This window comes from Onychostoma macrolepis, chromosome 08 (assembly GCF_012432095.1).
Source record: "Onychostoma macrolepis isolate SWU-2019 chromosome 08, ASM1243209v1, whole genome shotgun sequence".
Lineage (NCBI taxonomy): Eukaryota > Metazoa > Chordata > Actinopteri > Cypriniformes > Cyprinidae > Onychostoma > Onychostoma macrolepis.
Window position 1 is genome coordinate 23,301,164 of NC_081162.1, and position 72,089 is coordinate 23,373,252.

At 36.3% G+C, this 72,089-nt stretch overlaps 1 protein-coding gene across 7 annotated transcripts; it reads right to left on the reverse strand.

The window, feature by feature from the left end:
- Positions 1–2,417: 2,417 nt before the first annotated feature.
- On the reverse strand, positions 2,418–58,465 carry tbc1d22b (TBC1 domain family, member 22B). Of its 7 annotated transcripts, XM_058784897.1 has the most exons (14): positions 58,190–58,465; positions 51,834–51,890; positions 51,193–51,548; positions 48,707–48,874; positions 46,003–46,073; positions 43,134–43,262; positions 40,589–40,654; positions 38,939–39,053; positions 28,628–28,672; positions 27,838–27,944; positions 25,542–25,617; positions 22,293–22,420; positions 8,819–8,914; positions 2,418–6,991 (listed from the first exon to the last, which is right to left on the reverse strand). In XM_058784897.1, exons 1-14 carry the CDS (start codon positions 58,243–58,245, stop codon positions 6,863–6,865), a joined length of 1,599 nt encoding a protein of 532 aa, XP_058640880.1. In that variant the 5' UTR covers positions 58,246–58,465; the 3' UTR covers positions 2,418–6,862. The 7 variants fall into 7 exon arrangements, with proteins under 7 accessions (XP_058640880.1, XP_058640882.1, XP_058640881.1 ...); XM_058784899.1 differs by lacking the exon at positions 51,834–51,890; XM_058784898.1 differs by lacking the exon at positions 28,628–28,672.
- Between the last annotated feature and the right edge of the window lie 13,624 nt (positions 58,466–72,089).

Here is a 72,089-nt window from a genome sequence, read left to right on the forward strand (position 1 = left end):
TAAATATTACTTAAATCCAGGATCAAAATGATGGGTTAAAATGTAAACCTGCTTATTTTTAAAGGTTTAAAGTGCAAAATAATTATTAGATAAACCTTGATTTAAGCTAGATTTAAAATTAATCATTGCAAACAATTTAGCTATAATTTGAAAGAAAAAAAGCGGCACTTGGCCTAATGATCATTTAAAATATAATTTGAAGAAGTGTTTCTTTCACAAAATGATTTGTGAATTTTAGCCTATATATAACTATAAAATATACTAAATTTTTCTCCCTCTTCACCAGGCACTCATTTCACTTTTATTTCTTTCGGGTAAATAATTGAATTCACCTGTTGTAAATCAGTCTGTATAGTGCTCATAGACCCTAAATTTAGCGATCAACTATGCATATTATAAACGTAACATTTAAAGTACAACATTTTGTCTTTGTTACTATTAGTTATAAAGGATGGTAGCACATTATTTTTGAATGACTGTCTTCATGAGTTTTTCTGCATCCATATTGCATGTTTCCTCTCACTTGTAAAGTATGGTAGCAGTTTTTCTTATAGTTCTTTCAAACAGTTCTTTCTGCGTTTCTGCTCACATGCTTTTAAATCTGTTTCATTGAGGTTCCAAATAATGGCTCATTGGTTTAGATATAACACCTAGAAGCATATATTCTTCTTATGCACACATGCAAAGTACTGCAGCTGTTATGAAATTCTGTTGTCTTTGCTATTCTGTTACTAATAAAATAGTTTTTTTTTGTCCTTGTCCCTTGGCACAATCCCTAAATTGAACTTGAGTAGTTTTACTAAGGGCACCCATCTCACATGAAATTAAACTATGTAAAAACATATTCTACCTGACTTCCTGATATAAATTACGATAAATTTGATGTGGTAATTAATATTGAGACACTAATTTGGGCAAAGAGCACTAATGACTTGTTTAAGACTTGAAGCTAAAAGTTGAGGACTTGCAACTCGACTTGGACTTGCCTATTTTGACTCGGGACTTGACTTGGGACTTGTCTGTCTTGACTCGAGACTTGACTCGAGACTTGAATGCAAAGACTCGAGACTTACTTGTGACTTGCTAAACAATGACTTGGTCCCATCTCTGGCTGATACTAGCTTGACTAATGTGACCTGCCAGAACTAACACTACGCTTGATAATTACAACATTAAAGGGGTCAAATTTCCCTTGATCTTGAAATGACTGTTTTATTTTGATTATGTTGTCAAAACACACATGCAATAGCAAGGAGTCTTGATACTGTTTCCTATGCAATGATGTTAACCAGTCATAACAGTGGCTGATTACTGACTAGCCTTAAAAGGACCCGCCTCTTAAAAACAGGTAATTTTAGAGAGAGGCTCAGAATGAGGGTTGAAAATAATCATTTTCCCATATATTTATTTTATTTTTGCGTGTGCAAAACTTTATTAACATAAGGAACAAACTAAAAAAAAAAAAAAAAAAATCAATGTCATGACCCCTTTAATTTAGACTATTATTTATCTGAAAAGGTTGATGAAAAAGAACGTTTTTTTCTCTCTCATTCAAATATGCTACGTTGCTGTAAACAGCAGTGAGGATGACACACATTTATTTGCTGAAGAAATGGTTTTTAATAATAAATGCAATTATTTATTTATTTATTTTTCTATTATTCTATCATTTTATAAAAGCAATAAGCCATTCAACGCTGAGCACAAAGTGTTTTTACCACAGCTAAAGGGGTTAATGCCTAAAAATCAGTTTATTCAGTGACTGTGTTTGGTTGCGTGCCGTTACCTTCGGTCCTCTCCAACACAGAGCCCCCTAAAGCAGAAAGCTGCTGACATGTAAAGGCCAAACATTTCACATAATTCAGAATGACTCATTTAAAAATCTTCCTTCGTCATTTCTCACGAGGACACCGTACCACAGAGACCCAAAACACTTTCCCTGTCAGTCCGTCAGCGGACTCTCTCTCAGTTCACTCTCTCCACGGACTTACTTGTCACCCAATATCGGAGTGTCGGTGAAATCACCTTTTGTCCTTCGGTCTCTTTCCCCCGTAAGTGTTCTGATGTTTGACAGGACGGCTAAAAATAAGCACCGAGCTGCACAATTAGCCGTCATAATGTCCCATAATTCCCCCTGAAATTCACAGCATCCAGGAGTGCCCATCAACACCTTGGACGTAGCGGTCAAATTGAATAATAAATGTTTAATGCTGGTTCGGTCGCAGTCAGTCAACAGTCAACAGACTGTGGCTGTGGGCAGGGAGACGACGAGGTCATTAACCCTGCCATTTGCTTAACAAGCGCTAATTACAGCTGACATTTCCACAGGGCGCTTCCGAGCGTCAGCTGCCTGGACTCATCAAGAGGACACGGTCATTCTTCACACACACACACACACACACACACACACACAATAATGAAATTAAAACAGAGTACCAACAGTTTAATAGGATCCAAAAATTAAATATACAGCAGAAAACTCCCATGTTTCCTCTTTTCTTTAAGGCTAAAAGCAGCATGGACTACAAAAGCACTGATTAAGCAAGAAGAACCCAATGACTCGAGGATTTTGGCATTTTACGCAGAGAGGAAAACACAAATAAAAGATCTGGCGTTAGGACGCGCCATGAAGCTGCTACAGAGACTCATTTGCATTGCAAACTGTGAACACAATCATGACGCTATGAGCCGCATAAACCACAGTACTGCTCTTTCACATCTACATTATCATAAAACTGCAAAAAAATGACTCTCTCCACAAGTAGAATGACTAATACAGGGAGAAGCACCATTTCTATTTGCAGACCCAAGGCAAATATTTGATCCTAAAATTATAGAGAACATTTTGAATAAATCAAAAAAGAAAGAAAGCATATCTTTCAAACACAGGCCCGATGGATGAAATGGATAAACGAAGGGAGGAATAATGCCAAGCGGGGAGCCCAAAATGGAGAGAAGGAAGAAAGCAGGAAATCCCAGGACAAGTCACTGGAAGGAGACAAATAACTTAAGACGTAGAGGACATGTCTATAAATAGACATGGCGGCCGTACCAGCACGGCGCTCAATTTTTCTTTTCTTTCTTAAAAAAAAAAGAAAAAGAAAAGCAATAAAAACAAACAAAGAAAAAACATCAAGTCTACCAACCACAGCTGACTCTTTCAAAATCAAAAGGGCAGAACAAAGTAAAAAACAAAACAAAATAACATGAATTCATGAATGAGTAAGATTCACAATATGGTAATACTCATTGTTTGTACCATATGCAGTTCAAAAACCTGTGGTTTAATGTGTATTTGCAAAAACAAAGTATGAATGCACATGTTGGCAATAGATGTAATACAATCAAGATGTGTTTGAGAAATCCAGACTTTTAAAATATTCATGATGAAAGATGCCCAGAAGAGTTAAAGTCAACATGAAACAGCACGTGCAACCAAGTGGAACAGAATATTCCAGAACAAAACGCAGGGTTGGACTTTAATATTAGGAATTGATTGGATGATGGAAAGTGAGAGAGAATGAATGGATTGTTAAAAAAAAAAGTCCTCCTGAGACTCTATCAGATCTGACACTGCTGCAGAATCCTATCCTCCCTCCTCAAAGCTATTCTATTGGCCGAAACAGATTTATGGGTGCTCTAATAGAAATGATAGATGATTGCTTTTTAAGTGTACACTACCATTCAAAAACAATTTTGGAAGCAAATAAATACTTTTATGCAACAGTAAAAATCTATAATAAATAAATGCTGTTCTTTTAGACTTTCTGTTTTCAACACCGATAATCATAAGAATTGTTTCTTGAGCAGCAAATCAGCATATTAGAATGATTTTTGAAGGATCTTGTGACACTGAAGACTGGAGTAATGATGCTGAAAATTCAGCAAAGCAACACAGAAATAAATGTGATCCTGGACGACAAAACCAGTCTTAAGTGTCAATTTTTCGAAATTGAGATTTATACATCATCTGAAAGCTGAATAAATAAGCTTTCCGTTGATGCATGGTTTGTTAGGATCGGACAATATTTGGCCGAGATACAACTATTGTATTGAGATACAACTAAATATTGAGAAAAACGCCTTTAAAATTGTCCAAATGAAGTTCTTAGCAATGCACATTACTAATAAAAAATTTAATTGATACATTTACGGTAAGAAATTTTCTAAATATCTTCATGGAACATGATCTTTACTTAACATCCTAATGATTTTTGGCATAAAAGAAAAATTGATAATTTTGACCCATACAATGTATTTTTGGCTATTGCTACAAATATACCCCAGCGACTTAAGACTGGTTTTGTGATCCAGGGTCACAAATTACATTTTAAAATATATTCCAATAGAAAACAGTTGTTTTAAATTTGAACAATATTTCACAATATCGCTGCATTTTTTACCAAATAAATGCAGCCTTGGTGAGCATAAAAGACTTCTTTCAAAAACAGAAAAGTCTTCCCAAGCCCAAACTTTTGAACGATAGTGTATTTATTCTTAATATTCTTAAATATCGCATTATATTACTGAATCTAAAAATGGTTCAATTAAATATTTCCCTTTCAATTAGCCTTCGGTTAGGAAGCTTGGCACAGCATTAACTGATTAAGGGAAGCTATAAATATACAACATGCCACACTTTTGATTTTACATTGAGAAAGGGGGATAGGTCTGCACAAAACCCCTATTTTGAGAGACATGGATGTTCACCCTCAAGAGCATCTTACTGGTTAACATTATTCAATAGCCTAATTGACATCAAGAGAAAAGAAAAGATCATTCAGAAGCAGAAGATTTTTGTGTGCACCGACGTACCGCACACAATAAGATCAGCAACGTGTATTAATAAAGCAAATGGTGTCCATTTTGATTTCATGTTGACTTGAACAAGATTCATTAATACAATCAATTCAGACATTTACGACATTCAAAAGACTAAAACCGGGAGCTAATCTGGAAGTTCACTTAATGCGTCTCATGAATAATTACTGCTCCATTTCCTCACAAGGGTCAGCCGTCTCAACACTCGACAATAAGTCACCCCTTCATTAGCACACTTTAAAAGGGTGACGAGCAAACTAATTATCTCTGGAGTGAATATTAGCTCATTAATATATGCAAAGGCAAAGACATAACACAGAAAGAAAAAAGTACATTCCAGTTCACTTCAAAATAAAAGTGCAGCACCGCAAACGCTTCATCAAAAATAGATCGTAACAGCGAGACCGTATGGCGCAGGTGGTTTCAAATGTCACTGACGGATGAATAAGGACAGCGAGCTGACAAAACGTACATTATTCAAGCGTTTAACATCAGCAAACTCCACAGCGCCGAGCTTGAAGTTCAACGGCATCACTTTTAACTGATTCTGACACCTCCATCTAATCAATACACTCCACTTGCTTCAATAATTAAAGCAGAAAGACACTTATTTAATTTATTATTCAGATTATCCATGCAGGGTTTTGGTCCGAGTTATACGAAACGATTAGCGATTTTAATGAAAACATTTGCTTTTGATAAGTCGGAGTCATTCATTTCGCATTACACGCCGATTTATAAAAATCACACATCTAGTTTGGAAAGATTCAGAAGGTGAACAATTAATCACCAATCAAAACGTATCAGCCCAGAGTTAATAAATACACCGAAAGGTGAAACGAGGGTTCAAAGGGAAAAGGGAGATAATCAGATCATCTACATCTGATTAGCATAAACATCTGCATAATGCGGTTGCCCTGGGAGATCGAATGGTAGATGCCTTTTCACAGTGCTTTGAGATTTCATCAGCTGTTCTCCAAAAGTATTTAAGATTAGGATTTGTTTATGTACCGCCCGTCCACGCTTCAGTACCACACGGTGAAACCCAAAAACCCTTCAGTCTGCCTCTAAGTCAGTAGGTTCCTTTCAACACGACTCCAGTCCTGTGGTCTCATAGGCTGACCTCATATTCATTCTTTATAAAGCCATATTAATATTTCACCGCAGTTTGATTCGGCCGTCTGTGCTGAAACGTTACCTCAGTAGTAGTCGAATGTTAATACTAAAGCTCTAAAAGTACTCATTTTCTAAGAAATAATTGTGCTTCATACGCATACAAAGCCAGTGGATTGTTAAAATTCACAGTCTTGCGATTCTAAAAAACATAAAAACCCAAACACATTGCTCAGGCGGTTGCATATTGATTCTTCGAATCCGAAACGCTCAGCCGCGCCTCTTGAGAAATGACCCTTTACGGCTGCCATAGTTTCATGTATTGCAGAGCTTCAATAACGCAGAGTGATTACGGATGGGAATCGACCCGTGTACCTGCGTGTGGTACAATCAATGTGGCAATGAGCAAAAGGGCCAAGGAGATCACATTATGGTCTAATAACACAAAACACGAGAACGTCGGCGAGGGAGAACAGAAAAAAATGAGGATCTGCCAAGAAATAAAAATGAGAGGTGGTTGCTCCACATCTGAGGTAACAAATAGAGGAAGATGCGGGGAAGCCTAGGATGCCAAGTCCTTCTGTTTTTAGTTTGATAAGCGCTTTTCATTCCACGGCTCTCGGCATCTCACTGTCAGTTATCTTCTGAAGTCATCTGCAGGCAAATTGAACTGTCAGCCATCAAGATCTCTGGGAGGTTTTTTCCAAAATATCCGCTTTGTCCGTGGTTGTTTACGCCGTCTCGTTCTTGATCGTGAATTGTAACAGACGATGACACAAATTTGACGTCATTGGAGAAAATTGGTGAGCTCTATCTTCGCTGTGTCAGATTAAACCGAGCGAAGAAGAGCCGTTTGGACTGATCCCGTTGTTAGGTCGGATCATCGTCTGGGTTTCGCAGGGTCTAGCCGCGGTCCGCTTACGGGTTCTCATCTCTTGTAGTGGCTCGGAGCGTCAGCGAACATGTATTTGAGTCTGTAGGCCTCGGCCAGTAGCAAACCCACCTCTTCGTTGCCCCAGTGTATTGTGGGAAGGTTCTGCAGGAGTATTAGCAGGTTCTGAAAAGACATAAAAACACATTTCATAAAACTGGATCATTTAGTGGCATTTATACAGCTGCTGGTAGCAGCTTTCCACCGCAAAAATACGGTTTCCTGGCTATTATCTATTCTCTGAAATGCATTTTTACTGTTCTCAACTGGAAATGCTTGTAATCACGGCATGATTACAGTGTTAGGATAATGTGATTCATGATTGGCGCTGCTCTTAGGTGGCTGCTCTGTGTGTATGTGTGGGCTTTCCACCACCTACAGCTGCTGTAAGTGCACAAGAGCAGATCTATCGTAATCAGCTTCACTCTGTGTAAGATCAGATCTCGGGTTCTTCGGTTTGGGAGTTTTAGCACAGTGCCATGAAGCTGAAAATCATTGATTTTCAAGTTGCAAACCAGAGCGCCTTTGAGCTTTGGGTTAAAAAATGGTGCTCATCATAATGCCTATATATATATATATATATATATATCTCGACCGAATAGTCTGGCATGACATCTCATGTGTGTGCAAGAATATAAACTGACTAATTAAAGATGTTTAACGCTGTTAAATTTACTTTAAACCATTATGGTATTAACCTAATTCTACATCACAATGGCTTTGATTTGATTTGATTTATAGTCTGAATTGTCAAAAGCACAGGTGTTTTTGTTCAATTCTCAGGAACAGCAATCCTGTAAACAGAAGCTCATTTATCAGTAAATAATGGAGAAACACATCAGTAGTGGCTAATTTATTTATAAATTAAATCCAGATGGGACATTTGCAGTCTTTGTATGCTGTAAATTAATTACTATCAAAGCTCAACAAGTGTGAATTATCACCTACAAATGAAACTCAGTCAACATGCTATCTCTTGTACGGTTAAAGCACCAGAAGACTGTAGCAACATCAACAAAACGTCTTTGAGGTTTGGTGAGAAACTGACTGGATTTTGACAGTGAAAAAAATACATAAGAGTGGGATCCAAAAATCTAAGACGACACTGAAATGTGGGATGCAAAATCTAATTTAAATACGAGAAAAATATCATAAAAAGCTTTAGGATGTTGAAAATTCAAAAACAATATATTACATTAAATTGATAAAATAAAATATGTAATTATTATTTGAGACTATTTTTATGTAATTAATTTTTATCTTATTTTATTAAATAATATCTTAATAAAAATATTTAATAATAAGATTAATAATAATAAAATACTATGAATTTGTTATTTATATGATACTTTTTAAAATCAAAAAAGAAAATCTGTGATCATGTGATATGATCAATATGACTAAAAATACTTTTCCTAAAAAAAAAAAAAAGAAAAGTTATTATTATTATTATTATATGGTTTTTAAAATCAAATAAAAGTAAATTTTGATAAAGTGATGATGTGAACATGATCATCAGTCCATAAATGATTAAATGTGATTATTTTAACCCACTGACAACCCAAGTATAAACACATGCTCAAATGGCTGTTCATCTAACCCTTCTCTACCCAACCTGACAATGAGGCAAATAATGAACGAGAGAATCAGAGATGGAGCTGAGGCGTGGAGATCCTTCGAAAGGGAACGCGGAAGAGCGAGAATGGGGGGCGAGTAACAGAACAGTCTCGTTTCGCAGGCGCTGAGGTGTGGTGAATCCGCTGGCCTGTGAAATTCAGTTACAGCAGAGGCTGCTCCACTGGAGGGCCAATTACTCCGATAGTCTCGGGGTAAGTGACGGCTGGGACGCTTTTCAGTGATGCATGCATGTGTGGGAAGCGCAGACGGTCACATGTAAACGACACACGCTTCTTCATGAAGCCCAGCGGCCGTGACACACGAGATTGTCAGTACCTGAAAGTCCACCATGGAGAGGATCTCTTTGCGCCATTTGATGAGGAAGGCAGCGCACACGTAGAGGTGAAAATGGGAGAATCCCTCAGACTCCGCCTGAAGATCAAGAGCAGACACAGAGCAGAACACACATTCTTGCATTACTAAGTAGTCATTAAGCAGATGATTATCCAAAGTGACATACAGCACACTTATTAGAGACTCAGCCCCTGGGGTTAAGTGCCTTTCTCAAAGGGCAAAATAATGATGGCTTGAGGTTTGCTCCTTGAAAGGAACTGAACCAGCAACCTTTCAGTTACCAGTTTTGAGCTCTAAAGCAATAGTTCATCCAAAATGAAAAGTTCTGTCATCATTTACTCACCCTTGCGTTGCTCCAAGCCCATGCAAGTATATAAGTGAAGTTCCTTTTAAAGGGGACCCATTATGCAAAAATCACTTTTATAAGGTTGTGTGGCTGCAGTGTGTGAAAACAACCAGCCAATAATGTTAAAAATCCACCAACTCATTTTTCTTTTTATAAAACCAATAAATCATGAACAGTCTCTCCAAACGAGCTGTTTCAGATTCTCCCTCTGTTCACGTCACAGAGGAGAAAAAGTCCCACCCATTTGTGATGCTCTCTGCCCAGTGAGAAGCTGCAGTCCGCCATTACTGGAGATATATACAATGTCAGCGCCAAAGAGGCATTACAAGTGTTGTGTTTTGGGATGCACTAATGAATATAGGAGTCGCCACAATCTCCCCCCATCTGAGCCGAAGACACTTAAATTTCATTTTCGAAGGAAATATCCCGGAAAAAAACGGTAATGTCCCCTAAATGTTTAGGAATCAATACCAACGCTTCGTGTGCGAACATCAGCTCCAGACAAAGTAAGTATCACGCGTTTGTTCTCCAAATTGCCTTTCTGAAAGAGCTTCTTGGCACTTTTTCATTGCTGCTGCCTTCACGTGCTGCCAGAATGATCGTGAATAGGAATGTGGTAGTTAAAAGTTGCATATGAAAGCAATGTGAGTCGATCGCTTGAAGTTGTCGAGCGCATAATCAGAAGTGGGACTTATAAAGTTTGTGATAGCATGAGACCAGCTATATTGTTATTTTTATCCCGCTGTGCTCCCCGTCTGTGTAATTCATAAACGCAAATTTATTATGCAGAGTATAATCAGATGACTGTCTTTGAAACAGAGTATGTTTTCTGTAAAGATAACAGGCTTGTACTAATAGTGGAATGTTTATTTGCAAAGGCTAGCACTGCTAATGCCCAAGCTTGAGCTTTTGAAGTTCCGCCCTCTTCTCAGGGAGAAACAGCTCATTTGCATTTAAAGCAACATACTCAAAATCAGGCGTTTGGGCTCATACCCTAAAAGTGACAATTTTAACAAGCTATAAAAATGTATCTGTGGGGTATCCTGAGCCAAGACTTCACATACTGTACAGGTGCTGGTCATATAATTAGAATATCATCAAAAAGTTGATTTATTTCACTAATTCCATTCAAAAAGTGAAACCTGTATATTATATTCATTCATTACACACAGACTGATATATTTCAAATGTTTATTTCTTTTAATTTTGATGATTAGAGCTTACAGCTCATGAAAGTCAAAAATCAGTATCTCAAAATATTAGAATATTTACATTTGAGTTTGAATAAATGACCATCCCTGCAGTATAAATTCTGGGTATCTCTTGTTTTTTGAAACCACAATAATGGGGAAGACTGCTGACTTGGCAATGATCCAGAAGACGAACATTGACACCCTCCACAAAGAGGGTAAGTCACAGAAGGTCATTACTGAAAGGTGTGGCTGTTTACAGAGTGCTGTATCAAAGCATATTAAATGCAAAGTTGACTGGAAGGAAGAATTTGGGTAGGAAAAGGTGCACAAGCAACAGGGATGACCGCAAGCTTGAGAATACAGTCAAGCAAAGCCGATTCAAACACTTGTGAGAGCTTCACAAGGAGAGAACTGAAGCTGGAGTCAGTGCATCAAGAGTCACCACCCTCAGACGTCTTCAGGAAAAGGGCTACCAAGCCACTTCTGAACCAGACAACACGTCAGAAGCATCTTAACTGGGCTGTGGAGAAAAAGAACTGGACTGTTGCTCAGTGGTCCAAAGTCCTCTTTTCAGATGAAAGTAAATTTTACATTTCATTTGGAAATCAAGGTCCCAGAGTCTGAAGGAAGAGTGAGAGGCACAGAATCCATGTTGCTTGAAGTCCAGTGTGAAGTTTCCACAGTCAGTGATGATTTGGGCTGCCATGTCATCTGCTGGTGTTGGTCCACTGTGTTTTCTGATGTCCACAGTCAACGCAGCCATCTACCAGGAAATTTTAGAGCACTTCATGCTTCCTTCTATTGACAAGCTTTATGGAGATGCTGATTTCATTTTCCAGCAGGACTTGGCACCTGCCCACACTGCCAAAGGTACCAAAAGCTGGTTCAATGACCATAGTGTTACTGTGCTTGATTGGTCAGCAAACTCGCCTGACCTGAACCCCATAGAGAATCTATGGGGTATTGTCAAGAGGAAGATGAGAGACACCAGACCCAACAATGCAGATGAGCTGAAGGCCACTATCAGAGCAACCTGGGCTCTCATAACACCTGAGCAGTGCCACAGACTGATCGACTCCATGCCACGCCGCATTGCTGCAGGAATTCAGGCAAAAGGAGCCCCAACTAAGTATTGAGTGCTGTACATGCTCATACTTTTCAGTTGGCCAAGATTTCTAAAAATCCTTTCTTTGTATTGGTCTTAAGTAATATTCTAATATTTTGAGATACTGATTTTTGACATTCGTTAGCTGTAAGCTCTAATCATCAAAATTAAAAGAAATAAACATTTGAAATATATCAGTCTGTGTGTAATGAATGAATATAATATACAAGTTTCACTTTTTGAATGGAATTAGTGAAATAAATCAACTTTTTGATGATATTCTAATTATATGACCAGCACCTGTATATGCTCTGGGGACATCAGAGACTTATTTTACATCTTGCATAGCGCTTTTCTAGGCACTCAAAAGCCTTTTTGTCTTCATAATGAGTTTTTTCTTCACCACAGTCATCTGCTCATAATTAACGATTTTCTGTTAGCTGCTTTAAAAGTTGTTTTTTTCATAAACAGCAGTTTATGAAAAACATCATGACAGTGTCAAAAGTATGTACCATATGTCCATATGTGCCATATTTAGAGTCTCCTGAATTAATACCATAGCTTAAAAGAAATTCTGACAAACAGTGAAATTTAAGTCGATAATATTAACCATATTCTGAGAACCAATGAAATCAAATCTGGTCATTTTTGAACACTAACATGAACAAAGATTTGGGAGCTGAAAAAATAATGATTATAATTTCACTCTGTTCCTCACCAGTGCTGTTATTGTTAACTAAAACATTTTTGTTAATCTAAATAAAGTTGATATGTGAAAAACTTAAACAAAAAAACTAAACAAAAAAAAAACCTTACAAAATTAGAAAAGTTACTTTGGCAATTACGTTGAAGCACTAAAATGACTAAAAATGAATAAATAAATAAATAAATAAAGCTGAATATTGGCTAAAATATTTAAACTAATAAAATTGACAAATGCACAAAAAAATTACTAAAATTAATGTAAAATTAGAATGAAAACTAAAAATGTAAAGGCTAATTAAGAATATTAATATTACATAAATAATATAAAAAGAACACTGTTTCTCCCACAAAGATGACTTGTGAGAAAACTGGTTGTTTTATAGCCAAGATCTGCAAGAAGATTCTTCTGTCTTTATTGGTTAGAAAAGCACAGCAAACACAAAGACATTATGAAGGAGGGGATAAAAGGTATCAGGTCACAGCGCAGGCTGGATTTGAACCCATCTCCCAGTAAAAGCTAGGATATACATTTTGATTTTGCTGGCTTTGCCATGGCTCCAACAACTGCACATTCCCTCAGCCAGAAATAAAAACAACGGTTTACTTCCATCATAAGTAATAAGAGTTTTAAAACAACACATATTATTCGTTAAATTATTCAGCTACAGTCGAGCGCCTGCACACAGAGCTCCTAATGTAGTTTTACCATCTATCTAATTTATTGGATTGGGAATTAGGTCGTGTTAGTTATTCCCATCGTATCTAGAGAAGACACCACCCAATCCGCCTCTCCGCTCCTCATTCGTCCTCCTCTCTCCCCAGCATCCCCCTCTACTTGTGCTGTGTAGTACATTCAGCCACTTGAGAGGCAGCGTGCGGTTATAAATAGCTTTGTTTACTTTGTTTCTCTTGGTCCCCCTTGAAGTGAGAAAAGAGGGGGAAAAGAAGAGGACAATGAGGAAGGAGGAAAAAGTTGGATTTTTATGAAAGCAGAAAGAAATCGCAAGACACAGGAGCAAATCTAAGAGTTGAGTTTATCGCTTCTCAAATTATGAAATGTTAGTCTAGAGATATTTCTAGCTTGAAGTGTGACAAGTCGCCAGGTTCAAATCTCACTTGACTATTAATCTTTCTGAAAGTAACAACTTATTAAAATTGCCAGTAGATACACTGAATCAGGAACTAAAGAGTACTTCTGTGTGAAAATAGCAAGAGTGCCACTGTTAAGATGTTTCTAAAAAGGAAAAATTCAAACCTTGTCTGAAAAATAACTATACACACACACACACACACACACACACACACACACACACACACTAACGTTCAACGAGAGAGATAAAAAAGACAGAACTACAGTAAAAAATGTTCTAAAATAGAAGCTTTCTATTTTAATATATTTTAAAATGTATATTTTAAAACTTAATATTTCAAAATCATTATCCCAGTCTTCAATGTCACAAGATCCTTCAGAAATCATTCTAATATGCTGATTTACTGATCAATAAAAATGTTGTATTATTGTCAATGTTGAAAACAAAGTTGAAAGTTGCGCTGCTTAAAATAAAAAAAACATGTTTTTTTTCAGCATTCTTTGATGAATATAACGTTTAATAGGATTTATTTTGAAATACAAATCTTTTGTAACATTATAAATGTCTTTACAGTCACTTTTAATCAGTTAAATGCATTCTTGCTGAATAAAGCTCAATTCTTTCAAAAATTGTATGGTTTCTCCTTTTTCAATCTTGGACCAAGTATACAACAAGTACCGTAGTATTAACATGTATGACGACATCACTGCACTATGGTACTGAAAGAGTACTTGTTTGTTTGTAAGGAATAAGAAAAGGACAGAAAGGACTGCTAAAGAGAGAAAGAAGCAATAGGAAGCCTTAAGAGGATTGAAGACTAAGCAAACAAAAGCAGAAGAAAGAAGCGTTCATGATTAAGTCCTCTCTCCCATAAGAACGCATTCGACATGGGGTTATTCACAGCCAAGCGTTCCCTCCTCCACCTCTCAACAGAAGCCATCTCACTAATGGAGGGGACGTGAGATGCAGATGCTTCAGAACATCAGTCAGACATTAACATGACTTTCCTTTTTGTCTTCACAGCTCTTTCTCTCTCTCCTTCTTCATTTCTTTCACCCACATCTCTTTCTTTCTGGCCTGGGCTCTTTGTGCACCTCTAATTGATCTTGAGGAGTGAGTCTTTGTGCCAAACGTGCAATTACAGGAGGGACCTGATAAAGGAGCCCAGGAGAAGTTGAGGCTCTTTTCTTTGCCTTGTTGGACAAAACACCCTCATCTAATCAACTTGCTCTGGTCCGCCGAACATGCAACATGTGTCTGCTCACTGGATAATGCCAATGAATGTATTCATTAACAATTAATCAGGAACATATTATTCAGAGTTATCAGAAAAGCCTAAAGTGTCAATTGAACAATGGTAGTTTAATACAAAATGACAATAAAAAGGACTGTTATTAATGCTAGATGGCAACATGAAATCAAAATGTACCCAATCTGCTTGCCTTACTGTGCACGCTTCATCAGTCCATGTTATCATAATGAAAAAAATTCAAAATACAAAAAGTTTTGAAGCTCATTACGACATCACAATAAGTAATGGCTGAGCTCATGAATTGGATAATGCAAATACTGCTACATAACTGGCCTGCCCACTCATGTAATTTAATGAATATTCATGAGTCAGTTCTATGCAGATACGTTCAAGTTTTGCTTTATATGCACCTCTTGCCAATGCAGCATTGAGCTACTTTATATTTTACAAGACCTTTTACCATTTTAGAACAAATCTATTCCAACTCAAATCTCCAAGGTATATCGAAATGAAGAAAGTCTATAGTAGTTGTTTTATGAGTCAAAACTGTAAAGTCAAGAATTTAACATCACAAATGTGAAAAACGGACACAAGCAAGAATGTGTATCTAGTGAAAGATATAATATACAATACTGGTTAAAAGTGAAGATTTTTTTTTATTTTATATTTTTGAAAGAAATCTCTAATAACTCACCAAGGCTGCATTTATTTGATTAAAAATACAATAAAAATAGTAACATTGTTTAAAAAAGCAATTTAAAAAGAAGTTTATTATTATTATTATTATTTTAATATCCTGTGATTGCAGAGCTGAATATTCCATTACTCATGAAATTAATACATTTATTTAGCAAAAATAAATCTAGCCATTTATAATGTTACAAAATATTTCTATTTTAAAAGTTATTTTTAAAAGTTTTTCCATACTGCATTTTTCATTAAATAAATTAGACAAAAAAAATTACTCCAAACCTTTAACTGATCATATACAGTAATATTAATTACCAAACAATATTATTTCTCACTAAATATTCTGTTATATTTTGTATTCTGATATACATCACATTACACAAGTTAAATGCATTGTGAATGTACAAGGTTTAGGCCCTTTCTAAGGATTTGTTCTGAGGTAAAACATCACATTTGATCTGCATGTCTCTCTTTGATCTATCATTAAATTTGCATACATTGGTGTGTAAAGGATGCAGGGCAGGTCACAAGAGGTAATTTAAGCATGGCTTAACCTTGAAAACATACATCATGGCTCAGTTTCTCTGTCTGTGTAAAGCTGGCCTCATTGACACACTTCCCGCCTCTACCTCTTCGAGGTGGATGAATGCCACCTTTCCTGCTCACCCCGACCCTGACCCTGCTGTGGAAAACGCCTGAGGAAATAAAGACCAAAAAAAAACCTGAAACGGAGAAATAAGAACAGATGGAAAATAACCTGGAGGAAAACGGTGCCCGTGAAGCAGAGTTTAAAGGTACATTCTGTATTTTTCTTTCTTAAAAATGTACAAATATGTATAAGACAAATTGTGTCAAAATCTGTTTAAGGTGTTTTATATGTTGCCTTTAAGGGGCTGATGATCCAAAATTTCCATCAATAATGTTTGGCAACATCACTGATTCAAAACGACCAGAAGCAAATGACATGCAAGTGTGCATAATGGTTCACCGCTCGCCATTTCCTCTCTCGGATAGCACTTGTCACCTGACAACTATTCCCCTTCATCCAATAAAACCCACCTTGTGGGAACAGATCCATGTCAAAATGCCATGCATGAGAGATGGAGCGGCAGATAGACGGAGGCAGATGTAGAGGACAAAGAAATGAGCAAGGAGATATATCAAAAGAAAGTCTGAAAGAGGACACGCAGACGGGACACGAAAGGAAATCAGTGGAAGGAAACTTTTCAAAAGAATATTAATGAATGACAGGAATATGAGCAGTTCACACCTTTTTGCCATTTTAACAAGAAAAAAAAATGTATGAGCAGCATGGTCTTCAAGGACGTGTCACCCATAACCTCTCAAGCGTTTGAAAAATTATTTGAAGATCAGCTATCATTCATGGGAGTCTGCATTCTTCCTGGAAACCACTTAATGGGAGGTGACATAGGGGCTCACCAGACTCCTGAACCCTATAGAAAATGAGTGGGGTGAACTGAAGAGAAGAACCACCAACATGGAGCTGGGAATCTAAAGGGTCTGGAGTGATTCTGGATGAAGGAATGGTCTCTGATCTCTTGTCAGGTGTTCTCTAACCTCAGGCATTATAGGAGAACATTTAGAGCTGTTAAACTGGCAAATGGAGGTTTCAAAAAGTATTGAATAAAAGGGTGCCGTTAATTGTGGTCAATGTGTATTAGAGAAAAACATTTATTTCATAATGATATTATGCAATGAAAGGTTAGATTTTTTGGAATTTTTAAAATAAAATATCAAAAGGATTAACAATGCAGATTAATTTTCAGAGCAGTCTTTGATCATATTTACCAAGGGTGCCGATATTTTTGGCCATGACTGTAGGTTTCCAGCTGCTGAAGAGTTTGTGGTCGTCTTTGACGTATTTTCTCGTTTAAAGATGTGCCAAATGTTCCCTATAGGTGAAAGATCTGGACTGCAGGCAGGCCAATTCAGCACCCGGACTCTTCTACTACGAAGCCATGCTGTTGTAATAGCTACAGTATGTGGTTTTGCATTGTCCTGCTGAAATACACAAGGCCTTCCCTGAAATAGACGTCGTCTGGAGGGGAGCATATGTTGCTCTAAAACCTTTATATACCTTTCAGCATTCATAGTGCCTTCCAAAACATGCAGGCTGCCCATACTGTATGCCAGTGGTTCTCAACCTTTTTTTCCACCGGGCCGCACTATGGTCCAAGTGCAAGTCTCACGGGCCGCACGCATGTCATTTACATATTACGTCATCAATACAAACAAACCAGATTTATAATATTATTTATAGCCTAAATATTATGGTATCTAAATGATTACATTTATTTAAATAAATAAATAAATAAATAATTCTACTCACCATTGATAACACACCTGATGCTGTCAGGAGCTGACCAATTTTGTGAAGTTCTGCTCTAAAGGAGTAACAGCACAATGAAGTTGCGATTGTAAGTTGCAGTCTGTAAGACGTGCACGGAAGCGTGACTTGACACGCGACATTGCAGAAATGTAGCCTTGATCCAAATAGGATTCATGACGGGCCGCATGTGGCCCGCGGGCTGCGGGTTGAGAACCACTGCTGTATGCACTTATGCACCCCCATACCATCAGAGATGCTGGCTTTTGAACTGAACGCTGATAACACGCTGGAAGGTCTCCCTCCTCTTTAGCCCGGAGGACATGGCGTCCGTGATTTTCAACAAGAATTTAAAATTTGGACTCGTCTGACCATAGAACACTTTTCCACCTGGGCCCATTTAGTAATGTCAATGACAGAATCATGCCGATGAGTGATGCAGTGTCGTCTGAGGGCCCGAAGACCACGGGCATCCAACAAAGGTCTTCGGCCTTGTCCTTTACGCACAGAGATTTCTCCAGTTTCTCTGAATCTTTTGATGAAGTTACGCACTGTAGATGATGAGATTTGCAAAGCCTTTGCAATTTAACGTTGAGGAACGTTGTTTTTAAAGTATTCCACAATTTTTTTATGCACAGATTGGAGAGCCTCTGCACATCTTTACTTCTGAGAGACTCTGCCTCTCTTAGACATCCCTTTTATAGCTAATCATGTTACAGACCTGATATCAATTAACTTAATTAGTTGCTAGATGTTCTCCCAGCTGAAACTTTTCAAAATGTCTTGCTTTTTCTAGCCCTTTGTTGCCCCCGTGCCAACTTTGAGACCTGTAGCAGGCATCAAATTTGAAATGGGCTCATTTCGTAGATAAAAGTGTATAATTTCTCCGTTTAAACATTTGTTATGTTCTCTCAGTTCTATTGTGAATAAAATATCGGCTCATGCGATTTGAAAGTCTTTTAGTTTTAATTTTATTCAAATAAAAAAAAAAATGTCCCAACATTTCCGGAATTCGGGTTGTACTTTGACCTCTTTGTTTTTGTGTCTGTGTGTTGCTCGGCAACCACTTCTGAGGAACTACTTTGTTTGGCGGAAGAATGTTTCTATTAATATCATTACATTTTATTTGCTTTGTTTTATTTTGTGAAACCTTGCTACGTATATGGAATAACGGTTTTATTAAAGCAATAAGTCCCGTGAAGCCGTGGACTTCTTGGGGCTTATTGCTTAAATAATAATGATATAAACAAATAAATTAATTAATATTCTAATTTTTATTTAGAATACTGATTACCAATTATTAATGAATACATGCATACATACAGATTAATTGAAAATCATCTTCCGAATTGGCCAAAAATCATCATCATCACAAATGTATTATTTAGTTTTTATTCCTATATTAATCAACAATTTTTAAACCTAAACAGTTTTATTTAATTAAAACAAGCATAAATATAAACGCTAGTGTATTTTCCTGACTATTCTTCTGAAAGTGTAAATATTTCAATATTTATCAATATATATAATATTATAGCAAATACTGCCCTAAACTCAATAGCGGAAAGGCAGCGCTATCCTGCAAATATGGCGGATAAACAAAGCAGTTTCCCAGAACTCTACGCGGCGTTTCGTCACATTCTCATTCTCTATAAGATGCATTTGGTTGAGTTCCGCTGCAGTAAAGGGATTCATTGTAGAACTTTAATCTCTTTAGCGAGCAGCGCGAGCAGGACAATCAACAATGCAGAATATTAATAACAATGACTGGGACTGTCATATACAGTACATAACATTATAATTAGAACACTATTATAATAAAACGCTGTTAATTTTTAGAGTTTAGTTGCCGTGTTTCTGCACCTTGTTGCGTGAAGATCGCGTCCACAAAAGGTGTTCATTCAGAGCCGCACAGACACGTTCATGCATTCGGAGCATTTTGTGCAGATAGCCTATAAGTTGTAATATAACGTAATGTTGTATAAATAGCCTAACAAATTTTATATGATATAAATGATGAGTTAAATTCCATTGATTAAAAACCCGCTATCAAATGCTTCATTCTACTGTTCATCTTCAGCGCGCCCAGCTCAAAACAGAAACGCAGAACATTAATAACTACTGCCATATACATAACGCTATAATGAGAGCACTATTGTAAAAACATATTTTTGTGAATTCTTAGGGTTTCGCTGAAGGTTAATGCTTTTAATCGAAACATTTATTTTAATCAAAACATAAAACATTATTTTTGTATCTGCGAGGCATCCATTACACATTTTCCCTGTGTGTTAACGTCAGTAATTATGACAGTCGAATTTTTGACTTGACTCGGACACCCCTATTATTTATTAACAATTAAGAATGATTATAGAATTAACATTAAAATTAAATTAAAATTTATTTTCTTTAATTTTTGTAAATAATGAATTTTTTAATAATGAATTTTTTTTACATTCAAGTATGTATTGTAATATTAATTAGGAGGTATAATGATTATTTCCCAAAAAGTTGGAGAAGAGCAAACTTAGAAATTTCTAGTAGCAACAACAACGATTTCGGCCTCCAACGATTATGAAAATACAGTAAGTTGGTCGAGATAAAACTATTATTGCGCCCCGTTCCGCCCCCTTTCCAGCGGTGCTCTTTTGTTCCTCCATAAAAGTCCAATTTCACGTGCAAATCAGTAAAATCATGTAACAAGAGTTTCGCAAAATGGGATGTGCTTAACTTATTTAAGTTGATTAGATTTAGTTATGTTTTTAAAAGTGTGAAAGAGAACTTGCGCTTCCTCGGGAGGATAACCATCTATGTGCTCAGAGACTGAACACAACACGGACATGTAAAGTTATCTTTTAGCGCCTAAACGGTCAAATACATGCAAAAATGTGTCAAAATGCGGCGCTTAGTGATTATTCAAGTAAACCCTCATCGGTTATGTAATGAATGTAAAGAGTTGAGAATGAAAATACGTGTGCAACGGTAAATTGGATCAGTCTCTTGGTCTCTTATTGGGTCTCTTAAAGTGACAGCGGGCTATATATTCCTGCGGCCGACTGTGTGCTTTATATTAATCAAACAACAAAAGACAAATTCAAAAATCACACACTGATCTTGACTGAAGGACTTTTGTAGCTTTAATAAGAAACAAAAGAAAGTTTAATTCTTACAGTGAAGACTATGCCGTTTTATTTTACATTAGGTTATTCAATTTCTCTAGTAGGCTGTTAACTCAATAGCTACTTTAGACTTGCATAAAAAATAAATAAAGCACAGTTTGTTTCATTTGTATCTTTTTTATTCTATTGTATTCTTTTGTTTTTTATTACTGGCAGTTTAATTATTTTCAATAATTTTGAGGACCTTTTTTGTTGTTTTTTAAACTAATATTAGTTACTCTAGTATTCTGCTGTGGGATTGAGAATTGTGACATTTCGCTGGTCTCTAAAATGTAGATGTCATATTAGCAAACTTATTTACAGAAAATATATATTTGATATATATCACTATCTTTAAATAATTCTTTTCATATAAAGTTTTGGTCATATGGCCCACTAATGATCGTTTTAAATAATCGTGATTACAATATTGACCAATATAATCGTGATTATGATTTGTGTCATAATCAAGCAGCCCTAGTAGTCAGCATATTATTAAAAATAATTATGAAGTGCACCAAAGCAACCAAATTGAAAAACAAATTCTAAGCACAATTAATTATGCTCCCACTAGAGCAGGGCTCCTCAATAGGCGGCCCACGAGAGAAAAATGTTTGGCCCGCACTAATTTAAAATAATGTGGCATGAATTCAAACGCAGCATCAGAAAGCGACATTAACTTACATCGTGTCTACACTGGACACGGTTTTTGTTTGTTCACTTGTTTTTAATATTCAACAGGCAAAGTTCTTCTGTATCTAAATGCAAAAATGTTCATAATTGTTTGAATAAAACAGACTAATGGGGGAAAAAATCTGAATATTTATCTTGTGACCATCTTGTAATATAATAATTGTAATAAGAATAATATAGGCTATATGTGTGTATGTGCATGTACATATACACACACACATACATATATATATATATATATATATGTATATATGTGTGTGTGTGTGTGTGTGTGTGTGTGTGTGTGTGTATATATATATATATATATATATATATATATATATGTATGCATGCATGCATGTACGTGTGTATGTATGTATGTACGTGTGTATGTATGTATGCATGCATGCATGTACGTGTGTATGTATGTATATATATATATATATATATATATATATATATATATATGTATGCATGCATGCATGTACGTGTGTATGTATGTATGTACGTGTGTATGTATGTATGTACGTGTGTATGTATGTATATATATATATATATATATATACACACACACACATATATATATATATACATATACATATATATATATATATATATATATATATATAGGTAAGTGACCCTTGGCTTGGTATTGTTGGCAGAATTCAGCCCACGGCGAAAACTATTTGAGGAACCCTGCACTAGAGGTTCTGGTTCTGGGCTGGTAACCAAAGGTTTGTAGGTTCAAACACAAAGATGATCCATGAACCAGCACCACTGTTCTTGATCAAGACACTTAACCCCAGGCCACTTTGAATAAAATCACAAGATAAATGACAAATTTGACATAGAAGCACATTTTCCCACATGTTTTGGCTGGTGTTGGTGCAGCAGTACCTGGTAGGTGTCCCACAGGCGAATGGTACAGCGCAGCGGCAGCTCCCGCATCAGCAGATTATTCATCCAGCGGAAAGCAAACTGCAGATACTCCACCTCACACTTCTGAAAGTGCACGTGGACATCCTCTGTGGGTGCAGAGAAGAAAACACAGGGGGGTTATATCCATTTACTGGTAGTTTCGGCAAAGTGCTGCACTGGGAGTAGCTTTTGTAAACCATGTATGGACCCCCATTGTTTAAAGAAGCACTCTGGCCCTGAAGTAAGATCACCAGCTATTGTTGAATTCTCCCCACACCTGTTTCACTGAATTAACATTATAGACCCCTAACGTGTGTGTAATTATATTCGATTGAATGAAAAGAGAGAGAGATAGGGAGAAAGAGAGAGAGAGAGAGAAGGTTGGAGTGGAAAGGAAAAGTAGGCCTGGTGCTTAGCTCATTGAGAGAGGGATTTTTCTGATAAGCTCTCGTTCGGCCTTTGAACAGAATAAGAATGGCTTTCGAAGGCGGCTGTATTGACTAGACTCCTGATAGATATTGATGGAGAAAATGTGACGGTTCTCTGAAAGTACTGAGAACTGAAGTCGGACCTATCAGAAGGAAAATGGAAACTCTTATTGCCACGAATAAAAGCAAAAGTAACATTTCAAAAAAAGGTTTTAATAATGAATGATCTTCGAGATGTTACATAAGGGTTGCATCATAATGGATTCAACTAATGGAGGGAGTCATTGGTGTGAGGATTGAACATTATCACAAATTCACTTCTTTCACAATCCCACTTCTTTAAAAAAACAACAAAGGTTTTGCTCATAATGATTCCGATTCCAGCAAACAAAATGAAAGTATGAAATATTTGCAAAAAATTTCTTGTGCCATAACATTGAAACCATTGTCATTTTCTGGAAAATATCTTTTTGTTATTTTTTTTTTGAAAAAGTGTGAGAAAAAAAAAAAAGACTGAGGCATTGTACATTGTACATTTAGTTGTACATATTTAAAATGCCAATATTTTGTACTGGTTTGAATAAGCCCCAAAGCTACTTTATTCACAACTGTTTTAATAATAATAATAAAATAAAATTAAAAATTTGCAAAGTGAATGTGTGCAATGAATAAAAGAAACTCCGCAAACGTTTCGGACAGCATCCCAATTATTTTAGTCTTTATAATGGTTCATAAATTAATGCATAAAAATAGTATTAGCTCTTGAAGGGCAAATCAGCGTATCAGAATGATTTCTGAAGGATCATGTGACACTGAAGACTGGAGTAATGCATCACAGCAATTAATTACTTCTTAAAATATACTAAAATAGTTGAAGTACTTGTCATATTATTAAAATGTCATATTTCACAATATTACTGTTTTTATTGTATTCTTCATCAAATAAATTCAGCTTTGGCAAGCATAAGAGATTTTATTCAAAATAGATAAATAAATTAGTACTGTCAAACCATTAATCACGATTAAAAATATTGCATCCAAAATTATTTTGTTTACATAATATATGTATGTGTGCTGTGTATATTTATTATGTGTATATAAATACACACGCATGCATGTATATATTTCATAAAAATTGTTTATATATTAAATATATTTATTTGATATAAATTATATGAATATAAATATATACTGTATGTGTATATATACATAAATATACACAGAACACATTATGCAAAAAAAAAACTTTTTTGTATGCGATTAATCGTTTGACAGCACTAAAATAAATAAATATATTTTTTGCAATAATTTTTGCAAAAAGTGTATAATTTTGCACTTATTTGTATGCTTTATTAAAACAACTAATAGCTATCAAGCACATTCAATACCAGCCTTAAGGACTGCTAAATATACTCTGTAACGTGATAAATTATGTTGCATAACATGTTAAAGAGGGAAGTAGAACAGTTAACATCGATTCAAACCAGTGCGTTATAATTCACACATGACTACTTATCCACAGCTAAGCTTATTTATCAAGCTGAACGCCAGTCATTTTACTCATTTCAACATTTAATTAAAAACAAACAAAAAAAAGCACCATTTGGTACATCTACAAAATGCTCGCTAGTGTATTTTCCTCACTAGTCTTCTGAAAGTGAGATTTGTTTTCCCTTCGCTCAGTCCACTCCATTCGTCTCTCCTCTCAGCTCACTTCCATTTGCCTTCACACCCTAATCGCAGGGGCTTATGGGGAATTGATTTCTCTCCTGTGCTCCCCGGCGAGACTGTGGGGTCTGCTATTGCTCACAGTGCTGGTGGATGCTGATGGATGGGAAAGAGGCGCACGGCGGCTCTCACCGAGAGTTTCAGTGTGGGCTGTTCAGCTTATCACACCAAACAGGGGAGGAGGCGTCCAGATGGTATAAACACTCTCAAAGAAAAAAAATAAAAAAAATAACAGAGGCGGACTAGTGGCATAATGGAAACGTGTGATTCCAAGACACAGAAACAGCCAACGCCATGGGAAAACAAGTCTTTTCTGAGGCGACGGACAAGATCGCACCCTGGCAGAAAAACAGCTCCTTGTTGTTTTTAACATTTTGCACTGCTATTTATGGTTCGATACAACTAGTGCACATCATTCTGGAGGGCAAAGGGCAAAATAGATAGGATCACTTGAGGCACTCCAGACTTTGTCATTTTGTCACTTTGTCAGAAACGGCACACGGTTGGGCCCAAAGTAGCTTTGACGACTGCATTTGATCTATTCATAGAAACCTGTCAAAACTTGTACGCTACTCAATAGAACAACAGCTACAACAAGTGAAAAAAGAAATAAATATATCTATGAGTGCAGCTTTGTTGAAGCGTCTAAAACAAAGTGCAAAAAGAGTGTGATTTCTTTTAAGTAGCTCCAAAGGTAACTTGCTTGTTGACCAGGACCAACTACCCCAAACATTTTTAATATCAGTTTCACTTAAATATTAACATTTTGTAATCATTTACTCATTCTGATGTCGGTGCAAATTGTTTTTATGTAGGAACTCAAAATGAGAAATTTGAAAGAATGTTCACGCTGCTCCTGTCACAATGAAAGCATACAGGGACTAGGGGCTGTTCAATTCCAAAATGAAATTTAATTGGAACATGCTCATTTTATTTTTAATTTTTATTAAGCTTAATTTTATTTTTCAGTATATAGTATTTCTGGGATGTTTTTTTTTTAATATATAATGAACAAGAGGAAGCAAATTCCTTTAATTCCATGAAGTTGATGTGTTTGTCAACATGATCTTACCATCTATTCTGCTAACGAGCTCTTCCAGCGCCTTCACTTTAATCTGAATCCCGGGCTGGGCAAATGTGTAGTTGTCCTGATAGAGAAAAACAAAGGCAGAATTTAGAACATGAATAATTATTCTGTCAACTCACTAAGGCTCTTTCACAGAACTTATATAAGAGCATCAACTGCTCAATATAAACATCATGTGCTACTTTGACCTACATGACATGAAAAGCACTGCAAGTAGTGTTATGGAAGGGCAATATTTTATTCGACGTGGTAATTGTTTTAACTAAACCTGTAAAAATGCTTTTAAGAGCCCTCAAATAAACAAATAAATAAATTGTACCATTTATAGACTGGTTACAAAAAAAAAAAAAAAAAAGTTAGCTGTGTGCTGAAAGGTTGAAAAGAAGCAGTTGAAAAATCAAATAAAAATTAAATTATAAAATAATACAATTAAATAAATAGTTAAAGAAGAAAAAGAAAACGGTAATGACAATGGTGAAATTAATTAGTTAGGATTTTCTAACTGCTTGTGCAAAAATGTAACTAAAATAAAATAAAATAAAAAGTAAGAGAAAACAGGTATAATAAAAATTAAATAAAATAAAAAAACGAAGAAAGAGAAAACAGTAACAACAATGGTAAGTAAAATAAAATTAAAAAAATAAAATAAATAAATAAATAAATAAAAAAAGTTACTGAATGACACCCCTGATGCATGGCTTGGTACCAGGTGATCAACAGTAGGAACTGTGGGCACTATAGCGTCAGATTTATCGTTATTTCGTAACTAATGATGTTCAGTCTCTCTATCTCTGTTCCTCATCCCTTGTGGGTCATTAAGGGCCAGTGGCCGTCTGCTGTGCTGTGGCTCGTGTTTTAGCCCAGGGGGACGACTGCATAGGAAGACACATTCTGTGTTCTGATCCGTGCGCGTGTTCTGCCCTTCAGCTCGGCTCCACTCAGCCAATGAGCACAACACAGAGCGGCCCACGGGACAACCTGACTGTGGCCTGCATCTGACCCTTGCTCCCGCCTGCAGATGAGTGCCCTCACATGCTCGCCTCACTCTAACAGAGGGCTGTTCTCAAGGGAACACCGCCAAAGATCTGAATCCCCCTAGCTTAAACGTCCTAGCTTCAACTTCCTCTCCAAGTTTTTAACTTCTCTCTCCCCTAGGCGGGTAAGTGTCTTATACTCTAGGGCTTAAGCACAACAAAGTCGGGTGCCTTTTTTCAGTCCGTCAGAGTCTTTTTTTTATTGCATTGTATTCAACTTGTCTCTGGCTTTTGGAAAAGAACAAAAGGACAGGATGACCACTACAGGGTTTAGTTTTAATAAAAAGACACCGAAGAGGTACTGTCCTCAGGGAACTGCAGATGAACCAAGGAGGTCTATAATGCCTGGAGAAAGCCATTATCGTTACGGTCTTAATGGCAGTAGCTCTGCTGGTGCATAATATATTTTAGTTGAATTTTGTTAAGTATGGCATAATAATTATTATTAAGAACTAAAGAAGAGAAATAAAAATAAGGAATAAGATGACGACAAATCAAATGAAATTTAAATTTTAAAATTAGGCTATTTAGAATTTATAACAAATATTAGTAACAGTACACCAACAAAAAAGATTAAATTATTTTGAATATTATTATTATTATGAGGAGGAGGAGGAAAAAGAAGAGAAAGAAAAAATAATTTTGCTTCACTTAAAATAAAAGAAGGGATAAGAATAAGAAAAGTAAGAAGAAAGACATGACATGAATTAAATTAAATTTAAGTATAAATATATTTATATATGTTCATAGAAAATTATATAAAATATTAACCGTAGCAATAAAAATTATTTTTATCCTTTGAATAAAATAAAATAATAACAACAATTAAAAGATTGTTATTATTATTATTATAAATGTTATAGAAATAAAATTAAAAGTAGTAAAATAAAATAACATAAAAAATAAGAATCAGACAAAAAGAAATAAGAAAAATTTAATTCATGCCATCATAATTTATTATACATGAATTTGTGTTTATATAAAAAATTCCATAAAATATTCAGAGTAACAATACATAGATAATTATTTTGAAGAAGAGGAAGAAAAAGAAAAAGAAAACAATAACAACAAGGGTAAAATTAAATAGTTCGGATTAATAAACTGCTTGAGCAAAAAAAAAAAAAAATTTAATTAAATAAAATGTCATTAAATAAAATTTAAAAAATTAGAATGAATGGCTACTTTTGAATGGAAATCACTGGAGATGATTGTGAGATCTCCCATCAAACCTCAAGTGGATCAAATACCTGTATCCCATCCAGCAATTTGCTCATGCACCAAAAGCTGTCGGCTTCAATGTTTCGTTGCGTATCCAGAGGCAAGCTTGCCATTTCGAAATTTTCCACGTCTTCCTCTAAGGAAAAGACGACACACAAAACACACACATTCATGTTCGGTCACCAGCAGATCAAACCAACACACACTGCAGGTGTTTTTAGCAGTCTGTGTTTTCTTGCAGGCGACAGCAACTGTGTGTGACGTGCATCGTATGCACAGACACCACGAAGCTATTAGATCATTAGCCGGCAAACTGCATTCTTTATTCAACACATTCATCAACTCACTTCCTCACCCCTCTCCCTCCCTCCCACCGCAGGCTTCCCCTCACAGCCATGACCTTTCCCGACTCTTTAAACAGTATGTGCTAAATGATGCTGATACACGCATTATGCCCCAGAGAGCCAGACCTGGCTGGAAGAGACTTCTGTGTGCCACTCCACTCACCCACCGCACAACCAATGTAGTCCTCCATCTCTTGATCTCTCTCTTTTGCTCTTTTCTTAATAAGGATGGAGGGATTGGGGAGGGGAAGGAAGGACAAGGAGCTATTTTGATGAAGCACTGAGTAAAGAGAAAGAGAGAGAGAGTGCTCTAGGCATGTTTGCATGCAGCTTGCGCATCGCCAAAGCAATTCAGTCAATCACGCGGCTGTTACTGCGGTACATGAGAGCTGAAATATAGATAAGAAGAAGGTCAGGTCCAAGGTCGAAGACATGATGAAGGATACATGCTCTCGAATGACCGTAGATACTCAACTGAAGACCACGTGCTGAAGACCATGTTGACAATCTCTGCTGAGGTCTGTGGTTAGAGACAAAATCAAACTGACTGCAATCTGTAAACTACTAGATGCGTAAACCTATGTACTCTACCTTTCAAAAGTTAGTAAGTTTCTTTTTCCAATAAATTAATACATTTATTTTGCAAGGATGCATTCAACTGATCAAAAGTGACAATAAAGACATTTGTTTCAAAATGTTTCAAAAGACTTCAATTTGAAATAAATGTTCTTTTGAATTTTCCTTTTATCAAAGAATCCTGAAAACAATGTATTACAGTTTCCACAAAAATATTAAGCAGCACTTGAATTGTTTTTGAAGTTGATAAAAATAAGAAATGTTTCTTGAGTAGTAAATCAGCACATTAGAATGATTTCTGAAGGATCATGTGACACTGAATACTCAATAACTGCTGAAAATTCAACTTTGCAACAAAGGAATAAATAACATTCAATATATTAAATAGAAAAAAAAGTTGAACATTTTGTTTTTAATTTTATTATTTATTTACTAAACTTGGAATTTTTGATCAAATACAGTGAGGAAAATAAGTATTTGAACACCCTGCTATTTTGCAAGTTCTCCCACTTAGAAATCATGGAGGGGTCTGAAATTGTCACCGTAGGTGCATGTCCACTGTGAGACATATAATCTAAAAAAAAAAATCCAGAAATCACAATGTATGATTTTTTAACTATTTATTTGTATGATACAGCTGCAAATAAGTATTTGAACACCTGTCTATCAGCTAGAATTCTGACCCTCAAAGACCTGTTAGTCTGCCTTTAAAATGTCCACCTCCACTCCATTTATTATCCTAAATTAGATGCACCTGTTTGAGGTCGTTAGCTGCATAAAGACACCTGTCCACCCCATACAATCAGTAAGAATCCAACTACTAACATGGCCAAGACCAAAGAGCTGTCCAAAGACACTAGAGACAAAATTGTACACCTCCACAAGGCTGGAAAGGGCTACGGGGAAATTGCCAAGCAGCTTGGTGAAAAAAGGTCCACTGTTGGAGCAATCATTAGAAAATGGAAGAAGCTAAACATGACTGTCAATCTCCCTCGGACTGGGGCTCCATGCAAGATCTCACCTCGTGGGGTCTCAATGATCCTAAGAAAGGTGAGAAATCAGCCCAGAACTACACGGGAGGAGCTGGTCAATGACCTGAAAAGAGCTGGGACCACCGTTTCCAAGGTTACTGTTGGTAATACACTAAGACGTCATGGTTTGAAATCATGCATGGCACGGAAGGTTCCCCTGCTTAAACCAGCACATGTCCAGGCCCGACTTAAGTTTGCCAATGACCATTTGGATGATCCAGAGGAGTCATGGGAGAAAGTCATGTGGTCAGATGAGACCAAAATAGAACTTTTGGTCATAATTCCACTAAACGTGTTTGGAGGAAGAAGAATGATGAGTACCATCCCAAGAACACCATCCCTACTGTGAAGCATGGGGTGGTAGCATCATGCTTTGGGGTGTTTTTCTGCACATGGGACAGGCGACTGCACTGTATTAAGGAGAGGATGACCGGGGCCATGTATTGCGAGATTTTGGGAACAACCTCCTTCCCTCAGTTAGAGCATTGAAGATGGGTCGAGGCTGGGTCTTCCAACATGACAATGACCGAAGCACACAGCCAGGATAACCAAGGAGTGGCTCTGTAAGAAGCATATCAAGGTTCTGGCGTGGCCTAGCCAGTCTCCAGACCTAAACCCAATAGAGAATCTTTGGAGGAGCTCAAACTCCGTGTTTCTCAGCGACAGGCCAGAAACCTGACTGATCTAGAGAAGATCTGTGTGGAGGTGGGCCAAAATCCCTCCTGCAGTGTGTGCAAACCTGGTGAAAAACTACAGGAAAGCGTTTGACCTCTGTAATTGCAAACAAAGGCTACTGTACCAAATATTAACGTTGATTTTCTCAGGTGTTCAAATACTTATTTGCAGCTGTATCATACAAATAAATAGTTAAAAAAAATCATACATTCTGATTTCTGGATTTTTTTTTTTAGATTATGTCTCTCACAGTGGACATGCACCTACGATGACAATTTCAGACCCCTCCATGATTTCTAAGTGGGAGAACTTGCAAAATAGCAGGGTGTTCAAATACTTATTTTCCTCACTGTAAATACAGCCTTGGTGAGCAGAAACTTCTTTCAAAAACATCTTATCCAAAACTTCTGAAAAAACTAAAAAGTCAGTCATACAGGTTTGACATGAGTAAATGACAATTTTTATTTTTGAGTGAACTCTCTCCTTAAATAATCTCTTTTTTAATAAATGTGTAATCTCACCAAATGAACCTGCAAAAGACTGCAAATGAAGCTGCAAAAATACAGATAAAATAGATAAACTAACTACCCCTTACGTTTGTTGATCGTGCACATATTTTTATGCCTTGCAAACCAATTCATTTGGGTTTCTTTGATAAACATTGCTGTTGAAAATTTAGCTGATTAAAACGTCACTAAGAAAACATTATCTAGCTGGATAACAAAGATGAGGATGCAAATTAAATATAAATTATTGCAACCTTTTTTTAATATCCAAAAACACCTTGAATATATTTAAAAAACTAATTATTATAAAAATCAAATATGTTATTTGTGACAAAAATATGCTGTTAAAAACATTTTATGATAAATTAGAACTAGAAGTTAATCATGAAGCCTGTTAATTAAGAAAACCTTCAATTAATCAATTCACAGAGGAACAGTTTTACAAACAATGTACACAGAAATTTGTATTTACTGAATGTGGCCCACAAATGTGAATCAGATTGGTAGCAGGTAAAAACCGGCAAAACCTCTCTGCTCAAAGTCTGAGCAAACTGTCAGTAAACCTCTGCATTGCAGCAGGAAGAACAGCTGATGTGGGGCCGAGTGAGAGCCCGGATGGGATTCAAGTAAAAAAAGACGGATGGAGAACGACAGGAAAGAGCTGGCAGGGGAAAAGCTGGAAAAGGAAAGTAAATGGCCCTCTTTGACCACAAATGAAGCATGCAGTGCCCTGCCGGTCATGGGCCGGGCCATATGTCACTGGCCACAGCACTGGAGAGATTCCTGATCCATTTAGCTCTCCACTTTTCCACATCACTCCAAAGCTTCGGACACACACACACACACACACACACACAGAGCTGCTGCATAAAGCGGCTTTACAGAATGCAGGAGAAATCCTGTTTGTGGCACAATGAGAGGCTTTGCCACCCTGTTCTCTGACCCCGTGGAGAAAAAGGGGGTTATTGTGCTGTGTGCGAGTATAAGCAACCTGAGAGATCATTCAGTAATCACAAGTCAAGTCTGCAACTCGTGAAACAAATCACTGCTCATTCAGGTCGTTCCTCCACGTCTCAGGTTGAGCGTTAAATGATCCGTATTATAGAGCTCAAACTCTAAAAGCGGATTGGATGAGCCATGTTCAAAGCAGTTTATAAAATATGCCGACAGGCGCACACCTGGTGACCGCACATCAATTGAATTCTTTATGAAAGGAATTGTTCACCCAAAATCCATGATTTTCTCATTCCAAACTCATACAACGACTTCTGTGGAAAACAACAAGAGTAATTGGAGTTGAAAAGGTTGCTATGTTGCACACAATTGCAATAAACAGGGACTGTAGATTTCAGACTTCAAAAAATGAGGTTAATATGACTCATGCACTTTATTTCAAATCTTTCAAGCCATATAACATTTTTGTTTGGACAAATAGACCATAATAAACTAAATGAACCTTGGCATTCACCCTAGCTCTACTTGGCATGTTCATTAGGAGAAGTAGCCATGTCTGATTTGTAACCAATTAGACTGATGAATCAGTTGATTCAGTTCACAAAACTGGTCTGAGTAAAGCCCAAAGTATACTATGCTTTTATATACTCTGCTATTTTGTTGTTGTTCCGTCTCTTTAGTTTCATTTCTACTATTAAACAACAGCCAGGGGCCAGCGTTGCCACCTTGTGGTACAACTGATTAGTGAAAGTGCAAAACCAAGGCAATGCGCATGTACAAAGTACACAATCGGATGGTGCGTGTACAGTATACTATTCTGGTGATCAAATTTGTGTCACACACACTGTACGTGGACCCTTGTGTACTTTGGCCTTAAGTTTTCAACAAATCACAAATTCAAACCATTCAAGTTCTTGTGCTCAACCCACTGATTTAATAATTTAAAGCATTTTGAGAGGTGTTTTGACAATTCAGAGCCACCGCCAAAATCGAGAATGGCGATTGTCAAGTTCATCCACTTCGTCTCATAGCACAAAGCATTGTAAAAATCCTTGCACACTGAGTTCACAGAAATTGGTGGTCTTCTTTTTAAAGGGGTGATTGACTTTTTTTTTTTTTCTAGGCTTGATTGTGTTTATTAGCCTGACTATGTCAGACTTCGTACTTTCGCTCAATTTCAGTTTGCTTCTGTACTCAGTCTGATATAGCAAACCAGCTCCCAGATTATCTCCGGCTCCGCAGCAGCCGTCCAACCAACGAACAGAGGGCGGGCTGAGAGCCGTGACGTAGACACTAAGCGCTGAATTTAAGATTGTAGTTTAGGTTAGGGAAATCTAAAATGACAGCGGACATGGAGACACGGGATGCTATTCACTCTGTTGTGGAGAATATTCCCAGCATTTGCCAACTGAAGCCGAATAAGAAGAGTGTTTGGTTCACATTTTGAATGGAGGTGATGTTGTGGCAGTACTCCCGACAGGTTTTGGGAAAAGTTTAATTTATCAACTGTTAGCGACCGTCAGCGAGAAACTGGGGAGGCCAAAGTCCGGCAAGGTGATAATTGTGGATGCGTAGATTTACTTCACATAATCTGCAAAAATCGTTCACAGCCATCTTCACTCCGGTATTTCGCTCGATGGTTTTGTTTTCGCCGCACACCTGTGTTTACAGCGGAAGTTCGAGGTGGCTGAGCCGGCACATAACATACGTCATAACCAAACGTTATGTGATTGGCTTATGGGTACACCAATGATTTTAAACTTCAGACTCTGTCCCTTCTCTGATAAACGCGCTGATCATTTCCTGCTTTTATGAGGCCCCTCCCTCAGAAATACGTGATGGGCTCTGATTGGTTAGCTAGTCCAGTGTGTTGTGATTGGCTAAACCGTCTCTAGTGTGCGTCTAAACATCCCGCCCCTCACCTCAGCGGCATGTGCTCCGGTTGTATTGTTAACAATGGTGTCGTCTATATTGCTTATCAATTTGAGCCCGACTGAGTGGATAGGATTGAGAGGATATTAGTGAAGAGAATTGCGCAGAACCTGTGCAAGCATGGCTCTTAATGGTATGTTTTTTGTTTGTTGTTGTCTCATACTTTTAGATATGCTGTTATTTGTAAATGCTACTGCTTCTGTTAGCTTTTTATATACGATTTTATCCTGATTAAAGCTTTAATACAGTACAGCAACTGCACGCGCGTCCATGTATAACGCTTCTCATAGCTATGTGAAAATAAGTGTATAAATGGAACAGTTCATTGTTTGAGCTGAGCTGGTGATCTGATTGAGAGAGAGAGAGAGAGATGCAGAGCGTGTGCAGAAAAGGGCGACGCGAGGAACAGGATAGAGAACTGCTGCTTTAGAACATTGATTTTGAAACTTGTGAATCCATTAGAATTGTTAGAAGACAGAATCGCAATTCATATTAATACATTTTTACGTGCACCCCTAGTTTTCTTCCTCTTCTCTAAAGCAGCACAGCATGGCCTCGCTCCCTTTCTTGCATGTTCCCGGGGGCGGGGTTTGTCTGGGTTTGTGATGCAAACATCAAAAAAAAAAAAAAATCGCAATCAACCACCCATTTAATATGTGGCTCTAGTATCGCTAGCAAAGCATCAAACTGAGCCACTGACATCCCAAAGTAAACTTTGAATCACCCGTGATAATTTCGCTGCTCCTTAATAAGGAGATGGAACTCTCCTTCCTCTCAAAATCTCATGACTGGATGGACCCAATATTTCCTCTTTTTTTCTCCTTTTAAAAAGCGAGGAGAACAAAATCATCCTCACAGCTTGAAGACCTCATTTAGTACTGCTTTGCTAATTTTTTCGCAACGGATTAATTAATATGCATCGGACTCAGTGTGCAAGCGAGTGAGTAAATTACATATTCATTTTGGAATGAACAATTCCTTTAAATAGTCAGGTCACTTGACAACTATAAAAACCTACAGTTTATAAAACAAACTATATCTCTGTTATTTTATGAATATTTTCAATTTTCGTCGAACATTTTCAAGCTACAAAAGCGGTGCATTTGTGATTTTACCCTCTTGCGGCTTATTGTTCAACACCACCACCAAACCACAAACTTGTCTCACCCAGACCATCCATCTAACACTAAAACTGCACCTCGACGGCACAAATAACAGTCCATAAAAGCAGGAAGGCAATAAATAATAAGGTGAGAATATCACACACCCTCTTCAGTAATAAAAAAACGAAGTGTGTGTGTGAGGGAGAGTTGAGAGACGGAGACAGGGCATTGATGCTTTACAGAGGAGATTTCCCCGCTGTCCTCTTTGTCTGTCAGGGTAAATGTGATGATTTAGCCTTTGAGAATATTCCCTCTCTCTCGGCCACGTCTCTCTCTCCACTTCAAATTCTTCGGCGCATCAATACCAACACTTTAAACCGAAGGGCGCCGTGACTCTCCTTCCTGCCGGCTACTCTTTAAAACGCTACTCGCTGATATTGAGCTAAATGCGAAGCGCCAATACTCTCCTACGCCATCTCTCTCGGAGGACAGTCTCAGCAGAAAGTTAAAAAGCTCGCAGAGGAGCCCTAGAAAGCCAGTGAGGCGTGCCGGCCAAGAGAAACAGCGCAGCGAAAGTTGGCAAAACACTGCGTATGAGAGCAGGCAAAGCCGTTACAGCCCGCGTTCGCCCCGCGGCCTCGACGACGGGGGTGAAACCCGCGTCAGAGGGAGGGCGCTAACCTCGCTCTTTTATCTCCCGCTGGCAGCGTGTTGGGATCATGAAGTTCGTTCAGATGTATCGATTGGCAGGTCGAGCCCCCCACCGTGTGCTCGGTACCCTCGCAAGCCTCTGTAAACACTTAAATCCAGCCGATCAATGCAGCTCATTCAACCTGCGGCATTGAGTCGCTTGCTCACACACGCGGTGAATCCCAAACGCACACACACACATATTCACACAGCCCGCAAACAAATTAGAGATAGAAAGGCTCTGCAGAATGACACGAAAGCGCCAGTATGAAAAATCTGCTTTTCGCTAAATGAGCTTTGTGGAGAAGCAGAGGGATGAGGAAAAGACAGAGAGAGTGCTGGGCGAGGTAGACAGCCAGAGAGAGAGAGAGAGACAGACACTGGAGAAAAAGAGAAATCGATTGGTGATCCAGGTAATCTGTGGGTATGTCCCGGTGTTTGCACTGGTGACATTGCAGCAGCGGCACACCGGAGAGATCAATGAGCCTCCTATTGTTCTTCTGTAATCCTTAACTATCCATAAGTAATTAACCTTCACATGAGAGGACAGGAAATAAATAAGGAAGGGAGGGGAAGGCTGCTGGGTGGAGGGAGAATAGCAATGAGACGAGAGCTGGAGAGTCTATTTCCCTCCCTGTCTGTCTCTCTCTTTCTGTCTGTCTCCCACTATCCAACCATCCATCTATCTATCGATAGACAGACAGATAGAATGACAGAGTGATAGATGGACAGAACAAGTGACAGAACAATTGATAGAGCAGACAGCACAATAGATAGACAGAACGATAGATGAAACAATATAAAGAACGACAAAAAGATGAACAGAGAATGCTAAAACGATAGACAAAGAATGATAGAAAGACAGAGAATGATATAATGATAGAACGATAGATACATATACAGTGGTGTGAAAAAGTGTTGGCCCCCTTCCTGATTTTTTATTTTTTTTTGCATGTTTGTCACACTTTAATGTTTCAGATCAAACAAATTTAAATATTAATCAAAGATAACACAAGTAAACACAACATGCAGTTTTTAAATGAAGTGTTTTATTATGAAGGGAAAACAAAAACCAAACCCACATGGCCCTGTGTGAAAAAGTGCTTGCCCCCTAAACCTAATAACTGGTTGTGCCACCCTTTGCAGCAACAACTGCAATCAAGCGTTTGCGATAACTGGCAATGAGTCTTTCAGGAAGAATTTTGGCCCACTCTTCTTTGCAGAATTGTTTTAATTCAGCCACATTGGAGGGTTTTTGAGCAAGAAATCACTTAAATAGAACCTGTCTGACAAAGTGAAGCATGTTTAAAGAGCAACACATCATTCCGCGATCTTAAGAAATTCATAAACAGATAAGAAACAAAATAGTTTATGTATCAGTCTGGAAAGGGTTATAAAGCCATTTCTAAGGCTTTGGGACTCCAGCAAACCATGGTCAGAGCCATTATCCACAAATGGAGAAAACTTGGAACAGTGGTGAACCTTCCCAGGAGTGGCCGGCCTTCCAAAATTACTCCAAGAGCACAAAGACGACTCATCCAGGAGATCATAAAAGAACCCAGAACAACATCTAAAGAACTGCAGGCCTCACTCGCCTCAATTAAGGTCAGTGTTCATGATTCAACAATAAGAAAGAGACTGGGCAAAAACAGCATCCATGGGAGAGTTCCAAGGCAAAAGCCACTGCTGACCAAAAAGAACACAAAGGCTCGTCTCACATTTGCCAAAAAATATCTTGATTATCCCCAAGACTTTTGGGCAAATATTCTGTGGACTGATGAGACAAAAGTTGAACTTTTTGGAAGGTGTGTGTCCCGTTACATCTGGCATAAAACCAACACAGCATTTCATAAAAAGAACATCATACCAACAGTCAAACATGGTGGTGGTAGTGTGATGGTCTGAGGCTGCTTTGCAGCTTCAGAACCTGGATGACTTGCCATAATTGATGGAACCATGAATTCTGCACTCTATCAGAAAATCCTGAAGGAGAATATCCGGCCATCAGTTTGTGACCTCAAGCTCAAGCGCTTTTGAGTTATGCAGCAGGACAATGATTCCAAACACAGCAGCAAGTCCACCTCTGAATGTCTCAAGAAAAACAAAATTAAGGTTTTGGAGTGGCCAAATCAAAGTCTGGACTTAAATCCAATTGAAATGCTGTGGCATGACCTTAAACTGTCCATTCATGCTCGAAAACCCTCCAATGTGGCTGAATTAAAACAATTCTGCGAAGAAGAGTGGGCCAAAATTCCTCCAGCGATGTGAAAGACTCATTGCCAGTTATCGCAAACGCTTGATTGCAGTTGTTGCTGCAAAGGGTGGCCCAACCAATTATTAGGTTTAGGGGGCAAGCACTTTTTCACACAGGGCCATGTGGGTTTGGATTTTGTTTTCCCTTCATAATAAAAAACTTCATTTAAAAACTGCATGTTGTGTTTACTTGTGTTATCTTTGATTAATATTTAAATTTGTTTGATGATCTGAAACATTAAAGTGTGACAAACATGCAAAAAAATAAAAAAAATCAGAAAGGGGGCCAACACTTTTTCACACCACTGTAGATGGAATGATAGAGAGAGAATGATATGAGACAGATAGAACAATATAACGGGATGGATGGAGAGAACAATATAACGATACAGAAATAACAATATAATGACAGACAGATATAATCATGTAATGACAGAGAGAGAACACTATAATGATACAGAAAGAACGATATACATGTAATGACAGACAGATAGATAATGATGAATGGATGGTTTGTAGACTTGGAGAATGACAGAACAATAGATAGAACGATCCATAGATCGATACTAGACCGAAAGATACAATGATAGAATGATAATAGATAGATGGATGTAACAATCTCTCTATCTCCCTCTCTCCCCATCTGTCTCTTCCGTCTAACCTTCTGTCCATCACACGATCTGTCTCTCTCTCTCTCTGTCCGTCTGCCCGTCTTCTTCCCATCTCCCTTTGTTTCTGTCTGTCACTCTTTCCATCTGTCTCCCTCTTTCACTGTCTATCTTTCAGAGTTTCTTTCAAAGATAATTGATATTCTTTATTTTTGTGTCTGACATTTTCACAGGATATTGTCAGTTTGTTTACATTTACACAACCATTTTCCAGCATCATCTGTCAGATACTGGCCCGTCTGCATCTCCCTGACTCTGCTGGCATATCACACACGTCAATCCGCTATTAGCGGAGCAAACACAACGTGTGTACTCAACCAAAAGAACATATTCAGAAAGGTGAAAAAAATCAGTCGAACGGATCAATTGATTCTTGTGGAAGGTTATTACACACTTACCCACGAATTCAGAGAGGAAGACCACAAAAAAGGGAGTGACCAGATCATTAATGCCCTGCACGTATCCACTAGCAGGGTGACGGATGGCCCAGATGAACAGAATTCGCTCAAACACCTGAAAAACAAGACAATGCCTCTTAATGATTCATCTCTCATAACATGTGTGATTGTTGTGCAAACCTTTGGCAATTGCTGTTGCTTAATTCACTCTTGACAGACCAACGGGTCCACTCATTTGGATGCTTGTATTTCCAAACGCAGCTGCATTTCAAGTGCTCTGTTCCTTCTGGTTTATGGGTTACAAGTGTTGCACACTTCTCTATAAGTTAAAAACACCACAGCACCCCCTACTGGTAAGTATCCAATGACACAAAGCTCAGTTAAACCAACTCATGCTGGCAACATCTATCCAGAACATCATCAGTGAAATTACAGACAAAATGTTTCAGTGCTGAAAGGTTTTTGATTGCCTTTTTTATCAAACAAAAAGACAAAAATGATCAGGACAATAATTACATTTTAATTAAAACATGCTGTTGACAAATATGAGAGAAAAAAAAAATAGCTGAAAGAGTGGAACACTGGTAAACTAAACTGCTCCACTAGGTAAATTGATAAAATAAAATAAAATACTAATACATTTATAGGTGCAAATATTTGAATACAACAAAATGTTAGTTTTGTTAACTAAAATTATTATTTTATTAGGTAAATGAAACAAAATACTATAATAAAAAAACAAAAAACTATGAATATAAACAAAAATATGTACAAATAAACACTGATAAGGAATAGTAAGCTCTTTTTTGAGTGAATCTCATGAAACCTTTCAAGAATATTTCCTGGTCATACTTCACCCCAAAACAAAAGAAAGACAAATTATGTTTTGCATCAAATCTTTTACATGAGAAATGGAAAAAAAAGTGCTTCAACGTCATTGTTTAAATGCATTGCAACAATGAAATTTTACTGCATTACAGTAATTGTTTATAGTCATTTATGCTCGTTTAAAAAAACCACCACCATGTTACAGTAATTAGAATCTATTGACAATCACCACTAAGAAAAATGAAAACGGAAACTCAAAACATCTCTGTTGCATAATGATAATGGTGTTTGGGGCAAAATGTGCTCGTCTCTAAAAGCAAAAACTATGAATAGTAAGCTCTTTTCTTAAGTGAATCTCATAAATTATTTCAAGAATATGTCTTGATCATATTTCATCCCAAAGTTAAAAGGAAGACAAATTATATTTTAAATTATATTTCCTCAATCACAACTGGGAAATTTTTTTTCCAAATGAATGCATAATGGTAGTGATAATTTGTGACAAAATGTGTCTTGCAAACAACTGTCACAACGCAAAAAATAATAATAAAAAATAAAGATAATATAATAATAATAATAATAATAATAATAATAATAATTTGAATATAATAATATAATAAAATATTATTTTATAATATAAAATAATTGTCCTAAAATTCAGCTGCTTTATTTTCTTTTGATTTCAGGGTGTAATGTGACCTGGACATGACTCTGTGTGTGATTCAGTCTCTTATCTTTATGATTACATTAAGTGTGTAATGCCTACTGTGTGAGATCAGACGTAGCGAGACTCAGGTGTTGGTGCCTCAGACGATCACCTACCTCCTGCACCAGCGGCTGCTGGAACAAAGGAATCAAAGGGTTCGTCCTCGGGATATCAATGTGAATCTATGAAGAGACACACACACACACACACACACACACACAGGTGTATACAGGTAAGCTCAAATACACATCCACACAAACACAAACCTGTTACCGAATCAGCGTGTCAGGAACACAGGTGACCGGGGAAAAAATAAGAGATTAAATCAATATAGCACAAGAGCACTAAATTGAGTTACATGTGCCTTTTCCCTTCCAGTAAATGGAGGAAACCCATCAGGGCCCAAACTGCACACGCTATCGATCTGGTTTCGTAACAAGCTACACACAAAACCTGCATGAATTCACTTGGAAAGCTGACAGCGCAGCATCCGCCCGCACATACAGGTGGCGACCCTTCTGTTTCATCCGGTTCTCTCTTATTTTCTTCCCTCTCTCTATTTCTACTTCCATCATATGTTTGACGAAATGACTTTGTAGTAATGCAGGTCACTCGAAGGCCACCGAAGTGCGGTTCGCTCATATTCACCGCCATTCCTCGCCCTCTCAGACTGTGACCACACTAAAAGGTCATTTAGTGTTTCTGCCCAGACAGCCAGGGGCCAGTCCAACGGTTCTGTACGACCATATAAATCCTTTTAAAGGTCTGTGTCCGATTTGTATTGCAGTAGATGAAATGAGGGGCTGGGAGCCAGCAAGCCCTGAGGAACCGGACAAGAGAGCAGAGAAGGCAGCGCATAGCAATCGACTACCAGTCCTGCACCATTAACCGGAGTTTTACAGCCCATAAGAATATTGATCCCAGCCCCCTTCTTCCACATTAATAACACGCAGGACAAAATCTGGGTGTATTATTACTATAGCTTTCTAGAAGCAGGTGTAACCTTGAGTGACTCACTGCAGAGATGATGACGTTCCTCAATGGATTGGCGTATGGTGTAGCCTAGTGGTTAAAAGGGTGGTTCACCCAAAAATCATCCTTAAAAATTTTTTTTTTTAAAGTATCAAAGAAAAGTTGCAAAAGTCTTGTGCACTACGAGTCTTCTGAGGTCATACGTGTGTGTGAGGAGCAGACTGAAATTTACAACACTATTCACTGATAATCTCTGCAAATGTATCACTGACTCACTTGAACTAGAATCGGATTAGTTCCATTCGTGAAAGAATCATCCTCTAAGATGAAATCTATGCAAGTGTTATACATAAGGCCCCTGGGCTTGTAGGTTTAAAGGATGTCAGTTCGAAACTCACAAGGATTCATTTGTGAATTATAACCATTGTTCCTCTGAGTAAAACACTTAACCCCAGGTTGCTCCAGTGGGATTGTTCCTAATGGACTGAAGCGTCTGCTAAATCACAAATCGGAAGTAATTAGCAGCAGATGTGTGACAATCTCAACTACTGTTTAAAAGATTTTTTCTTCTATAATGAAATTAATTTTCATTTAGCAAGGATGCATTAAATTGAATAAAAGTGACATTTATAATGTTACAAAAGATTTCTATTTCAAATAAATGCTCTTCTTTCTCACTTTCTACTATTCAAAGAATCAAAAAAGTACCACAAAAATATCAAGCAGCACAACTGTTTTCAACATTGATAATAAGAAATATTTCTTGAGCAGCAAATCAGCATATTATAATGATTTCTGAATGATCATGTGACACTAAAGATTGTAATAATGTCTGCTGAAAATTCAGCTTTGCGTCACAGGAATAAATTACATTTTTAAATATATTCAAATAGAAAAGGGTTGTTATAAACTAAAATAATATATCACAGTATTTTTGACCAATTAAATGTAGCCTTGGTGAGCATAAGATTTTTCCCAAATCAATCAGTCGGTCTTAAAAAAAGCCTGTCATTGTCATTTACTGTCATTGTTCACAAAACTCAAATCAGATGTGTTTTGAGGGATGTATGAACACTAAATGCAGCCCTTTAATAGCAAAATGGACAGATATTCAACAAATAATATTTGGAATTTAAAAAAAATAATATCTGTAATCTTGCTTCCAATCTTCTGTAAGTTTATGAGATCCTTTTCCACTGAAACGCGTTATCTGGTTTCATGCCATTACAGACAACAGGTTTGCATATTATAATGTTTTCCAACTAACTCAACCTGGATTTAAACAAATATTCTGGGTTGCTTTCAACAATGTCTATGGATGGCATGCGTGACTTGCTGTCCATTAGAACAGACAATGCATCTCCTGTTTACATGCTGTCTGTAATAACTGACACCATGATATGGTGACACTAGATATAATAATGTACACAACAAACTCCAAAATGTTTCAGCAAAATATTTCCTAAAACATCCTTGCCTAACATTAAGATCTCAAAACAAAACATTTACATCATTGAATACTTTGAACATTTAAACGTTTTTCAAAGAACTGTAATGAAACACAGTTAAATATTTACTCCTGGAAATTGTGTAGAATCAGAATCAGGTTCAGAAAGGAAGTGGTCAATTTTAGCCAACTCTTCCCCTTTTTTGAGAACATACTCAGAAGCAGACTGGGTTGAGTTTTACCTGTCTGTATGTGTCTCTGTGATTCTCATCTGTTCTGGAGTGGTAATACTGCTCGATAAAGCCAAAATACTCCTCCCTCTTCCTCTGGAGAACCAGATCCCTTCGTTCTCTATTGGCTGGAAGATAGCCCTGAGAGAAAGCACACGGAAAGAAGAAAATGCAAATTTAATAGCGTTCAGAAAAGAGCTGCTGTACACCCACTTTTTCCATGTCTTCCAAGTGTATCTTGCCCTGTAACCAAAATATAAATAATGCAAACTAAAAGATATTAAAAATAGCATTATGTAAATTCAGTTCAATACTGTAGACCCATGAAAGAAAATGTTGTATATATAAAAAAAGCTTTTAATCTTTTTTCTTTTTCTTTTTTTTATATCTACAGATTGGATTATTTCAATGAGACAACCTTCTTTATCATGCCGAAGTCAGATGTTTAGCGAATGCTTTTCAGAATACGATCTGACTGATTTTATGCAACTGGCTTTTTTTTGTGCTGCTCATACAAATGGCACTTTTCAAAAGGCTTCTTATAAAAGAAGCAAATCAGACAAGTTGCATTTCATTTAAGTTCTTAGCAAATGCTTTCCTTCCAAAGTGCCTTAATGAAAAATAAAGTTCATAAAGTGCATTATCATTTAGATGCTAGGGTGGTTCAGAGGTGTCCGGATGGTTTTTTAAAGCATTGCTAGGCAGTTGCTAAGGTGTTCTGGGTAATTGCTTACTGCTTATGCTTATTTGATCAAGATACAATAAAACATATATAATAATATTGTGAAATATAATTACAATTTAAAAGAACTGCTTTCTAGTTTAATGTATTTTAAAATGTAATTTATTCCTGTGATGTAAAGCTGAATTTTCAGCATTATTACTCCAGTCTTCAGTGTCACATAATTCTTCAGAAAGCATTCTTATATGCTGATTTGCTGCTCATTTCGCATTATTGTCAATGTTGAATACAGTTTCACTGCTTAATATTTTTGTGAAAACCGTGATTATGTATTTTAGGATTCTTTGATGAATAGAAAGTTCAGAAGAACTTTTGTAACAATGTATCTTGAAATCTTTAGTTAAAAAAAAAAAATTGTCATTATGATCACTTTTGATTCATTTATTGAACTGTAGCATTGGGTTTCTACTTCAATCACGTCTATGGGTTTTTTGCCCATTATATTGCCAATTAGGGCAAAACTTTGCCTGTTATATTGTCCACCGAGAAAACTTTGTAATTCAGATTGTATAGAGTAATTGCTTCAATAATAGTATAGAATGAATAATGGTATGAGCAATAATAATAGTGATGCTTGCCTTAGCAAACACCATTCACTAAGAAACACACTTGAAAATACAGAACACAAGCCTCTGATCTCTAAGTCAAGAAAAAAAAAAAAATCCACAACTCTGGGAGAAACTTCTAATCATGTAGCTACTAAACTAACACACAGATAGGATGCAATTGTGCTAGTACATACTTACTAGCAACAGATGATTCCCTAAAGAGCAGACAACAAGTGCAGGCTATTTGTAGAGCAGACGTGGAGGCGTGGAACTGTCAGTTAGATCGTTGTCATGACTCTCCATCATGTTTCAGAAAATGGTGTTTTTAAAAGTGCCTTCCCCTCCCATTGTTTCTCAACTCTTGTTTTAATGAGCACACAGAGAGTTGCAGAGCGCTTGAACACATAAATGATAACGTACGTTCAGAATCCGACTCGATGCAGCTCACGTCTGTTGCTTCAGGCGAATAATAAGTGCACAAACTCCGCTCGTTTGGATTCGCCCCATCATCGGCCCTTCAAAACTTTAATAACGGCTATTAAATTCCATGCTGAAAATCGAAATGATCTTAAAACGGCTTTCCAATGCAATTCAGAGAAGGTCTTGGCGAGGTTTGTGTGCTGCAAATCCAGGATCGAAGTTGGAAACCTTTAGATTTGGTGCCATAACACAAACGTGATGTGAACCAACAAAAACAAAATGCAACTGTTGCTCTTTACAATCACAATTTGAATTTGAAAAGCAGAGACAAAATGTTTTTTGTTTTGTTTTTTGGAACATTAGCATTCGCCTACCTCGGTAATTTTATACATATGGAATTATTCCGTTTAATCCCCCAAGCAACAATGCATGAAGCAGTAAAAGCTTGGGTCGGGGTGGGGATTTGCTTGTACAGCTTAGCCCAGAGGTGTGTGTTATTGACTGTGTAAGTATGCGCCAGAAACGCAAATGAGGCTTGTAAAGCATTCTCCGAACATCCGCACACATACAGCCACAACACAGAGGCCCGCTCTACCCCTCCGATGATGGCAGTCACAATTCTGCTGACATTAAGTGCTCAGCAAAACCAATACGGCAAAGCAAATCAATAACGCACATTAAACTGAAAGTGGCGTGCAAGTTTTATAACCTCTGAAAAGCATAGAAAATGACTGTGCACCCTATGCAGAACTAAACTGCTTGCAGGTATGATGCTGTGATGCTGGCTTACGGTAAATTAAAAAAAAAAAAAAAATCCTTGATAAATTATTGTTTATTACGGCATTTTTGTATTATTCATTCAGTTGAATATACATTTGGTTGCACTTCAAATAAGTAATTTCAAGAAGTAGTTCAAAACATATTTAACAAACTTAACACAATTAATTTATTTTCCTGAAAAAAACAGATTTATTATTAAGATAAAACAATTAGAAGGCATTGAAACCATGGCCTAGTGGGTCGTGGAACAACATGAGCTCAAATACACCTCACAACATATTTCAGTCCTTTTCTTCCCTCTCTTTCACATATTTTCTTGTCATCTCTCTGCTGTTTGTTTAAATAACATGCCAAAATGGACATGAAATAAACAGTAGTGGTAAATACTTACCGATAAGAGTCTCCAGGTGACTGGCCGAACTTCACGAGGGATTCCCGACCAACTATGCTTCCGTAACTCCTCTGTATGAACAAAACAAAGGGCAAAGTTAATCCAAAATGACAAATACTTCAGCAGCACAACTGCTGTGTTGTTTCATAGCTACAAAGGTGAACAGAGGTGAACATCATACTGCAATTTGGATGCGAAACTACAATGTAAAAATAAAGCTGCAGGAGCAGAAGGCTGGCATTAAAGTATATATAGACCAATCAGCAGTTAAAAACATGCATTAAGAGTTTGTTCACATGAGGTGATAGAAAATCATGCTTTAAATCAACAGTTGTCGGCCTTCACAGGACCGGTGACACTAACTTATAGCTCAATCAACACAATCAATAAACAATTATTTTTAATTAGCAAACACACTCAGAGTTTTCACAACCATGCCACTGTGAATTATGGTAACTCCAATAAGACAGCGAGCCATAACTGCACATTGATTTTAAAGTAATGGCTGGGAAGTTGACGATTCACAGGTGATGGAGCAATGGCTTGGGATGTCTGCATGATGTCTGGAGAGCACATTTAAGCAAACAGCTTAAAAAGCATCTGTGTCATGGCCTGCTGTCATGTTTTTCCGTAGGGCTCATGTGAACTATGCTAGTTTGAGCTTGGTTTTCCTTATTTCACATGTCTGTAATTATTTTCTTAATCAGTATTTGTTTTCCAGTAAAACATGTAAACATCCTTACAAGAAAATAAATGTACTTGAAAAGGAAAAATTGCATATCAAGATTTTCAGAGAAAATACCCTGAAATAACTTTACATTTCGTATCACACTGGCTGTTTCTTGTTTGAATTATAAATCTCAAATTACGATAGATTTATGCTTAAAACAAGAGAAAACATTTGCCAACGGGTAAGAAAAAGAAACTTAATTCAAGACATCAATCAGGAGTTCAATAATATATATGTTTAATAATATATTATGAATTAGGTTTATATCTTACACAGTTTTGCTTCTCAAATGAATCTTTTTTTTTTATGTTTGACTGGAAAACAAGAAACAAATACCGATTAAGAAAATGATTTTGGCAGTTTATTTTCTTATGTCTCTAAATAAAAATATATTAATTTAACAAAGCTTTAGAGATTTAGGAGCTACTGAATTGAAATAATTTGGACAAATGAAAACAGACAATTAAAATGTCACAAAGAAAAACAATTTCCCAAGAACAATTAGCAATTCCACAATAGAGTATGGCAATTATGTTTTTTTTTTTTAAGTTACAATTTGATTTCTTCAGAAAATGTGTCCTGATATGGGTTTCTATGCAGTTGCTAGGGTATTCTGTGTGGTTGCTAGGCGGTTTCATACCAGCACCAAGCCAAAATAGCCCCAAGGCTCCAATCCCCCAATCCCTTAGAAAAGCAGATGTCTCCTTAACACACAAAGTATCAGTAAACAAATCAGGACGAGTTACATGCTAAAGTGCGAGTGATCGTAATTATGATTCCTGCCTTTGCAATAACCACTAAAAAAAGAAATAAAAGTCTATTGTATTGTACTTTCGAGTCTTACAATAAAGAGCAAAGATAATTGTTGTCATAACAACCAGATGAATCATAGTGAGTTTTAACCATTCTCTCTGTCTGTTCCTTTTATTTTTTTTAATCGAATGGAGCTTTTCAACTCCACCGCTCTCAAATGACTTATTTTGTCATTGTTATGAAGTAAACATTACAATGCAGGTGGATGCCATTAGACAGATATCATCGATCTGTCCAAGTGCTGAAGTCTAAACCACTTTTTAAGGATTGTTTTTGCGAACTCCCACCAAGCCCTCTGGGTCATCGTGATCAGCGAATGTAAAAACCGCTTTTCACAACGTCTATGAAAACTTAAAGACTTGCTGAGAAACATCTGGCGAGATCGCTCCTGGGTCATTTTTGAGTTAGAACAAACACGAAACCAATATCCAAGCGCTCCTAAAATACTAATGGCATTGGACACCTGCCAACTGTCATATGATAGCAGAATGATGAAAGATCTCAGAAGCTATTATGAACTCAGAATACTGTGCAGGGAAGCCCCTCCAACTATATCACAAGCACATTTTTCATAAGGCGCTGTGAAAGAAGTGCATACGCATTATTTTCCCCTCCAATGACTGATGGTTCTCATTCCCCCGTGATTTCAGTCTGTCGCTCAGAAAGCTCAGAGCCTGCAGAGGCTGAAACTTAGTTATGAAGCAAAGAAGAGTGAGTCTCTTTGATAGCATCATTATAGCATAAGCGGCACAAATGAGCGCAGGCACACACAGAACTTGTTTTTGTTCCACCAGCTCGCAGGTGCACTTGAAGAGACGATTGGTTGGAGAACGTGGAGAGAACAGAAGGGCCTCTCAGCGTGAACTCAGGAAGACTAGGATAACATCATGGACGGTTTTCATCCATTCTGCCATCCCACACTGTCTCACCTGGCAAAGAGATTCAGCTAGAGGCGGAAAAGCAGGCGAGAGAATGAGGTGTGAACACATGTGAGGGTTTTACGGCTTTCTGTTTTGAGATGGTCCCTGATGGATGGGCTTTAATATCTTAGACAAATAACCCACAAGTGGCCACTTTTATAATCCCGCTGAAAACAGAACTTATCCCTTGTTTTTCTTTTAATGCTTGCACAAATCTCTAATTGTTTGTTTTAAAGCTTACCCAAGTCTGTGTTGGGACTGGCAAGTAGCTGCTTGAATTTATCCAATCGAGTCTTCTCTCTCACCGTCATGGGTGGAGCTCCTGAGGCATTTTGGTCCGAAATGCGGGCAACCAATGGAATGATGGGCCGCACAGGAAGTGACTGCTGTTTTTGCAGAGTATTGCGAGCTAAACAGGAAAAAAATGTTTAAAAAAATATAAGCATTAATATTAAAATATATTTTATAAAAATCTTTAAATAATTATAAATAACATTATATATGATTATATGTTAATATATATTTTTGAATTAAGGTACTATTAAATAATTAAAAAATATATATTATTTAACATATAGATATATATCCTCCTGATTACCAGCTATGGAGTTTTGTCCTCTGTGGAGGACATTATATTTTAGCGATTTCTCTGAAATGTTACGTCACAGTTTTAAGTCTGGATGTCCTGTACAGAGCACATTCAGGGATTTCCAGAGCTTTTTTTTCTTCTTTTTTTAAATATTTTCATAGATACCAAATAATTGAATGTTTCACCATGACCACTCCCTCTCCTTGGTCTTTAAAAATGGCTGACATTAATTTAGTGATCAAGTGTAACACCCTTATGGAAATATAATAATATTTTGTAATTATCATTTAAATCTGACTAATTTTATATTTTAATTAATAAATCAACATCTCAGGAAAATGTTATGGGGTTTCAAATCAAAATATGACCTTCTGTTATGAAACAGGACATCTATTTCATACGTGTCCACTGTAGAGGACACCATGACTTAAAGCATGTTTATTACACATTTTGGGAGACACAACAAATGAATAGAGAAAAAATTATATATGAATATTCCTATTAAATATTATATATTATTATGAAAATCTTGCTAATTATTACTCCCATTATTGCACTTATTTGTTAATTCTATGTTGTAAAAAACAGGACTTTTTAAAGTCCCAATGTCCTCTACAGAGGACATAGCATAACATGAATAAAATATCATTTTTCAAAAATTTTATTTTTCACATTTTTTGTTATGCTCTAAACAATGTAGTGACATGACAAAATACTAAATCCACAAAATATTGTTTTCCCCCCTGGTAGTCAGGATATACATACGTGTGTGTGTGTGTGTGTGTGTGTGTGTGTGTGAGAGACCCTGGACCACAAGACAAGTCTTAAAGTGCCCCTATGGATTTTTGAAAATTACCTTTCATGCAGTGTGTAATGAAAACATCCTGCAAAGTTTTAAATCTGAAAATGCACTGTGTATAAAGTTATTGTCTCTCAAAAAAGAGAGTTGACTCTGAATCATTGAAATGAGTCGTTTTTAAAACGAATCCCAAGCCATTTCATGTTGATGTAACATTAGCATATTGCCCGCCCACTTGTTGGTCTTTTGGCATTGGTCAGAATGAAATGCAAATTCATTCTTTGCCACTAGGTGCCCTTTTGGAGCGGTAAAAATAGCGGTGTCCCCAGTAACGCTGTACACAAAACCGCACTGTGCTCACAAACGCTACTTTATCAGGCATTACAGGCAAGATGAAATAAAAATGAGACCAATCGGGACCAATCACTGCAGATTAGCGTCACGCGAAGGAGGGGTTTGGTAAAATGAATCATTGAACAAATCATTTGAGAGTCGTTGCGCAAGTAAGGTAAAAGTAAATGCATATTATTAGACAATGAAAGTGTTTTCTGACCTTGCATGCATGTCAACCGGTTGTTGGGGACTCCCAAAACCAAAATATGAACCTTTCATAACCCATAATGGGGGCACTTTAAGTAGCACAGGTATATTTGTAGCAATAGGCAAAAATACATTGTATGTATCATTAGGGTATTAAGTAAAGATCATGTTCCATGAAGACGTTTTGTAAATTTCCTACCTTAAATATATCAAAACTTAATTTTTGATTAGTAATATGCATTGCTAAGAACTTCATATGGACAGCTTTAAAGCTGATTTTCTCAATATTTTGATTGTTTTGCACCCTTGGATTCCAGATTTTCAAATAGTTGTATCTTGGCCAAATACCGTCCTATCCTAACAAATCATCCCTTTATGACTGGTTTTGTGGTCCAGAGTCACATACATACATACACACATACATGCACACATACAATATTATATATAGGTATTTTAGTCAAATAGACAAATGACACTTTGTCTCATTCATGAAACTTTGTCTCATTCATGAAACATGAGCAAGGCAAATTTTCAATAGATACTTCCAACCAAACTTTTAAGATAAGGGTTGGAAATACAAGTAACATTTTGGGCATGTCTAACCTTTAAAGAAAGCTAACTTGGTGCAGTCTCTGAATGGATGGCCAAAAACTAATTTATACAACCATATAAGCCATGTAACAAACAGTAATTAGGTAATGGCAGGACTTTTTAGATTAAAGGTAGGTGGAAAAAACCCACATCTGATTGATGACTTTATATCTTCTTACAAGCTTAAAAACAACAGCTACCAGCATACCTGCATTAACATTCAGCTGGGCATCGCTGCTGGACTTTACCACCCTGCCATTGGCTGGACCGCTTTCTATATCCAGTCGAACTTGATTGGGGTTTGTTCTGATTGGTTCCTGCCTGTCCAGTGAGTGGGGCAGTGGCTCTGTGTCTTCTGGGGTTTTGATAATTTTGAGGCAGGGTGTTTGAGGCATGGATCGTGATTGGACAGGTGAAGATGAGGGCTGTTTAAAACTAAACATATCGTCATCCTCTTCATCATCAATGTCCCATGCATCATTGGTGCTCCGAGCAAATTCATAGAAAGTGGAAGGTTTTTTGGATTTGGTGTTCACATTGCTAGCCTTTGGAGCATCTTTTAATCTGTAGGGAAACAAATAAAGAGGTTTCTGAAAATGGCAATACTGCATACGATCTATAACATGGTTACAGTTAGAAAGGATAATGCAAGACAAATAAAAATAAATAAATAAATAAATAAAAAGTTGCAAAAGGTTTATGCAAATCTCGCACTCAAACATGTTCAGATGGATTTGGACCACAACTGAAAGGCAGAAAATATGAATGAAGAGAGTAAAGGCACAAATAACTGAAAAAACAAATGGCTGATTTGCACGCAGACAGTTGACAGCTAGCAGCAGCACTTACGGACGGTGTCTGCGTGGGTCCAGAGGAGGGTGCTGTGCTCCATATACTGGCTGTAAGCTAAGAGAAAGAAAATCTGATGTGTGCTTTGACTTTGAGAATCAAAGAGTCATCGATTAAATAATAAGAAACTACTTACAAGCACTAGGACAAAAAAACTACAGTAGAACAAATAAATAAGAAATACTAAATAAAGTAATCAAAAGTATCAAAACACTGCATATTTTTCACTGAGTATCTAATATATATTTCTCCTTTAATTCACAAAAGTGATTTAGTCAAGAGCAGTGAGAGATTTTCTCTTTTGTTTTTTTTCCAGCTATTTGCTTTCACTTAAGACTTAGAACTACTGTGTTTACAAGGATACTTGCATAGACGGGCATTTTGACACACACAAGTGTTTGTATTTAACCGGTCAAGGCCTATAAATCGGCCTTAGTACTAAATAAATTGGTCTAACTCTGTTCAATACTCCCGCGCTCTAGGAGCACCGTATTCACATGTGCCCACATCTCAGACAACACACACATACAGCAAAATGAGTTCTCTTTCGCTGCCGATTGCATTTCAACAGCTCTTGTTTTTAAACTGCAATGCTTAAAAACTTGAAAATTCTAAGTTTCCTTGACTGCGTAGCACAGCAACGTCACGTGAGCATGTACGTTAACCACGATAGAGACGATAGTTGAACATTTCTACCGGTCAATCGTGTCTACTGGTATTATCGCCCACCCCTATACTGGGTGGTCCTAATATTTTCAGCCTTATCAAATGATACAGTAACTGATATAAATCTCAATATTTACATATTTACAATCTCATGCTGTTCCAAAACCGCATGACTTTTCCTCTTCTATGGAATAAAAAAGTAAACTTCTAAGGAATATCATGGCCAATTTTCCATATAATGAAAGGCTGACTGAACATCAACCTTTAAAATTAGATAAAAGGCACCATAAAAGTATAACAAAGCTTTAAATCAGAGATGCTATCAAAGCATCTGAGTCACTGAGTCACAAGACAAGGAGGGATAGTGAAACTAAGTTAATGACACAGCTGTGTTCATGACAGAATACGAGCTTAATGCATTCTACATAATATAACCCATGCAACAGTTTCAGATAATACATATACATTACATACACTACCAAAAATTTAATAGTATGTTTTTTTTTTTTCTTTTGGAAAGAAATGCTATTTTTATTCACAAGGATTAAAATAGTAAATAAATAAATAGTGTATGTACATTTTTAAATATATTCAAATCTTAAGCCGATTTTAAATTGTGAAAGTGAAAGTGATGTGACATGTGGCCAAGTATGGTAACCCATACTCGGAATTAGTGCTCTGCATTCAACCCATCCTAAGTGCACACACACACACACACAGCAGTGAACACACACCCGGAGCAGTGGGCAGCCATTTATGCTGCAGCGCCCGGGGAGCAATAATAATATATCACAATTTTACTTCTTTTTTTTAACTGAATTTTTAACTTGTAACTGTGGCTTTGGTAAGCATTAGACCTAGAGACTTATTTTTTTAATATTAAAAAAATCTTGCTGATCTAAAACTTTTGAACATTAGTTAGAGTTAAGTTAAGGGTTAAGAGTGGTGTAGATATTTAATGAAACAGACCACAAATCACAGCAGTCAAACAGAAATGGAAGGTTAAGTTCACTGTAAAAAATGGCCGTGAATTTAATGGTAAAAGACTGTAAAAAATGCAACAGGAAAAACCTGGAAAATGGTTAAAGGTGCTGTATGTAGGATTGACACCGAGTGGTTGAACTAGGTATTGCAGTCCAAATTCAAAATATTGGAGACGGTTATTTTCACCCGGCCCCTCCTCCTCAGATTTGACGCACACGCAGGTTGCCAGATTAATGACATCAACAGAAACGAGCGCACATGATGATGAATACAATTAAATACGCTGTGTTTTCCGCCAACTGGCAACCCGCGGTGCTGAAATACAATTGGGTAAACTGGCAGTGGGCGGGTTTCACAAACCATAACAAACACAGTCATTCCGGGCCGGAATACACATTTTCAAAGGAGAATAACTGATTGTAGCATTGTTTTTCAGATAAACAAGTATGTTAACTTAGCATGTTTCTTAAATATCTGCAAACATATTATGGTATTTTTATGCTTTAGTAGAGTCAAAATCCTACATACAGCACCTTTAAAGGTAAATTCCCCTACTATATACGGTAAAAAACTGTATTGGACATTACAGGTAATTTTACGGTAAAAATACCGTGTTTGGAAGTGGAAAAGAAAGTATATTTTACAGTGAATAACCGTAAATTGACATTCCCAGAATTCCCTGCATTACATTTAAAATTTTATGTTTTTTTATTGAAATAACTATATTTCTTCTTAGATTTTTCTTATCAGTTTTGTACATTAGGGTTGTATGTTATGCCTAATGTTGTTAAATGAATGTTTATTGCATTATTTCAGTTTCATGTGTGTTACCATGATGGTGTCTAGTGTTCGTGTGAATGACACTGTGCACCTTCTATATATTTTTATTTATTTATTTTTTTTTTTACAGTGTTAAATACTATGTATTATGAGATACAGAGTGCTAGGTTGTATTTTGGATGTTTGGCAAATAATTGGTCATCTTGGTGTGCTATGCATACATAAGGTGCATACTATGAACAGAATATAATACATACTACAGAAACAGTAAGAATACTATTGCATTATGCTATTCTAAACATAGCCTCTAGAAAAAAGTAACAACCAAATAAAAGTTGCATTAAAATCATTGTGACATCCATAATGCTGCTTAACTGTATACTGCAAATACACTCTGAATATTCAATACATCCCCCGGCCCTAGTCAGAAACCCACAGCGAAAAACAAATATCTGGAGATGCAGTGGTAGTTTAAAACAATTCCAGAGCAGGAGGATAGACCTGCTGGTGCTTAGTGACAGCAAAAAATACATCTCAAATTAAAAGCCAAGCACACTGCTGGGTCCTCCACATTACTAAAACATATAAAAATAAATCTCTAAAATATAAGAGGCTATTGTGAGTTACTGTGCAATATCCTGCATAATGGTGAGACAAGTCCAAACATTGCAATGCTAAGCAGAATTTTTACAGGCAACACAGGGCCATAGGTGTGGTCATATTGTTGAAAGGAAAATTAACAGTATGGTTGTTACAAGGCCCTTTTCTGGTGAAATCAACACAATACTAAAGGCATTATGTGCAAATGGGACCACAGAATAGCTGGCAAAAACACAATGCAGCTGAAATACGGCTCATCAATTTTCATGCGAGCAGAAAATAAAAGGAAAATTACTTCCAGATATGTAAGCAAGCTGCTCGCATTTGCATTAAATATTGGGCTGTGAGCGAGGAGTGTGTTTGAGTATGCGAGCAGTTTGCTGGAGGGCAGCGTTATCTTAAACGTGTGCGGTTCCTTCTGCTATACACACACAGAAGACTTTTCCACACTATAATCTACATACAAAAGCTAACAGAGTGGGAAAACTGTCAATGTAATTAATAATTTCCATTGAGAATTTCATTAACTTGCTATTATAATGAATTAAACAAGTCTATAATTCAGTTATCAACTAACACGAAGACACACTCTGTGAATGAACACCTTTTTTTGTGCCTTTCTACAACTGTAGCTCATGTCATTTTACTAAGATGACACCACAGTTGTCTGGAAGCACCTAGTATCAGTTTTGCATGCTCTGTCCCTTCTGTTAAATGAGATAAACGGTGGGAAAGTGGCCACACCTCTTGTCCACTCATGTTACAGTGGGATCACACCCACTGCGCGTCCTCCAACTGCTGCCGATTTACCTGAACAAGCAACTCAAACAGTCTGGAATCACAACCACACCCAAACAATAACAGCTGCTTCGGCTCCACCTGTTCATCTTTCCCATCACAGAGGGGAATCCCATCCATTTCTAACATCATCTTCATTGTGTTCTGCTCATAATACCACAATTTCTGAAGATACGAGACCATGAAAAATTTAGTAAAATGTATCAAATGTATCAAACATATCAATTTTAAGAGACAAAGGACTGATAAAAAGAGAACTATTTCCAAAAACAGTCAATATATAAGCCATTAAAGTTCAGAAATTAGTAAAATAAATAAATTTTATACAGTTCATTAAAAAAATTACACTAAAGACATTTATAACATATGAAGGACTTCCATTTTAAATAAATGCAGTTCTTTTGAACTTCATCAAGGAATCCTGGGGAAAAAAATCTGTATCATATAAGAAATGTTTCTTGAGCAGCAAATTAGATCTAATTCAAGTTAGATGCCATATTGAGGCTGCAAGAGATAGATTTACAGTCTTTACAATAGCACGCAATATATAAAGGTCATAGATTGTGTAATTTTCACTCACAATTTATAAAACCGCTTTATGGAGATTTGTCTGCTGATTTATTTATTTATTTATTACACATCTTAACTTTAACATATATTAAAATACAATTTTTTTAAATTGAAATAATATTTCACAATATAACCGATTCTACTATATTGAGCACCAAATCAACACAACTACATAATGATTTCTGAAGAATCATGTGACTCATGACTGAAATGGCTGCTGTATTCTAAAAATACAGTTTTAAAATAGGCTAAAATAGAAAACAGTTATTTTAAAGGGATAGCCTAGTTCACTAAAAAATTTAAATTCCGTCATCATTTACTCACCCTCATGTTGTTCCAAACCTGTACGAGTTTCTTTTTTATGTTAAATGGCCCTCATTTAATGTCGATGGTCCCCATTGATTTCCATAGTATTTCTTTCCCTACTATGGAAGTCAATGGGAACTAACAACTAACAAAATTCTTCAAAATATCTTGTTTTGTGTTCAACATAAGAAAGAAACTTATTCAGGTTTGGAACAACATGAGGGTGAGTAAATGATGACAGTATTTTCATTTTTCATTTTCGGGTGAACTATTCTTTTAAAGTGTAATAATAACAGTTCTTAACTGTATTTTGCCTTGGTGAAAAATCTTATTTTTCAGAAACATAAAAGATCTAACTGACACCAAGCTTCTGAATGGTCAAAAATGCCATATGCCAAAAAAAGAAAAAAAGGATACACTTTAAGCATAGTACAGATTGTGTGTTTAAAACTTGCATAAAATAAAAAGTAAAAGAGACTGAACAAGAAAAGAAAAAAAGATCTAAGACTGAAGCCAATGGCAATTTAACTTCTATGTAGATAATACAGAGGTAATATTGAGAAAACAGCAAATGATCTGGAACTACAACGATCTTTAACTACAACTCAGGCTCTCTTAAAAAGAAATGTGTTTATATGTTTTAAAAACTAATAGATAAACACATATAAAACACTTTATTTTTCCAACAAAATGGTTGGAAATCAATATTCCTCCATAAAAAGTAATAAAAAATACCCCTGAAAATTATATTACCTCTTAAAGAAAAAAGTGAATTTCAGTGTCTGCTGTACACCTACAGTAGCAGCACTTCTTCCACACTGACTGCATGAGAGTTCCTCTTTTGCAAGATTATGCAAGGCCTGATATAAAATCTGATCTACAGGAAACTGTCCAGTCATCACAAGCTTGCGTCCGCAGTCAGATGAACTGATTCTGTCAGGGACCATGAAAATCCAAACAATCCGCAATGAAGCACACTCAGCAAACTCTCTCTCCAGACTAAACAAAAGGCCCAGCAAGGACAAACTGGACCAACCTACATGTCTGCTTTAAGAGGTTCAACTACCATTTAATTAAATACGGTTTAGAAAATAACCAAAGCAATGCATGGGCAGGTAGTTGTGCTTCCTTTACAAAAATTACCATGGCAAGCACTAATTAGTACATAGATAGCATTGCATAGTTAGTCCAGTTACTATAACATCATAACAAATTATTATGAAATCATACAGTGTAAGAAGATAATGTTTTTGATTAAAATTGTAGCTAAAACCTAAGTTACCACAATTTTATAGTAGTATCAATTAGGTATTTCGGTGATAACTATGGCTACCATGTTGAACTTTAGTAAGGGTTGATATAAACCAACACTAAATTCGCAACCATATGACCACAAGTGGAGACCACAACAGCAGTTTCATAATATGCACAAATAATCTTAAATTTGATCTTTACAACATGAGCAAAAACGCAACATACGTCCAGAATAGCCATGCTGTCAAAATAGACAGCTGACTATGTTTTGACACACAGCCACGGTGCCTAGTAAACAAAGCAGCTGGTCAGGGTCGATACATTAATATAAAATGACTTCTGAGTATAAAAGAAAACACTTAAACTACTTCAAAAAGGAAATAAATGATTAAACTCACCTCCCGGGAACCTTTGGGTTTCTCCGCCAGAAATGAATCCTGTTGTCGGTGGCCATGGCGAGAGGACGCCCAATTTCACTCTCAAACAGCCATGAAAACGAACCCCACGCCGTCAACCGACATGTGCAGATTTCCAACGGCGAAAACGATGTTATTAGTTGTATTGCCGCATGTGTCTTACTTTGTTTTGATTAGTTACTGCGAGTATTTTGCCAATACGGAATGTGCCTACAGCGGTTCTGGATGGACGTCGCCATCTTGGAGGTGCGTGAGGTCGCGCTGTGATTGGTTGAAATGACGAACAGGTGCATGGGAGCGGACCAATGAGGTTTGAGTTTTATTAGAAGGAGACGCGTGTTTTAGCTTTACTTTGATCTCTACAACACCTACATTCTTTGAACCCGTGTTTACTATAATATACAGAACAATACAGTGTACTGTGGAACATAAAAGTGCAATACAGAAGATAAAGAACAAATATTATTGCATAATTTGAGTAAAAAAATTGTGCATTCCAAAAGTTCCACAAAATCCTGCAACTAAATTTCTAAACCTTAACATCGCCCCTCCTTTGAGGTTTGTTTGTATTTCTCGTTATTGCAAATTATTATTCTCATTATATTCTCATTAGATTGCCGCAATACAGATATGATAAATCATTCTGTTTGGAGAAAAAAAATGGTTTGTTTGTTTGTTTTAAATCAGCATAAATTAAAATCAGTACAACAAATAACACAATGATGAATAAATGCTTCACAAATTATGTCATTATTTATTTATAATGTGATTAATTATTTTTTTAACCATTATGCATTATAATGCATTGATGAAAGAGTCAATTCGCAGTTCCCCAATTTGAACACTAGATGGAAGCAGTTGCCCATAAATTTATGGCGCTCCTCTTAGCTCTGAGTGAAATACTTGAAAGTAAGAGTTTTCTCTGCTGTACTGAAACCTGTAATTGCTGCAATATTTATCTTTTACTGAAATGATCATCAGCCGAATTCTTAAATAGATTTTTTGCAAACGTATGTTTTACGAAGACTGATCGTTTCATAGCATACGTTAAAAACATACCTTTTAACATTAACCTTTAAATATGTTGACAAACTGATATTTTAAAGCTTTATCCCTCTGTTAAATCACAAAATTGGCATGGACTTGGCCTGTGCATTTTTTTTTAATAATTCATTTTCTTAGAATTGCAAAAAAAAAAAAAAAATGAGATAGCAGCTTGATACTTTAATAACGTATTGTTATATATTGTACGTATTGTAAAGTATATTGTAGTAAATTAAAAGTAATATTAAAATCGATTGTGAACTGAATGCAGTAGCTATTAAGTGTTTCTATTATTAGAATGATTCTTTAAAAAAAAAATAATAATTTTAAAATAACAACAGCTGCAGATGCATGAATAAAAAAAGTAAATATGCCTAAGGCAAAGCAATTATACAAACATCCTTAGCGGAAGGTTGGACATGACACTTCCTGTGAACTATTGATGGAAAATAAAGCGCTGCTCGTGATTACTAGAACCTGTGGCCTCAAATAGCTTTTGCTATTGTTATTCTACAAGGGCTCTTAAAAGAGAAGAATCTCCTCAACATTCATACAGTAACACTACTGTCAACACACCGGGTTTATCAGGGTTCATTTAAAAAAAGCTGATAGGGAAGTATTATGTTTGTGTCTGTGTCTTAATATAGTGGCTGTGGAAATGAGCGCTAAACGGTGTGAATAAGTTCACTCCGCTCGTGTGTTTGAGTTTGAGACCCTCCCGCTTGAAGAATTGCCCCCTCATTAAAGCGCTTCCTCTGAGTTCATTCACACACACCACACATGAAACAAACAGGTGAAAGGTCACGTCGCCCGTGTCCTTCAGGAAGCCATGGCATCTGTGGAATGCTGCTTTATTTTCCTCCTAATTCCCCTGTGTTTGGGGTTTTTTGTCGAGTGATGCGAACGCATGTGTGTTGCTGGTTCTTCAGTGCCACACACTCCCAGAGTTGGGTTATCGAGTGCGTGCACCAGTCGGTTCTGTCTCGCTGGTCAGCAGACTGAGACAGGAAGTCTTGAAAGAAAGACAATATCCTGCTTCTGCAGCACGTATGTCACTCTTCTCCGAAAGGAAATTATAAGAAAAAACACCACATAAGCACTTCAAAGCCCACCCAGAGGAGAATGCTGTTACTCAGAGGCTGCTCTTTCATAGATTTAACTCAGATATAAAGAAATAAAAGATTGTTTTGTTGACATATAGTGAGATTATTGAGCTATAAAATGACCGTACACTGCCCTACAAAAGTAAAACATATTTATACATGTTCACGTTTAGTCAACACTGAGTTACGACCAAAATCATGTACATGTATAATCTGTCATATAGATGGATTTGACTCAGATTTAGAAAAAGCTGAGTGAAAACTGATGACAAATCAAAAACTAACCATTTTCCTCAGTTCCAGTATATTGGCGTAGTTAATGTAACTTGCAAATGTAAATTTTTGAGAAATGAGAGTTCTTTTTTTTTTGTGCAAACTTTTTTCTTTTTTTTTTTTGGCGTGAGACAGTTATTTTAGTAATATTTATACACACTTTTACAGTACTTATTTTATTTATATTATTCTGAATATTTTCAGTCTTCAGTGCTTTTATCATATTTATTAGTTTCAGTTTTTGTTTATTTTTTTTATTTATTTATTATTTTATATAGCTTTAATTAATTTTCATTTAGATAAACTTTTATAGGCTTATACAACTTCAGCTTATTTATTTTAGTTAGTAGCCAAGGCAGTATTTCTCATTTCCATGTAAGTTTGTTTTTCATCTAACATTTGTATTTAAATTTTTTCAGCTTTATTTCAGTTACTGAAAATAATTTGAATAATTTGTTTATTTAACATTTAGATTTTAATTTTAGATTAAGATTTAGAAAATAATTATGCACTTTTGTCATTTTATTAGTTTTAGTTTTTATATTACTATATATCTTTAATTATTATATTTATTTTTTCAGTTTTAGTTCAAATTAAACTTATTTCAGTTAGTTGCTAAGGCAATATTTCTAATTTTCATGTAACCTTTTTTTTTTTTTTAGGTTTTTCAGCTAATATTTGTTTTAATTTTATTTCAGTTTTATTTCAATTAAGTTTTCATTATTTCAATGAAAGTTATTTTTAAATAATTTTACATATTATTTAACAATAGCCACATGTGAGATTACTGAAGTATTTTTATCAGGATACTTGAACAAGTCTTAGTTTGCTCTCCATTTTAATCTCAATTCTATCCAGCAGAAGAAAAAAAAAAAAAAAAAAATATATATATATATATATATATATATATTGTAAGATATATAAAATTAAATATCAACAATTTATTTATTTGCATTGTTTTTAAAAGCAATAAAAATCAATCATATTAAATTGAATAATTACAAAAATATTAAAATCCAGCAATATCCCTATTAAAACTGTGAATGCATCTGGATAAATGCATCTGTGAGATGCATAAATGTAAAATGTAACAACTCTTAAAGAGATTTAATTTATGATATTTCTTTCCTGTGCATTTACAGTATACATATATACAAACTAACGTTATTGCATTTCAGTGTGTTCTTTCATCCAGTCCTTGTAATTCATTCAGAACTGATGTATACATTTATATAAAATCCAATTATAACACGTCTGGAATCAATCTAAAACCTTCACTGTACTCATTGCATCTTAATGAAATAATCTGAACTAACGCAGATTCTTTTCTCCTCAATGAGTACATCTTGTTCCACCCCAAGGTCTGCCTGACACTTTGATATCGCCTTCCAGAAGGAGTGTGAACACAATAGCTCCATGCCAAGGACATAGTCTCCGTCTGCACCACCCACAGACTGAGGAGAGAGTTAGTCATTGACTCCATCCGACTCAAAGGGTGTGTGTGTGTGTGTGTGTTTGTCAGCTTAAGACTGAACACCCCTCACAAGCGGCATGTTATACAAGAGGCCTGGTTGAGACTGGCACCGCCGGCGGATGCAAGCGGTAGGTCAGAGTGGAAGTGCAGGAAGTGGGTCAGAGAAGAGAGGAAGTAGGTCACAACGGCAGAGCACTGACTGGAAGAGCAGAGGAACTGAGGAAAAACCGAAGCATCCTCCACCTCCTCTTCTGAGATGTGCTATATTTAAAACAATCATACGAGTGAATGAAGCAAAAAAAAAAAAAAAAACTGGGGTCATTGCATCCCATCGGAAGGAGAAACACAAATGAGATCTCTTTCATATATTAGTCGTTTCTACTAGGCAGCGATGAGATTAAATGCAGAACAAATGGAGACTTTGAAGTGTCCTACTTTTCTAATTTTTCTCCTGAGAGAAAACACGTTACATGTTAGAATGGTCCAGTTTGACCCAGCTGTAACTACACCATTACGAGGGCAAAAAGCACATTCCTCCATTGATGGACATTAAAAAAGTAGCCATGTTGTCTGATTAAAAAAAAAAAAAAATATATATATATATATATATATATATATATATATATATGTTTTAGTATGTCTTGTATGTTTCCCAGGGAAAGCAAGAGCTGATAAATTGTAAAAACTGTAACTTGAATGCAATGTAAGTCGCTTTGGATAAAAGCGTCTGCTAAATGCATAAATGTAAATGTAAATGTAATGTCTTTTTATATAAGTAAATTTAAAATAATTTTTATTTTATATGTATACTGTTCAAATTTATATGTATAAAAGTCAGTAAGAACTTTCTATTCATCAAAGAATACTGAAAAAAAAAAGGTTCATCACGGTTTACAAACAAAATAAGCAGCACACTGAAGACTGGAGTAATGATACTGAAAATTCATCTTTGCATCACAAGAATAAATTATATTTTAAATTAAAATATATTTAAAAGACCACAGTTATTTTAAATTGCAACAATATTTCACAATATTACCGTTTTTACTGTATTTTTAATCAGATGAATGCAGCTTTGGTGAGCATAAGAGAATTCTTTCCAAAAAAAAAACAAAACAAAAAAACAAGAAAAACACAACAACAACTACAAATCTGACCCTAAATGTTTGAGTGGTAGTGCAAAATAAATAATTATATATTTTAAATAAATAAATAAAAATAAATAAATAAATAAGCATAAATAAATAAATGCTCTTGCTAATTTATTTCATTTAATTATTTTGTAATTGTAGTATGTATTTATATATATATATAATATTTAGTATAAAATTTTTATTTTTAAATTGACACTATGTATTTAACAAATGTATTTATTTTTCTTTAACTGCAATGTAATTTTTTTTTTTTTTTAAATAATGTGTTTATACACACACATACATGCATATGTGTGTGTGTGTGTGTGTGTGTACACTGCCCTCTGGGAATTCCAGTGTAAAAATCCCATTGTATTGCTACAAAGGTAGGTCAGAAGAGTTCAGTTACCTCGCACTTCACAGTCAACAGTGTTCTGAAGGTGTTGACTAAAATCATTCCCGGCAGGGTGATTTATGTTGTGGTTTATGGAGTAATCCTCATCAGAAGTAAGTTTGGATGAGAATATTGTGCAAGTGTGTAAATCTGTCAGGCACCATGTGGAAACACACCCAACATCATATCAAAAGAACACGCTGATCTGATGGCTTTATATTGTGCACAGTTTAGCCATGACTCCTGCATCGTTTGCTCAAAGACCCATGCAGACTAAAGTCCAGGACAATGTTGCCAAAGATCTGTTTACTTTTATAAAGGATGTTGTTTTATTATGCCATTTATTGCAACTGCATGATCAGAACTGCTGCTTCTTCATCAGCGTTCACGTGTTTCATCACGGCGGGTCTTACACAGCACTGTGATGGCTAAAGAGTGACTGTGATTCAGTGCCATATGCCCTGCTTGTGCAGCTTCAGATGTTCTGGTGTTGTAACAATATGGCAGGAAGTAGAAATTGTGCTCCAGTGCCCTTTGCCTCATAATGCCAGTAAGGGAAGTGTGGCCTCATTATGTCCTCTTTAAAGCAGCTCTGTTTCAAAAGCTTCTGTGCCAAAGCTCATAACATCATCACATGCCGCTCAGATCCGAGTGTTTACACAAACACTTTGTTACCCACAAACCCACATGACCTACATGGACAGTGACTCACAATAGTATTTGGATAGTAGCCTTACAAATATCTGAACGTCACTGACTGCATTATATACATTAAAATGATTGTGTATATATGCATTGTGATTAAATGATTTATCAAAGTTGTAAAGATGGAGTATGGTTTACTCTAAAACTAAAACTATACTTTACTTTTATATACAATAAATTATGAATTTGATCAATTAGTGATGAAATACCATATGATCAATCAGTTTTTTTTTTTTTCAGAAAATACCATTTCAGATTTTCACATTTAAAGGGATAGTTCACCCAAAAATGACAATTCTGTCATTAATTACTCACCCTCATGTCATTCCAAACCCGTAAGACCTCGAAAAGGGTTCATCTTCGGAACACAAATTAAGATATTTTTGATGGAATCTGAGAGCTCTCTGACCCTGCATAGACAGCAATGCAACTGAAATGTTTCCAAGTCTAGAAACGTAGCAAGGAGATCGGTAAAATAGTCCATGCACGTGACATCAGTGGTTGAACCGTAATTTTACGAAGCTACAAGAATACGCAAAAAAAAAAAAAAAAGATCCGTGTCACCCCATGGCGCCATTAGCTGCATCATGCCGGATATGTTTCATACTTTGTTGTGATTTGATCTGAATAAAACAACGTATCTGCGTGATGCAGCTGACACAGAACAGCATACGTTGTTTACGTCCAGCGGATACACTCCAAAATGGCGCCAGGGTAACGTGGAGAAGACGAATGGTTGAATAAAGTTGTTGTTTTTTTCTTTTGTGCACAAAAAGTATTATTGTAGCTTCGTAAAATTACGGTTGAACCCCTGATGTCACAATGTATTATTTTTACCGATCTCCTTGCTACGTTTCTGGACCTGGGAACATTTCAGTTGTATTGCTGTCTATGCAGGGTCAGAGAGCTCTCAGGCCCCGTTTACACTAGTGCGTTTTTCATTTTAAAACAGCTTTTTAGAATGAAAACTATCCCCGTTTACACTGGCATTTCTGCTGTGTTTCAGAAACGATCTCCGTTTACACTACACAACCAAAAACGCATGTCACATGACCATTTGCAGGTACAACCATAGATATGTATAGGTAGATTCCCTATTATTTAGATCGCGGACACGTCTGCGTGCTTGGAGCGGTCGAATGGGGGAGTCTACCCATACGTCTCTATGGGTACAATACAGAGCGTTCTGTTATTGTTTACACGGTTGTCAAAGATACACAGAGCGAATGTGGGCAGCCACACCATCGTTTTCAAAAGTCTCTGTTTTTTTGGTCCGTTTACACTGAAACCCAACCCCGGAGTTTTCAAACTAAAACGGGGTCTGCAGCATTTTCAAAAGTCTCAGTTTTCGACCTTGAAAACGCCGGAGTAGTGTATCGATAGGCGTATCCGTAGCAAAAGTCATGCGTTTTAAAACGAAAACACACTGGTGTATACGGGGCCTTAATTTGTGTTCCGAAGATGAACAAAGGTCTTACGGGTTTGAAACGACATGAGGGTAAGTAATTAATGACAGAATTTTCATTTTTGGGTGAACTAACCCTTTAAAGTGTTACTTGTTGTTTCTTTGTAATTATTACCAATTGTGAAAATTGTCACACCATTTTTTTTCAATGCACCAGAATACACATTTTCATTGGTAGAACAAAAACATCATTTATGATGCTGTTTTAATAATGTGCATATATACTATAAAATCAGATTTTGATCAATCAGTGATAAAATATGACATTTTTTCAAGAAAATGCTATTTCAGTATTTCTATTTTAAAAATTTCACATAATTATTTATGAAATTTAGGCTACTAGCAATTTCTGAGTGAAATTTGTTTCAAAGTAAATTCTACACCAATTTATTTTTCAGTGTACCAGAATATAAATCTAACCAACTTTTATCTTCAAGAAAGATAAATTCACAAAAATAGTATGCTATTGTTCGTTGGCAGAGCAAAAACATAACAATACTGTGAATTTGCTTTAAAATAAACATATAAACATATTTCACTCTTTCTACTTTGAAAAAGGTCAAGTTTAATTCAGTGTGCTACTTGAATTTCTTTGTAATTATTTGCAAAATTTTCAAGCAATTTCTCAGTATAAACAACTCAAACATTTAGAAATGCAACTTAGGTATCTGTTTTTGCGCCATTGTAATCTGACCATCACATGAACTCACGCAGCTTTACTATAGTCACACGTCAGTACACAAGATGTTTAACACAAAACCAAGAGTCACGTTTCCTGGAAACATTTGCATCATCATGTACCCAAAACCTTGAAGAAGTGCGGATGCATCACACAGCAGCTATTAATCCCTTATTTTGTGAAAATGTAAAGTGCGGCATGTAGCGTGAGTCCTTTCTCATTAAAGTACTTAGTTTTTAATTTGTATAACGAAGCCGCCTATGATGTGGGAGGGAGACATGAGATGTAGCAGAGAAAAGAGGAAGAAGGTGCAAGTGTTCACTTGTCCATATCTGACTGATCACAAGCTGAGGAATGAGGAAGCGATACGAGGGTTTACGGGAAACCTGCTAGGAGGGGCTGATGGGAAGGCATGGTATGTAGGAGGTCTTACAACAGATGTGCAAAAGGAAACTGTTTGTGTTTGTAAACTCTTATTGAGGTTTTTTTTCTGTTGCATTATGAACTCTGTTATGAAACCTCTAGAACATTGCTGACGTGTTTGAAATTCTGAAACATTTTGCAATATTTGTAACATTGTTGGATAATTTTCAAGTGTCATATATAATTAAATTAAATTAAAATAATTATAATAAATAACATTGGTGTTGTCAGTGTTAAAAACGTAGCAAAAACTATTATTATTGTTGTTTGTGTTGTTGTTGTTTTTGTTGCATATTCACTTCTGAGGTCAAAGAAGAGGACTTAGTGCATTTTTTCCCCCACCATTTTGAAAAAAAAAAAAAAAACTAATTTAATAAACTGAATAATTTCAACATGAATTTAAATATAATTCAAATATTTAATATTATTTAATATAATAAATCAATAAAGCTAATTTCTTAATTTAAGCAAATAATTTAATATAATTAAATATAATTTTAAATAAAATAAATTTTTCATATGGTTAATTTAAACATTGGTGTTTGTTTGAAATATTTTAGTTATGATTTTGTTATGACAATGTTTTCTTTATTTGTGAAATAAAATAAAATAACATAATGAAAGAAATAATAAAAGTTGCCCTTTATGACTGGTAGTAGTGTCAAGATGTTAATAAAATAAATACGATTAGCTTTCATGGGAGAAAAAGGAAATACACTGAATTCAAAACTAGAATATTTTGTCATCTGGCATGCAAAAGAAAATAAAAAAAACAAGTTTGGTATATGAGGTTTCATTCAAGTCAGTAGCACAAATTTGCAAGATGCACTCTAGTTTAATACTTAGGTTTAATGGTTTGTTTAAATCTCTCATCCTAAGTACGAGAAATAGACAAGAACTTAAAAAAAAAACAATACTCCCAAATCTCAAATTCCCATTCATTCCAATGCATATCTCCAGTTTGCACGGATTCCACCCACCACAAGTCATTCTCCACCATGGGAACTGACTCCAGTGCAGTTCTCAAGTCACTCAAACTCCAGTGAGTAATATCTGTTGGGGAGGAGGACACACACGGAACCGTCATCATAACTGCGTAAGCTCGTCCCAGCCCTCATATTTGTCCAAACTTGACTGCTGCCATACAGCTATTTACCAAAGGATGAATCACAAGAGGTTTGTCAACAGCTGCGTGTTTGCAGTTGCAGGTCGGGATATCGATTCCTGTGTTCTCCCAGTGTAGATGGACAGGAATGTTGCTGAGGTTTGCTCTCGGCTGATGACCTTTAGCTCAAACGGCTGGTCTGTGATCAGCGCACTGCAGTTCATTGCTGAGAGTCGAGTGAGTCACAGAGAAAGGAATGCTGGGTAGTCAAAGGAACCCGCTCGCAAAAGCTTGGGAGAAAGAACTTTAACAGGTAGAAACAGATTCTGATGAGAAAAAGAGTCTGGGTCATTCTCAGAGGCACATTCCTATCCGAGCAGCTCCGTAGAGTCCTGGAAACACAGGAAGAGCGGCCTGGAAGCAAACACTGTGAGCGCTCCCACAGTTCTTTAAAATACACACACACTTACTTCTTTAGAGGCTCACTGTGCATGCTAATGTGATGGATGACATTATCACCACAATTAAAAATACAACAGCCTTTTAAAACAGACTATAGTGCTTTTTCACTGTAATATAGAATAAAAAACGTTTAACGGGTGCCTCAACAAAGCTAAGGTGTTCTGAGGAATTGCTTTTCAGTTAGGAGCTCCAGGGCAGTTTCTGACAGTTAGTGTTATCGTATTATTTATGTTTTTACCTTGAAATATCAGTTTCGATATCATTCTAATGGTATGACTTCTAATATGGTGACTAACTACCTACCTACAGGTGCTTTAAATGATAAGTAAATATGTATATAAAATTACAAAAACTAATATAACAGGAAAATGAAACTGAACTAAAAGGGTACAATATTTTCATAACTATTATTCAAATAAAGTAATGTTTTCGGTTTTAGCATTTTAACAAGAGAAAAAGGAGAAAAGAATAATGCAAACCTCATCTTAACAATACTGTAATATGTGGTTGCCAGAGTGCTGCTGTGCAGTTACATGAATAAATGAATGAATGAATTACTAATGATTATAATAGGAAAACTGAAACTGAACTAAAATATATTTTCAAGCCTATATGTAAAATATATTTACAACCATAACTAAAATAAAATAATGTTTTAGCTTTTAAAAAAATTCTAAACTGTAATAAGCTCAGTTGCTCGGTGGTGTCTTGCTGGTCCAGGTCAAAAAGAGTTGAGTCAAAAAAAAGGATATCTCTCAGGCCAAACATGAGGTGTCCATGCAAATTTTAACAGTACTTAAGTTTAATATTGCTATGCAGTTTCGGGGTAGTTTCTAAATACAAGAACTCACCCCAAGGCACTATGATATTCTGATGTCTAGATATGGCTTACATCCCTCTATGCAAGTTTAAAAAAAAAAATACTTTAGGGTTACGTGTTTTGTTTAAATCCATTGTGTAATAGCAAAAAGTAATGCCTGTATTAACAAGAACCACTAATGATACAGAGAATGTCATGTTGCTTTAGTATCGCAGTTTTTGTGCAGACAATTATGCGTGATTATTGTTCAGTTGAATATGGGATTATGGCTCCAGCTGGGCACGTGAGCAAACAGCCTATCACACAATCACACATATGCACGTGAAGCAAACAGGGTTTAATCAGACGGAGGCCACAATGACCTTGCCCAAATCACTGAGCCCGTGTGTGGCAGAAACTCTGACTCAATGGGACTAATTATCCAGGTGGACGGCGTGTGAGCCAAACACAGACACACCTGCAGGTGCGGGAGAGATCTGAAACCGTCTGGGCTGTTTCTGAACGCAACAGCACGGTCTTATTAATATTCTCACTCTCAATTTCCTTTCGGCCGAGTGTTTCAGTGTTGTTCAGACTGTGTGTATGTGTGTGTGGGAAGATTACTCAACAGATCCGGTTCTTTGAGAAGGAGGAGAGTGTGCTTTGAGCCAGCTGGGTTTCTCTTTCCATTTCCCAGCAGTGTGAAAGAGCGTGATGAGAAAGAGAGGGAGTGAACGGAATAGCAACTAGAACTCTTAACCCGAACGAAGGAAAGTTCAGGGACAGCTGAGATATGTGTTTGATTATGATGATAATGCATGTTTCCAATCGTCCAGCTTCAAAAGGCTGGAAAATGCTGACTGATATTTTGTTGGAAGAAATTCTTTCAAATTCTATTTAAACACATTTTGCATTTCCCACACACTTTAAATAATGTTGTTGTTTTTCATCCTGATCTGACCTCTATATATGACTTTGGTTGGTGCAACTTAATTTATTCAGGTCAGTTGAGTCAAATTAAATGTTTCACTTATAAAACCAGATTACTTATATATTTTAGGTTACGGACACATTTTTACATTAGCAAAATTTATTTTTAGTTTCTATAAACTGATTATTTTTTTAACTGGTGGTGGCACTATAGAGTAGGTCCTAGAGACCCCAGATTTGGTCAGATTGTTATTTAAGACAACTTCTATAATTGTGCCAAATTTGATCATTTTCGGTTCAATGGACTGCCATGGACTCACATGGCTGAGGAATAAGTAGAAGAAGAAAAATGCACAAATGCTAGATTTAAAATAAAATAAAATAAAAAACTTAAAAAATAAAATAAAGAATAACAAAAATCAAATCAAATAAAACAGTCTGCTATTAGATAACACATGTGTCTCCTATCGAGTTTCAGAAGAGATCGCAACGATGTCCCGTATACCCGACAGCAGGTCTGTGAAATGTTCAGTAACGTTTTTAGCACTATAGACCTTTTTCACCTTTCTGAGCTTCTCAGAAGCAGACGTCATCATAGTTAACTTCTATAAATAGTGGTGCACAGAAACTACAAGAAATACATTTTTTTGCATTCCCATTTGTCCCAACAGCATAAGAAACCAATAGCGTTTCTATATCTTTCCAAAAGAGGAAAAATGTTGAGAGATTGAATACGTTGGTTTCTTTATTGAGAGAAGAAAAAAAAAATCTCAGCAATGTCTCAAACTGTGCTCAGATTCAAAGTAGTCAGGGATCTCAGAAAGAACAAAAAAATTCTTCCAAGACCAAGTCATCTGAGCTGATATCCACATTAATTTAACACCAATATACTCTTACTATATGTCATTTGTGGCTATTTTTGGTTCTCCTTAGAAATCCAAAGAGAAACTTCTGAAACAAAGTTCATACATGTATATCTCAGAAATGAAAGAGCAACTTCTGAGCAATAAAATATTCCTCTGGGTGTATTGTGGAAAATGATAAAAATATAAATGTGATTATGAATTCTGTCCTATTTAAAAATACGACAGATGTTGCATATAAACGCTATAAATAAAACATCACAGGTCAGACACAAAACACACTGGCGTTGACACAATATGCTTATTTGAGGATTTGTCAAGAGAGGAGATTTTCGCCTCGGATTTGTAAATATTCAGATATTGTACAGAGCATTTGCTCGGAAACTTGTGCGTGTTTGTACTGTTTTGTGGTGATTATGCAACAGCAGCAGGGATGATTCAGCAGTCAAATGTTCGCTCATAGATTTCAGCCATGCAAATTCTCGCAGCTATTTGACTCTCATTTTAAAACCAGTTTGCATGCTAGGCTCTCGCCTACATCTTTTGACTTCCATTCATCAAACATACAAACTGAGGAACTAAGTCTTCCCACAGTCACACTGGGAGTTTCACTCTCACAATAAGTTCCTATTAGTACCAAAAAAGGGTTTTACAGCCTGATGCCATAGAAGTACCTTTTTTGAAGCCAACATGAAATTATTCCAAGAAAATAAATCTTTCAACAAAGCCTGAGAACTTTGAAGCGTACCAACCTCTGAAATTAATTTCCTTATCACCTTATCACAAAGGCCACTTAAAGGGATAGTTCACCCATAAATGTAAATTTAGTAGTGCTGTCAAACGATTAATCGTGATTAATCACATTCAAAATAAAAGTTTTTGTTGACATAATATATGTATGTGTGCTGTGTATATTTATGTATATAAAAAATACACACACATGCATATATATATTTCAGAAAAATGCAAACAAAAACTTTTATTTTGAATGCGATTAATCGCGATTATTATTTACTTACCATTACATCAT

Excerpts from the sequence above, each read along its gene's own strand:
- tbc1d22b (XM_058784897.1), bottom strand. The coding sequence starts at position 58,245 with ATGGCCACCGACAACAGGATTCATTTCTGGCGGAGAAACCCAAAGGTT. Across the intron at positions 51,891-58,189 it reads AACCCAAAGGTTCCCGGGAG|CTTACAGCCAGTATATGGAG; the intron begins GTGAGTTTAATC and ends TCTTTCTCTTAG. Across the intron at positions 51,549-51,833 it reads GACCCACGCAGACACCGTCC|ATTAAAAGATGCTCCAAAGG; the intron begins GTAAGTGCTGCT and ends GTTTCCCTACAG.